General features: G+C 36.5%; 1 long non-coding RNA gene across 2 annotated transcripts; it reads right to left on the bottom strand.

Moving 5' to 3' along the window:
- Positions 1 to 15,126: 15,126 nt before the first annotated feature.
- On the bottom strand, positions 15,127 to 27,634 carry LOC306660686. 2 transcript variants are annotated; one of them, XR_013763715.1, is made up of 3 exons: positions 27,211 to 27,634; positions 23,459 to 23,975; positions 15,127 to 15,534 (listed from the first exon to the last, which is right to left on the bottom strand). It is a non-coding gene; the product is annotated as an uncharacterized lncRNA (long non-coding RNA). The 2 variants fall into 2 exon arrangements; XR_013763716.1 differs by having other exon boundaries at positions 15,127 to 15,553; positions 23,804 to 23,975; positions 27,211 to 27,633.
- Positions 27,635 to 72,089: the final 44,455 nt, after the last annotated feature.

Below are 72,089 nucleotides of genomic sequence, written 5' to 3'. Positions count from 1 at the left end.
TTCATTTTGCTGCCTTTTTCTCTTTCAGAGATTTGGATTTAGTTGTGGTTCTAGAAAGAACTTAGTGGTTTACTTTAGGCTAAATGAGCTTAAAATTCATTAAATATCAGCATAAAATCTTTTAACAAAACACTCTGCATACAAACATATGTATAATTTTCATAAATTTAATCTACTAAAACCAAAACCTAGCTCAGAATTTTTCTTGGCAAATGAGTATAGAGAAAAATTAATTTTCTTGAGCTTATATAGGTATACTACCTTTGCACAATGCATTGTAAAGTCCTTTATGTCCACATCTGTTAAATAATGCAATTAGTAACTCTAATGATTTTTATTTTTGATGAAATGAAATGTGGTCATAACATTGTGAAATAATTTAAATGGATTCGTGAGCATGCAATGCATCATACGTGTGAAGCAAATCAAACACAAAAACATAATCTCCATGTTCTGGAAAAATAAATGGAAAATCAATGCGGAATGAATAAAATGTAACTAAACCCTTACTCATTTGAAATGAACATGTAATGGCAAATGTTTTAGAAAAAATAGGAAAAATACGTCTTTACTTAAAGATGCCCTCAAGGCAACATCATGAAAAATTTCCTGCCAAATTCAAGGAAGAAACTAAAGAAAGTATAACATTAGTGCTCCATTTCTTGTATTTTGATAGAACAAACATTTATTAAATTCTGCACTAAGTTTAAAATGACACAAACCTTGCAGTCTGACAGCTCTCCTGGTACAAGAGAGAGAAATGTACACAAATAAGACACAAACAAGCTGAAGTGTTGACAGAGCACAATGGGATCAAAAACAGAAATGTATAATCATACCTAGAGGTGCCACAGAATTTTCATAAGGAAGAAAAATTTTGAGCTGAGTAACAAATAATTACAAGGAACTCCCCAAAAAGTTGCAGAGGAAAGCAACTTTGGAAAGGAAAAAAAAAAAAAAAGAAACATTCCATCATGTTTTGGAAGACTTCTAGATGTTTTCATGCAGCTGGAGAATAAACATGAGAGAATAACTGTTTGCCCATTATATTAAGGCTTTTGAGAAACTAACAAATTATTTTAATTTTTTTTGATATCTACTAAATTAATTCTTATCATCAATGGAACTTGAACTGGGTATTGAACCCAAGGGTACTTAACCACTGAGCACATCTCCGTCCAGCCCTTTTTTATTTTTTTATTTTGAGATAGGTTCTCATTAAATTGTTGAGGCTGGTCTTGAGCTTGCAATCCTCCTGCCTTGGCCTCCTGAGTTTGGGATTCCAGGCATGGACCACCACACCCGACTTTCACATCTCTTATTCCACAACTCTACTTCCAGTAGCTTGCAATTTTGCTCATTTTATGTAGTGGACAGCAATTAATCCCAGCTTTCCTGAGATCAACCATTCTTCCCCCAACTCTTACCAGACTTTTTTCCTCTTGTTTTTCTCAACTGTACATTTTTCTCTGTCTCCATTGGATTCTGTTTAATTAAATTTACCCTAGACTTGGCAGATGTATCTTTGATTTTGTAGTATTCTTGGCACTAATAAAGGTAGTTTTCTTTTTCATTATTATTATTTCCTATTCTTATTTTTTCTTCCAATGTATTGATCAGCTTTTGAGGAAGTGTTTAGAAATTCACTCTTAAAAGAATCTTGCTAAATATCCAGAGCACATTATTATTATTATTTTTTCCAGTACCAGAGATTGAACACAGGGGTGCTTAACCTGAAACACATCCCCAGTCATTTTTATTTTTTATTTTGAGACAGGGTTTCACTAAGTTGTTTAGGACCTTGCTAAACTGCTGAGGCTGGCTTTGAACTTGCAATCCTCCTGCCTCAGCCTCCCAAGTTGCTGGGATTACAGGCATGGGCCTCCAAACCTGGTCATATTCTTTTAGTTGAAAATAAGTACATCAATGGCACCGCAAAGTTGAGTAGTACTATTTAAAGATATTTGGTGCATAGGGCAAATTGGTTTCTGAAAAAACTGACAGGTTTTATTTATTAGCAGCACGAGTTAGTATTTTCTAGCATGCTCACTAACTCAGGGGGTTGGTTATCTTTTGTCTTGAAAGTCAGGGATGAAGTCAGTTTTGCACTTTATTGTTATTACTCTTCTTGCGGTGTGGAGGAAAGACCCAAGGTGTGGCATGTAGAGAAGTTTGTAACCATACAATCAAGGAAGTGGCAGGAAGAAGAGAAAAGGAAAAGAATTCAAAAGACGATAAGAAAGTACAAGTACTTTAATAAAGAATATGTTGCTAAGGGAGAGTTGAAAAATAATTTTGAAAATTATTGCCATCTTCAAAGCACTCTATACAAATAAGCTCGTAGAAATCTCACAATAAATTTAGAAGTGTTATTTTTCAACTTTGGGAAATACACTAAAGTATACATTTAGAGAGTTGCCTTGTAAGGGTTTTACCCATTCTTGATCCACCCCAAAGCTGTGTTCTTACCCCCACAACACACAGTACTGAAATGATGTCAACTCTTCCAAGTTGAGCATCTAGGTGATGACTTCATTAACCAAAAGGAAAACATGAAGATAAAGAGCCAATATAGGAGAAAGAAAATAAATACAGCTGTTATCAAATCTTGGTCCTTGTTCCCGATGCCAATCCAATAATGAGGAGATGGTTTTGAGAAAAAGGAAGGGCTTTTGAAGAGGTGGTTCAAAGGCTACCTTCCACGTTTCTGTCCGGAGTTCTAACTCACTTGTTTGTTAATTTGGGAACTAGTCATTTCTGATATCTTCTTGTACCACCCCCAAAGTCTGAATTACTTAGTTCCTATGGTGGGTGTGTGCTCAAGGACAGATAACTCTGTCTAGAATGGGAAGAAAGGTAATCCTACTTCCCCTGAGATTAGGGAGGGAGAGAGATTAGGGAGGAGTAAGGAGAGAGGAAGAGAAAGAAACATTTCCATTTTAAAAATAAGTTTCTGTGGCACAGCAGCAAGGACTATATTTAAAGCATAAAGTGGACCACGGTTACAGTCACACATTGAGTGTGAAATGCTTTTGAGCCATACAGTTACACAATCAAGTAGATACAGGAAAATGTGGGTTTGGAACTTAAAAGGGAAAGTTGAACCATTAATTTTAAAATGTGGTAGTCATTAGTGAATAAGAAGTCAATGGTCAGCAATCAGAAATGGTGGACCCCAAGTGAGGTCTTGTTCAAATGCAAGACCTGGAGGCTACCCTATAGAAATATGAATGAGCACCATCAAGACCTATTTCAAACGTAAATGACCATGAGGCTCACCTCCTTTGTCCTCTCCTTTGTCCCAGAGGCAGAAAGCAAAAGGTGGGAAAGCTCCAAGTGGGAATGAACTCAGATGGGAGTTACAGAAAAACCCAGGCTAAAGGACATAACCAATAAGACTTGATACTTTTTCAATACCTGTTTTACATAGATTTTGACCAATGATTTTGGTGCTGTTTTCGCTGCCTGCTTAAACTAGGTTTTGCTCCATGCTCCACCCAGAACCATATAGGCTCCTAAGCTAGCACACCAAAATGGTTTTTCTGCTATCACTTCCTTCCCACTTGGAGGGAAATTCTCTCTCTTACTTAAATAAATTCTACTGTGATTATTCTTCCATTTCATCATTGTCCTTGGTTTTTGTTCTTCAAATTTTGTGAGACAAGAACCCAGAAGGAAATTGGCGAAGTGGGGAATCTAATCTCATCTAAAAACTCTGGATTCATCTACAGGGAAACGTGGCTTTGGAATATAAGAGGGAGAGCTGAACCATAAATTTTAAAATTTGGTAGTTATTAGGATATCTTATTCCCCCAATAAATCTAAATCATAAAGTAAGGTAAACATGTGAATTTTATATATCAAATGTATTGTATAAATAAAGCATACATTTTCATCAATATGATTTTTCTTACTCAATTATGTAAATCATCTCAAAAAAAGATAACATCTAATCTACACACTATGCCAGGAGCATTGTTCTTGGTGGAAAAGAAGAGGGAGAAGCAAAGAATACCTTATATAGGACCAATATTTGCAATAGGTAAACAGAGGAAAGTTTCTAGAAGGAGTGAGATTCGAAAAAAAAACATATGAATCTTGTTAGGTTTATTAGATATGATTTTAAAAAAAGAAGAAAGAAGACGGAAAAAAGGTTGTGTTTAAGCATGACAAGTCAGAATTTGGCTACTTTGTATTGTCTAGCCAAAAATAACACGATGAATTGAATCCATTCACAAACTTAGGAAAAGTCCATGACTGACAAAACACTGGTTATTAAAGTTTTGCTATATTTTTTCATGACTCAGTGGTCCTCATTAACTCAATAATAATATGGTAATTTTTTCTTATAATCTTCAGCTTATCGCTTTTTCAGACTAGAATATTTCTACTTAGTGGGTTGTAGAGTTGATCATTCATTTACCCTAGTTTGTGATTTATGATATAATTTAGCTTTTTCTCACTCTTGGAAAATTCTTTTATGATATGTCATCATTCTTTAGTACATTTACTCAATTATGATTTAAAATATGAAGAAAATTTGCAAATCAGACTTTATTTTATCAACATCTCTTAGAAAGATAACTCTAATGGCTAAAAGTTGTGAATTATTGTCATGCCTTTGAAAATACTCTGAGAAGAACAGAAATAAATTAACCAAATCTTAGAGATGCAGTAATATAAAAATAATGTTATCTTGGTAAATGATATATTACAAAGGTTTATTGTCAATGGTTTATCGTGTATTCAAAATTTTGCTAAATTTCTTAACAATTTATTTACAAATATTTATTTTTGTTATTTTTACTTAAAGAACTATTTTATAGGAATAAAAATTTAAAATCATGTCTGTACTATCCTAATTTTCAAGTTTACATGTGACCTATGTTAAAAAAAAGAAAATGAATTATAGGATTTCAATGTTCCAAATATTAAATAAATGGTCATTCAACTGGATACTTTCTTTTTATTTTTCTTTGTGTTTTGGACACATTTGATTCTATTTTCATTCTGAATTCCTGTAATACATTTTAATAATAATGACTTTGTAAGAAATCCCACAAAAACCACGCCGGACACAGGAAATCACATAAGGGAGTTTATTAAGCAAACAGAGTGTATCCCTGCAGGGTGAGAGGAAAAGAGAAAGGGAGCATGCTAGAGAGAGCGGAAAAGCAAGGCGGAGAGAGAGAAAGTGAGTAAGAGAGAGAAAGCAAGAGAAAAAGATGGCGGGGTAGCTATCCTTAAGCAGTTGAAGTCCCCGGGTTAACAGAGGACCAATAATGGAGAAGAATACTTGCAAGCTGACTGATGAACCAATAGCTAGCTAGGATGTTCACAGACTGACAAGTAGTTGGGAGGCGGGGAAATGGCTGCAATGGAAAGGGTGGGGAGAGCAACTTTATACATTATATTATAGACCTAAAGAATACAGTAGATGATTCACACCTCCTTCAGGGGAATGGGCAGACCAAAGTCAGTAAGAGAAACAAAATAATAATTTTTTTAAATGTTTTTTTGTATACAGCAACATTTTCAAAAATATGAAAAACTCAGTAGGACCAAATGATCAGGCCATTTGAAAGAGATCCAGGTGGTAGTTTTTATATTGATTTGACTAAGGTTACTAAGGTTACACATTTATTAGAAAGCATTACTTCTACATTCAGTTCTTTCGGAAGTCACTCTTGTAATTGCTTGGATGTTAATTCTTTTTTGTGTGTGACCTTTTTTTCCCCACAATTTTTATTGTATACTATAGTTGTACATAATGATGGGATTTGTTGTTATATATTCTTACATGCACACTATACACAATATAACAATATAATTCAGCCATTATCACTATTCAATCACCCTAACCTCCCCACTGGCTCTCCCTGCTTCCCCTCCATTAGTCCTGTTCCTCTACTGATCTCCCTTTGATTTTAAGGAGATAAGTAATAATTACTTACTAAAAATAATATGTACCAATAAAGTTAATAAATTGAGGTTTAAATTAATATTTATTATTTATATTTGTTATTAATTGATAGTATAAATTATTATATATAAATTGATAGTATACATATTAATTGATAATATAAATTATTACACACTGAAATAAATAACATTTATTTAATAATTTTCTCATCTTAATTTTTCTTTATGAGACTAGCATGGTAGAGTAACAAAACAACCAAGGAAAATGAGACATACTTAGCTCTTCATGGTACAAAATGTTTTTTGAATTGATTACATTTTCTTTCAGGTAATAAACTTGTTCATCAATGAAGTGTGAGAATTTAGTTCATTAATATATTAAAATATGAAACAGAATGGAATATTACATCTGGACTCTTATAATAAAAACATCTTAAATTGAAAATAGTTGTCTCATCTCATATACTGGAACTCTTTGTAAGTTGTTACGTATTAGTGCTATACAAACCAGTGTATTTTCCTGTGAAATCTTCAAATTCTATAAAGTTCTTTTTTTTTCTTTTTGATTTGTTCTAATTAGTTATACACAAAAGTAGAATGCATTTAGACACATTGTACACAAACAGACCACAACTTCTCATTCCTCTGGCTGTACATGGTACAGACTCACACCAGTAGTGTGATCATACATGTATATAGGGTCATAATGTCTGTCTCATTCTACCATCCTTCCAACCGCACACCTTCTCCCCTTACTCTTCTCTGCACAATCCAAAGTTCCTTCATGCACTCCCCCCATTATGGATCAACATCTGCTTATCAAAGAAAGCATTCAGTTTTTGGTTTTGGGGGTTTGGCTTATTTCACTTAGCATGATATTTTCCAGCTCCATCCATTTACCAACAAATGCCATAATTTTATTCTCCTTTAAGGCTGAGTAATATTCTATCACATACAACATTTTTCTTTCAGGTAATAAACCTGTTTATCAATGAAGTGTGAGAATTTAGTTCAGTAATCTATTAAAATAACAGAATATTTCTTTTATTCAGTGTTACTGCTATATTGATTTCATTCTATTGTATATTATTACTTCTTTGTTTACATATTCATGAGTTAGAGCTGTTTCTACTTTTTTACCGCTTATAAACATAAGCACTATAAACATATTCATAAAAATTTTCATGTGTATGTAAACTTTTGTTTCAACTGGGAGTAAATCCCTATGAGTGGGACTTTTGGATCTTATTGGAAGTATAAGTTTAATTGTTCAAGAAACTGTCAAATTATTTTACAAAGTGTCTCTACCACTTTGCATTTTACCAGCAATGAATAAGAGTTTCAGTTGTTCTATGTCCATACCAACACTTGGCATAGTTAGGCTTATGATTAGTTATTCTAATAGGTAAACACTTATATTTCATTGGAGCTTTAATTTAAATTTCACTCATGATGGATAATGTTGAATATCTTTTTACGCTTGTCTTCTGTATACACATACACACATTTTCTGTACTGGGGATTGAACCCAGGGCCTCCAACATGCTTAGTTAAGCACTCTGCCACTGAGCTTTACCTCTAATCTCCCACCCCCATTTCTGAATTTCTTATACTTTCTGTTGTTATTTTACATCATACTTGTATCTATTAAAAACAAAATTGCTGTAAAATGGTATGCTGTGTTATGTTGACAGCAGCCTCCTACATCTGTTTACCACATCTCTTCATTGCATTATATTCTCTTGTGCTTAATTTAATCTCACATTGCTTTGTTTATTATGATCTTAGTAGCAAGGCAGAAAGTGGTTATATCAAGTGTGTGTGTGTGTGTGTGTGTGTGTGTTTACATAAGACACCCAACGTGTTTCCATATATTTCATTCCAGTAGGCACTGTAGTCCTTGGGATTCCAGGAAAAAAGGTACTCCAAAGGGTTGAAATGTGTGTGTGTGTGTGTGCGTGTGTGTGTACCAAATAGCATAGGTGTGCAATAGGCTATACCATTTAGGTTTGTGTTAGTATACTCTATGATGTTTGCAAAATGACAAAATCAACTACTAATGCATTTCTCAGAATACAAGGTTAAGTGATGCATGACTGTATGCACAAGTTAAACAAAGGAGAAGGAATTCTCACCACCAGCACGACACTGTTTACCCAAGTTAGCAAATTATGCTTTTTCTTTGATAAGGTTCCATCTAAACATTTTCCTTTTAACAGGAAACTATGGGCCTTTCATAAGCCATGGTCAACACAAATGACAAGTAACCCCCTTCTCACACACACATTCACACACAGATACACATGAAAATGTATATGAAAATCTGGCCACTGAGGTTTCATTTGAGTTTGGATTCATTTCTTCAAATTTGCAAAGCTTATAGAGAAAGAAGGAAAGGATAAGAATCTACCGGGGATTCAAGATGGCGGACTAGAGGGTGGCTGCTTTTCGTGTTGCTCCAGGACTCAGGACTCAAGAAGAGGAGATATAGAGAGACTTGGGACCAACTCAAAGCAGCCGGGTGAGTGCCTCCCACTGGGCAGGCGTCCTGGACGGGGCAGGAGTCCCGGACGGGGCGGTAGCCCCGAAAGCAGGGATCTTTGCGAAGTAGAGCTGCCGGCGAGGCGCCCCTCCCCCCGCTGGAGCAGTGATCGCAGACAACTGGGAGCATTGGAGAGGTGGCTGTTCACCACAGCGTTTGGACTCGGCGCAACCCACCCGGGCTCTGGGAGGCTGCCATAGGAGTAGGTGCTTGGTGAGCTGTTTGGACTGAAAGCGACCACCCCTGAACACAGGGGGCTGCCCAGAGGAGAAGGAGAAATACGGGCTCGGCACGTCGCTTGGTCTTGGAGCAGCTGTGCCAGGGCTCCGGGCGGCTATCCGGAGGAGCAGTGTGGACTCAGGACACAAGAAGAGGAGATGTTGAGAGACTTGGGACCAACTCAAAGCAGCTGGGGGGCTGCCCAGAGGAGAAGGAGAAATATGGGCTCGGCACGTCACTTGGAATTGGAGCAGCTGTGCCAGGGCTCTGGGCGGCTATCCGGTGGAACAGTGTGGTGAGTGGTTTGGTCCCAAAGCATCCGCTCCTGAACACAGGGGGGTTGTCTGGAGAAGGAGGAGGAGCGCGGCGGGGTGCTTGGGCTCGAAGTGACTGCACCAGGGCTACGGGTGGCAGTCGGGACAAGAAGGTGCACAGTGAGTTCTTGGGACTCGTGACGCACCAGATCTCTGGGTGACTGCCTGGTGGAGAAAGAGGTGCGTGGTGGGTCACTTGGACTTAGAGCGACCGCACGGAACAACAGGTGGCTGCCGGAGGAAAAGGCGTGTGGCGGGTCACTGGGACTCGGAGCGATTGTAAGGGGCTCCAGGTGGCTGCTCAGAGGAGGGGCCGCATAGCCAGGTGAAAAGTGCAGAGCAGGGTCCTAGACGGCTTCTTGGTGGAAGAGCCCCACAGACAAACTGAGGGGCGGAGCGAAGGCTCCAGGACTGCAGGCAGCTTCTCTGAGGAGAGGCAGCCTAAGGAGATTCGTTTGCGAAGGGTGAGGCTTCCAGGCCCAGGAGGTAGGTCCGGGTCCCTGGGAACATTGCAGAAGAAGGCTGCCCAGCCCAGGGGGTAGTTGTGAATTGAACGGAACCTCTGGGAGGAAAACCGACCAGCGAGACCTCCCCACCAGGTGACTCCTCCCTGTCGGGTGAGGTTCTCCCAAAAGGACTGTAAAATCAGAGACACAGGCCCAAACTGGTCTTGCATCAGCCCACATCCTACTTCCCTTTTGGATGACCATTCATTAGCAAGTGAAGGTACCTCTGCCCACTAGCAGGGAATATACCCCACCGGAAGGCCACCACCCCTAGGGAGTCAGCTCCCTTGTGGAGCACTGCATTATCAACTTCCTCCAAGACTTCAGGCTACTGAAGACTAAGAGGGGATATAATAGAAATCTTCAGGGATATTATAAGACAATAGAGGAAATCTGCAATATCACAGCGGTCAACTGATACCTGAACAATATGAGAAAACAAGGAAAGAAAATGCTGCAAACAAATCTAGATGTTACATCAATGAAACCCAACGACAGCATGGCAGAAGAAATGACAGAAAGGGAGTTCAGAATGTACATAATTAAAATGCTCAGGGAAGCAAATGACGAGATGCAAGAGCAAATGCAGGCACTGAATGATCACACCAATCGACAGTTAAAAGAGCAAATACAGGAAGCAAAAGATCATTTCAATAGTTAGAGATATTGAAAAAAAAACAAACAGAAATCCTTGAAATGAAGGAAACAATAAACCAAATTAAGAACTCCATAGAAAGCATAACCAATAGAATAGAACACCTGGAAGACAGAACATCAGACATTGAAGATAAAATATTTAACCTTGAAAACAAAGTTGAACAAACAGAGAAGATGGTAAGAAATCATGAACAGAATCTCCAAGAACTATGGGATATCATGAAGAGGCCAAATTTAAGAATTATTGGAATTGAGGAAGGCTTAGAGAAACAGACCAAAGGAATGAACAATCTATTCAATGAAATACTATCAGAAAATTTCCCAAATCTGAAGAATGAAATGGAAGATCAAGTACAAGAGGCTTATAGGACTCCAAATATACAAAATTACAACAGACCCACGCCAAGGCACATTATAATGAAAATGCCCAACATACAAAATAAAGACAGAATTTTAAAGGCCGCAAGAGAGAGGAATCAAATTACATTCAGGGGGAAACCAATACGGATATCAGCAGATTTTTCAATCCAGACCCTAAAAGCTAGAAGGGCCTGGAACAACATTTTTCAAGCCCTGAAAGAAAATGGATGCCAACCAAGAATCTTATACCCAGCAAAACTTACCTTCAAATTTGATGATGAAATAAAATCCTTCCATGATAAACAAAAGCTAAAAGAATTTACAAAAAGAAAGCCAGCATTACAGAACATTCTCAGCAAAATATTCCATGAGGAAGAGATGAAAAACAAAGAAACAAATCAGCAATGGGAGGAACTATCCTAAAGGAATTGTCAAATAAAGGAAGAACCAAGTCGTCTCAAAATAAATAAATAAATAAATAAATAAATAAATAAATAAATAAATAAAATGAACCAAATGACCAGGAATACTAATCATATCTCAATAATAACCCTGAATATTAATGGCCTGAACTCATCAATCAAAAGACATAGACTGGCAGATAGGATCAAAAAGAAAGATCCAACAATATGTTGCCTGCAAGAGACTCACCTCGTAGAAAGAGATACCCATAGACTAAAGGTGAAAGGATGGGGGAAAACATACCATGCACATGGACTCAGCAAAAAAGCTGGGGTATCCATCCTCATTTCAGATAATGTGGACTTCAAGTCAAAACTAGTCAGAAGGGATAAAGAAGGACATTACATACTGCTTAAGGGAACCATAAATCAGCAAGACATAACAATCATAAACATCTATGCCCCAAACAGTGGCTCATCCATGTATGTCAAACAAATCCTTCTCAATTTCAGAAACCAAATAGACCATAACACAATAATACTACGTGATTTTAAAACGCCTCTCTCACCACTGGACAGATCTTCCAAACAAAAATTGAACAAAGAAACCATAGATCTCAATAACACAATAATTTAGACTTAACGGACATTTATAGAATATACCATCCAACCAAGAGCGAATACACTTTCTTCTCAGCAGCACATGGATCCTTCTCTAAAATAGACCATATATTATGCCACAAAGCTAATGTAAGCAAATACAAGAAGATAGAGACACTACCTTGTATTCTATCAGATCATAATGGATTGAAGTTAGAAATAAATGAAAGAGTAAAAAACAGAAGCTACTCCAACACCTGGAGATTAAACAATATGCTATTATATGATGAATGGATAACAGAAGATATTAGGAAGGAAATTAAAAAATTATTAGAGGTAAATGAGAACAAAGAAACATCATATCAAAATCTTTGGGACACTATGAAAGCAGTACTTAGAGGAAAATTTATTTCATGGAGCGCATTCAATAAAAGAAGTAAAAATCAACAAATAAACAACCTAACACTTCAGCTCAAAGCCCTAGAAAAAGAAGAACAGACCAACACCAAAAGTAGTAGAAGACAGGAAATAGTTAAACTCAGAGCTGAAATCAACGAAATTGAAACAAAAGAAACTATACAAAAAATTGACAAAATAAATAGTTGGTTCTTTGAAAAAATAAACAAAATTGATAAACCCTTAGCCACTCTAACAAAGAGAAGACGAGAGAAAACCCAAATCACCAAAATTCGGAATGAACAAGGAAATATCACAACAGACACAATTGAAATACAAAACATAATTAGAAGCTATTTTGAAAATCTATATTCTAACCAAATAGAAAATTTCGAAGACATCAACAGGTTTCTAGAGACATATGAATTGCCTAAATTGAACAAGGAGGACATACACAATTTAAATAGAACAATTTCAAGTAATGAAGTAGAAGAGGTCATCAAAAGCCTACCAAGAAAGAAAAGTCCAGGACCAGATGGGTTCTCATTCGAGTTCTACAAAATCTTTAAAGAAGAGCTCATTCCAATACTTCTCAAAGTATTCCATGAAATAGAAGAGGAGGGTACCCTCCCAAACTCATTCTATGAAACCAATATTACCCTGATACCCAAGCCAGACAGAGACAAATCGAGGAAAGAAAATTTCAGACCGATATCATTAATGAACATTGACGCAAAAATTCTCAATAAAATTTTAGCAAATCGCATACAAAAATATATTAAAAAGATAGTGCACCACGATCAAGTGGGTTTTATCCCAGGGATGCAAGGTTGGTTCAACATCCGGAAATCAATAAATGTAATTCACCATATCAATAGACTTAAAGTCAAGAATCACATGATTATTTCAATAGATGCAGAAAAAGCATTTGATAAAATACAACACCTCTTCATGCTCAAAACACTAGAAAAAATAGGGTTAGTGGGAACATTCCTTAACATTGTAAAGGCCATCTATGCTAAGCCCATGGCTAATATCATTCTAAATGGTGAAAAACTGAAAGCATTCCCCCTAAAAACTGGAACAAGACAGGGATGCCCTCTCTCACCACTCCTATTCAATATGGTTCTTGAGACTCTAGCCAGAGCAATTAGACAGACCAAGGAAATTAAAGGAATACGAATAGGAAAAGAAGAACTCAAACTATCCCTATTTGCGGATGATATGATTATATACTTAGAGGAACCAGGAAATTCCACCAGAAAACTGTTAGAACTCATAAGTGAATTCAGTAAAGTGGCAGGTTACAAGATCAATGCTCATAAATCCAATGCATTTTTATACATAAGTGATGAGTCCTCAGAAAGAGAAATTATGAAAACTACCCCATTCACCATAGCATCGAAAAAAATAAAATACTTGGGAATCAATCTCACAAAAGAGGTGAAAGACCTCTACAATGAGAACTACAGAACACTAAAGAAAGAAATCGAAGAAAACCTTATAAGATGGAAAGATCTCCCATGTTCTTGGATAGGCCGAATTAATATTGTCAAAATGGCCATACTACCAAAAGTGTTATACAGATTCAATGCAATCCCAATTAAAATTCCAATGACGTACCTTACAGAAATAGAGCAAGCAATCATGAAATTCATCTGGAAGAATAAGAAACCCAGAATAGCTAAAGCAATCCTTCGCAGGAAAAATGAAGCAGGGAGTATCGCAATACCCAAACTTCAACTTTATTACAACGCAATAGTAACAAAGACGGCATGGTACTGGTACCAAAATAGATAGGTAGATCAATGGTACAGAATAGAGGACACGGACACAAACCCAAATAAATACAACTTTCTAATACTAGACAAAGGCGCCAAAAATATGCAATGGAGAAAAGATAGCCTCTTCAACAAATGGTGCTGGGAGAATTGGAAATCCATATGCAACAGAATGAAACTAAACCCCTATCTCTCACCCTGCACAAAACTCAACTCAAAATGGATTAAGGACCTTGGAATCAGACCAGAGTCTCTGCAGATTATAGAAGAAAAAGTAGGTCCCGATCTTCAACATGTCGGGCTAGGACCAGACTTCCTCAACAGGACTCCCATAGCACAAGAAATAAAAGCAAGAATCAATAACTGGGATAGATTCAAACTAAAAAGCTTTCTCTCAGCAAAGGAAACTATCAGTAATGTGAAGAAAGAGCCTACAGAGTGGGAGAATATCTTTGCCAATCATACTTCAGATAGAGCACTAATCTCCAGAATCTATAAAGAACTCAAAAAACTCTACACCAAGAATACAAATAATCCAATCGACAAATGGGCTAAGGAAATGAACAGACACTTCACAGAAGAAGATGTGCAAGCAATCAATAAACATATGAAAAAATGTTCAACATCTCTAGTAATAAGAGAAATGCAAATCAAAACCACCCTAAGATTCCATCTCACCCCAATTAGAATGGCGATTATCAAAAATACAAGCAACAGGTGTTGGCGAGGATGTGGGGAGAAAGGTACACTCATACACTGCTGGTGGGGCTGCAAATTAGTGCAGCCACTCTGGAAAGCAGTGTGGAGATTCCTTAGAAAACTTGGAATGGACCCTCCATTTGACCCAGCTATCCCACTCCTTGGCCTATACCCAAAGGACTTAAAATCAGCATACTACAGAGACACAGCCACATCAATGTTCATAGCTGCTCAATTCACAATAGCCAGACTATGGAACCAACCTAGATGCCCTTCAATTGATGAGTGGATAAAGAAACTGTGGTATATATACACAATGGAATATTACTCAGCCATAAAGAATGACAAAATTATGGCATTTGCAGGCAAATGGATGAAATTGGAGAATATCATGCTAAGTGAGATAAGCCAATCTCAAAAAGCCAAAGGATGAATGATATCGCTAATAAGTGGAGGATGACACATAAAGGGGGGGAGGGAAGGGTTAATGTTAGGGTTAGAGTTAGGGTTAGGGAGGGGGGCAAGTATGGAGGAAGAAAGTACTGTATAGAGGGTAAAGAGGGGTGGGAGGGGTGGGGGGAAGGGAAAAAATAACAGAATGAATCAAACAACATTACTGTATGTAAATTTATGATTACACAAATGGTATGCCTTTACGCCATGTACAAACAGAGAAACAACATGTATCCCATTTGTTTACAATAAAAAAAAAGAAAGAAAAAAAAAAAAAAAGAATCTACCAACTAGGCTCTGCAGCCAACCTTTTCATGTATTCTTTGGTCAAGTTTTGTACTTCAGTGTTCTCAGGATAGGGCTTACAGAACACTGCCCAGGCACCCACATTGATTCTGTAAATTTCATCCCTAGGCAGGGTAGTCCTTGGGATCCCAGGGAGGGAGACATTCCGAGGGGCTGGACAGCATGGTGTATACAGCCTTGCTGAGCCAGGACATGGTGTCTTGTAGCCCTGAGATGAAGCTCTGCCACCTCTTCCCTGGAGAAAGACAGCAATTGGATGACTGTCATAGTTGGCCCTGGTGAAAGGAATCATGACTTCTTGGTTCTCATCAGTGATGCAGGCTGACAGGAAGCAAAACAAATATATGACTAGTGTGAATCTTCATTGTGGTATCACATCTCTAAATCTCCAAGGCAGCTAAAGGAAAAGAAGCAAAACAAGAATGAAGACAGCTGGAAATTATTTTCAGTCTGATCTCTTTGGAAAACACTAGAACACAATCACACCACAGACAGACTGACCCAGAGGCCAACGGCCAGCTTTCCTTATCTTCACAGAGAGAGAAGAGCTAGCTAGGTACTTCCCAAGCAGGCAGGTCCTGCCAAGAGCAATTCTTCAAAGGAAGGGCAATCCTAGTTTGAGTTGTTATTAGCCAGTATTAAAGCAACCGAATGATAGGTGCACTGGCTGGTAAATGGGATCTCAGAAGCCAAGAGCATCCACCACACTCCCACTTTGTCAGTCTTCTTGCAAGTACCCAGTTGTACTCTTTGATCCCTATTCTTTTCTAAAATGTTCCAAAATTTCCTTGACTATTTATAATTCTGCCACTGTGGAACATGGCAGATGTGAGAAGGACAGATGGATATCTTTTGGAGTCCCTCCAGCCTGACTGCAGCATTACTATCTGCTCTCTACTTCTGCTAGGGTTCCCTGACTTAGCTGACTCTGGTTATCCTGCCTTGTAAGCATCAGGACCAGCAATGATCTGTCCCTAGGGCAATGATATTCATTGTTCTAGTCCTCTCCTATCTTAGGCTTCAATTTTACACACACACTGAGTATATCTGTCTTCTCAAATGAATGATCACAGATTTTACACTACATTTTCAGAACCATCCACCAGCCACTCACTTCTGCAGTATCTTGAGTGTTAAGGTTTGCCCTTGTTAATTCATCATCTTTGCGAGATACTTTTCAATAATGAAAAAGACCCTTTCAAGGTCAAAACATCCTTAAGAATATAGCTTTTACATTTTTAAAATATATGCCATCCTCAGAGTGAGCATCTCATTGCCATTACATGCATCCTACATATTTGATATGCACATCAAATATACATGCATATGTGCCTGTGCACTCAGACATACAGCTGTAGCACTGCCATTTAGCCCTGAGTTGCAGAGAAAACTTCCAATGTTTTAAATTTGGGGAATGGAAGAAAAAATCTGTTTATTTGAGGGTTGGTGGGGTTTTTTTTTTTTCATTTTTTTTGACCTTTTATTTTGAATATAAGATGTCTATAACTCTGCTGTAACAGAGATTAAAAAACAAGTTTGTGGCTCTTAATGTTTTTCCTCCTAGGATGTGATTGTTGAAGAACTTGCACCAAAAGTTGCTTTCAGTAGTACAATGCTTTGTTGAATCTTAATAAATTGCAATTTTTTCTTGACTGCCCAAATTAAAAAAATACACACACACACACACACACACACACACACACACACAGTGTCTCACATTAGCCCCCAAATTTCAGACTCTGGAAGAAAATAGGTCTGAAATGCAGATTTAAAATCTAGCCCCAGCAGTACGCAAACAACTTTATTAAAGCAACACAAAAATTCTGACAACCTACTAGAAAAACTATTTCTATCACATCGCTGTGAACCAAAAGATTAAAGCATCGAAGAAAATAAATGCTTAGCCATATAAATCTTTGCTTCAGCCTTTAAGGTTAATTTGAGGCTTTTAAAAAAATTATTGGTAGTGATTTTGAATGTTTATGTTGATTGGAACTTCTAATTAGTGAATGCCAATATATTCTTGGGAATGAACCTGGTGCCTTCCTCTACAGTAAAAATTATCATCTTAACACTTCCCCCAATATTTTCAAATGCAACTAGCAACTTGGGCCTTTTAATAATTAAAAACATGCACATTTCAAATGTGAGAACATGTCGAATCAAACTAGTATGTGTTCTCTCTACTGACAATTTACTCTAATTCAAATCAGCACTATCAAAAATAGTACAAAAACATGCTCCATTGCTTTCACTACTCAAAATGGCAGTTTACTGTGCCCAATAGCCTTTGAGAAAGAATTGTTTACTAAAAAACATATATACTAATTGCAGGTAATTATATTCTCCAAATAACTAAAATGTCCCATTATAAAAATTTCAAATTAAATCGGTATATATAATTTTAGGAACAATAAAATATTATTAATTTTAGCGTTAAGTGGAGAGGATGAAATTTAGATCTTTGTCCCACCACATTTTATAAGCACCATATCCCTAAAGTTTATTAAAGCAGATAGGAATCCCAAGGCCCTTTTATTCAATGTTCAATCAGAAGTACTCCAAAATTAGGCCATCTATTCAAAGCGAAGTTGTTTAACAAGTTGATCAGTTTACAAGTGCACCAAAATATAAATCTTGGCGATTTATACTAATAAGTGGTTGACAATGCATATTAAAATATATATATAAGTATGTAAACATGGGCTTGATTCTTTCAGAAGGAAGCCCTGGATTCCAACTGTGCAATCATATGAGCACTCTATGAACCAAAGGACCAGATAATGGCCTTTACTAAGCTAATTTAACTTATTTCTCACTAATAAGTTTGACAAATGATCATCTTTAAACTCAAATGTTGACTGGCAGAATTGAGGTTTTAAGCCACATGATTATACTAACCAGAATCTACAGACTTCTAAAAGCAAAGTCTGAAGAGTGATGTTGCTTAGGACCTGAGGTCCATATCCTCAGGCGCTTCTCATGAATTATGAGACTAGAAACAAACTTCAAAGTTCATCTAGTTCAATGCCCTGGGTCATTTCCCAGACTGGACACTTAAAATCAAGTGAGGTCTGAGGTTATTTCTCAGACATAATGTCTAATTCAAAGACAGTTTCACTTTCATTTCAGAAACGTTTCAAAATACCCCCCAAAATATTTTAAGTGAAAAGTTAAATAATGACTAAACACTATTCAAGTTGAAATTTGTTGCAATTTTATTTCTACGTTTAAATATTGGATAGTACCCTTTAATACGATGCAAAATAATATTATTATATTAAAAAGTAAGACATTCATTCAGGAAAAAAATAAATTAAAAATATCTGGAATTCCACTGTTAAAATTGTCACTACTTGATGTATATATTTCTACATTAAACAATATATGAATTAAAAAATGGAATGTAGGCATAAAGATGTGACTAAATAAAATGTAGACAAAAATTTACATAACATGTTGCAACCTGTTTTTTTTCATTCAAATTAGATTATGAACATTCTCCATGTAAGATTTATTTTCCTACAGTATCGTTTCAATTGCTGTGATATGTCATTTAATGCACACACCATAATTTATTTAACAAAATCCTCTACTACTGGTCATTTAGAAATTTTTTACATTTAGGTGTTATAAGGAATTCTATGTTATATGTTCTGTATTTAAATAATTGGTTGTATCCTTAATAATTTTTAGGATAATTTTTGAAATAAAGGAACTACTGGGCCAAAGAATATGTATTGTTTTAAGCATTTGATATCTATTTTGCCAAAGAAAAGAAAATAAAAATTATTCCAATGTCACTTATCAAATTTGACTATAATCTAACACAGAAAAAAATTTCTAATGAAAATGGAAATGAGGTAGCCCTCATTTGAGAGAAGAAATAAAAGGAAATAACATTCTAGTTCTTATTTGGAGGACTTTTATTTAAAACCCAAATAGAGAAATGCCATTCAGTTTGTACCATATTTTCTTCCTCTAACGTTTGCTTCGTTCTTTATAAAGAACGGGGAGGGGAAGTAGCTCAGAGGTAGAGCCCTTGCCTAGCATGTACAAGGCCCTGGGTTCAATTCCCAGCACCACAAAGAGGGGGTGAAGGGAAAGAATTAATACTTGATGAGGGCAAGAGAACAAAATAGAATATATTCCATTTAATTTGACTTGATTTAAGTCCTTCAAACCACTAATTTGTGAGTTATCTGGTGTGAGAAATAGAAAGTCTGGTGATCCATTTTTAGAATATAGTATTTATCCTTAAATGTAAAACTGGGACATAAGAAAGGCAGGCAGAGGGGAAATAGAGTAGAGTGAAGTTACACATTAGTACCATGGCCTATGGATGTGACAGATCCAAAGTCCATTCACCTGAACAACCCTTTGACAAACAGGAGGTGGAGGAAGGGGTCAGCCTGACAAACAGATATAGAAATCTCTGTAAAAAATAATAATTTAGGTAAAGAAGTAAGAGCTGCATTCACCCCAAGAAGGCTTTCCTGCCACAAAAGAATATCTAAAGGTCTATTTCTTTAAATAAACCAAGAGGAGATAGTAAAACCAAAGCATCATTTGGAAAGACTGTATACCCCATAGTACTCAGCCAATTAGGAAGCAGGTGAGGGACCTTGGGGATAATCTGTGTGTACCTGCTCCCCCGAGACACCCAATCTTGCAAGATAGTCATTAAAGTATAGCTTCACTTTTTGCTGTACCTTGTGTCTCTCTCTTCTTTGGGTTTGGACAGGTGAGTGTGTTTCTCACATCTGAACAAGGGAGTGGAATATTAAAACATTTCCCTCAGAGGATCAGTTGACCTAATGAACAGATGTTTCCATACATTCTTAACTGTGACCTTTTTGTTTTGTTTTGTTCGATTTGGTTTGGCTTGGTTTGGTTCTAGGGATTGAACCCAGGAACCACTGTACTACTGAGTCACAGTCCCAGTCCTTTTTATTTTTTATTTTGAAGCAGGGTCTTGCTAAGTGGCTGAGGTTCTCGCTAAACTGCCAAGTCTGGCCTCATATTTACAATCCTCCCGAGTCTTTGGGATTACAGGCATGAGCCACCATACCAGCCTTACCTTTTCCTTTACTCATCACCTGTTTCTCATTGCTTCCCATCAGTTTCTTCTGCAATCATAGAGAAGACTGAGAGATAATCAAGTTTTTAGCTACACATATACACCAATAAAAACTTCTGTGTATGTGTTTTGCTTCAGCATGTTTTCATAAATAGAATAAAAATCTGGGATCAAACTCAGGACCAGGCACATGTTAGGCAATCACTCTACAACTGAGCTATGTCCCCAGCCCAGGAAACTTTAAAGAAACCATAAAGTCTTCGTCACAACTCCTCAACTCTGTCCTAGTAGTTTAAAAACAACCATAGATGATATATAAATGAATGGATGAAGTTGTGTTCTAATAAAACTTTATTAACAAAAATAGGTAGTGGTGAGATTTGGCCTGTGGGCTATAATTTATCCTCTCTGCACTAATCTCTTATTTCAACTTTACAAAAATTCAATCACAACAATTTCTAATTGGATTAAAAAGTAACATTTGAATTTTTCAATATTTTTTAGAGTAATTTCTACAACTCCATCTATAGAAAGTGTCAACAAAATCAAAGTGATCTTCAACTCTTATTTCCATCCCTCACTATTTCCCTCTCTCCCCACACCCTGCTCTTTTTTCCAATAATCCCATGATAGTTCTCAATGGTTTCTATTTGCTTGTGTAGGAGTTGATTTGTATTTCTAGATTGGCCAGTCTTCATCAAATGCACATCTCTGTGGAATTTGTCACCTTTTGAGTTCTTCACTGGTGGTCCCTAACTTTCCAGTCTGATATTCCAGATAGTTCCTAAATCTCGCTTTCTACTCTAGTCCCACTGGGAGACAGGATGTGTCCAAGTACAGCATATTCCTGGCCCTTTCTATGGTCAATAATGACATCCTTTGTTATTCTAATGTAATTCTTCATGTGTGGTACAGAACATAGCTCACATTTCTCTGGACCTACCAGGAATGTGTCAAGGCTAATTTTGTTCTCATTATTGTAACATACATTATTGATTTATACCTTGAACTTATTTACTCTTATTTATGGGATATTTGCATAGTCTTCCACCCATTGACTGTTTAACATATACACTCAGGACTATTACTTGGAAAGTTGAAGAGGCTTTTGCCGTGAAATGTGTAACATCTGTATGGATATGTTCCAAAATGTCTGATTTCTCACATCTTGCAAATAATAAAATCCAAAACAGGTTTATATTAAGGAAATTATGAGTCAAAATAAATTTTAGGCCTAACTGAGATCCTCTACAATATTTGACAAACAATAGAAACTACATGAAAATAGAATATTGTTGCAATACAATTTTCCAACATTCCAATGTTTGATTTTACCCACATACTAGAAAAGTGTATGGATTTTGAGAATAAAATTTTGAACATTCAACCACTCATTTTCTACTGACATTTTTTTATAAGTATGTAACATGTTTGTGCATCTTTTATATTTTAAAACATTACCTATTGCATACACACTTGCAGCTACTTCCTCTTCCTCTTCTACTAAGTCTCTTGAAATAGTCATCAATTTTAATACCATTCCCACTCATCTTCAACCACTGAAGCATTGCTTTCTCCCTATCTTGGCACTGAAACCACTGTTGTGGAAGTCACTGGTGAATTTGTTTTTGATAGGTCTACTGAAGAATTTTCACCATTTGTTGACCACTCCCTCCTTAAAACACTTTCTTCCACTTATTTCTATAATTTTAACCTCCTCTAAAATTTATTTTAAAGGTTGTAAATACCTTTTCAATGTGAAATGTTTCCTCAAGTTTTAGTCCTAGGTCACCTCCTCTTCTTGCTGCACATATACTTGGCCAATGATATTATCAACTCCCACAGTTACTCTTACTCTCTGGAGCTACATTTCTTTGTTGAGCCTCATATTTGGGTACATTCCTATCTATTGGAAATGGCTACTTTGGTGACTTCTGGGCTTTTTTAAGCTAAGTATGTCCAAAATCAAACTTATCTTCACCTTTCCTCTAACCCCTCTTCCTATGTGCTCCTCTCCTCAGTGAACATCACCCTCCAACTAGCTGCCCAAGTCAGAAACCCTTGTCTCTTTCCTATCCTTCAGTCTTATCTTCAGTCTAAAATCAAATTTGGAGCTGGACTGGGAATGTAGTTCAGTGGTAAAGCATTTGCCTGGCATGTGTGAGGCCTGGGATTCCATCCCTAGCACTGCAAAAAATTAAAATAAAATAAAAATTTTGTTTGAACTGCCTCCTAATAATTCTTCACATTTTTTATCTCGTCTCTATGACCCCACCACTGCCCATTCTATCACCCTACTCACTCACTTGGGTCATTTTCTAACTTGCTTATATTCCTCCCACTCCCATGTCAAAACTTACAATGCAGCAATGTATTATCATGATCACTGGAAGCCCTGTTTTAACATGTCAATGACTTTCTGATGGTTTTAAGAGCTTAGGAGTGACTCATACAATCTTTCATATCTACTTAGCTTTGTTTTATTGTCACTCTCATTTCATACAATGAGCACAATCGACACTGGGCCATATTACTAGGATTCATAATATATTTTTGTTAGTATGGCTTCACACTTCCAGAAACATTTTTAGCTATCTCCACTTCCCAGTAGCTTCTGGCTTCTGCCATTTTTTAGGTTTAAAGTACATATCATATCCACAGGAAATTCTATTTTGACCACATCCCATTTCTCAGACTGGCTAAATATTCCTGCCATGAACTTCCACAACATCATATTTTTTCTAAAATTGCATATCACACTTTAAGTTATTAGCTGTTTGGTGTCTTTTTTTCCTGCTATTTTTTTCTCCATTTTGAATGTAATTTTTCCTGCTAAACTTTAAGAGGAAAAAGATGCATATGATTGGATAACATTATTCATAGGCACTATATGAATAAATAGTAAGGGAGAGACAAAACAAAATGTTGTCCATCCTCATAAAGTCAATGGTTTAATAAAATAAAAGGTATTAAATGAATAGATTTAAATAAATCATGGTTTTGAGACAGTTTTATATGAACACAGACTCTTGGAACCACTGGTAGTCTAATCAAAGAAGGGGCCCAACATATATCATTTAAAAATATTTTCAATTCTTCTTTCTGCTACACACACACACACACAAAAAAAAAAAAAAAAAAAAAAAAGGAAGGCAACAATGGAAATAGAATCAGCTGTAAAAGATTACTGCTTTACTCTAGGTGGTAGCCATGAACACAGACATTTACCTGATGTTTACCTCCTTGGAAGTTCGAGTTCATGTTAATAGGATTCCTTCCCATTTCTCCCTTGAGATTCTCGTCAGATGAATGAAGGGACCAATCTTCCTACAACATCTGACCTGTCTACCTACTCATCTATTATTATATGAAACAAAAAAACTTTCAAGTTAAAACAAGGTAAAGATCTTAACAAGAAAGAAAGAAGTGGGGCAGGAGAAGAAAGGAAAAGAAAAAGAAACAGACTCTTGGGGCTGGGGAGATAGCTCAGTTGGTAAAGTGTTTGCCTCTCAAGCACAAAGCCCTGGGTTCAAAAAAGAAACAGACTCTTGAGAAGTCTTTGAATACCTGAAAAGGTCCATTTCAGAGTGGGTAGTTTCATTCCAAGCATTCTCTTCTGGCATCTAAAATGCTTTCTTTAAAGCTAGAAATAAGGGGAGACCCAAGAAGGTGGACCAGAGGAGATCACGTTCCTGGCCGCTCCATGATGTGATACCAAGACAGCAGGCAGGCAGCTTCTCTGCAAGGTGGGTGAACAAAGGGGGAGGAGGGTTACTTTACTGGAATCTAAAACTGGATATTCAAAGCATAACTGGGGACACAGGAGGTTGGATATCATAAAATAAGGAAAAAATCCCCAGTGGCACAACACTGCCACAGCCAGACCAGTATCAACAGTCAGAGAGATCCCTCCACAAGCATCGTAGAGGGATAAGGGAATTAAAAGAACTGCATTTTTGTGAGGCCCCAGGCATGTCTGGGTATGGAGGTGTTTAGAGACCAAGGACATTGCCCAGAAAACCTGAAAGACGGCTGCATGATATCCGTGTGTGGGGAAAGAAGTCGCCAACTCTCCAGGTGTTGTGTGGAGGACAAAGGAAGGAGCCATTTTGCAGTTGATGTTCAGGAGCCAGTAACTGAGGAAGCCAATTCCTGGCAAATCCAAGTTTGGCTGGAAATACAGGTCCAGGAAACACATGCTGCATGGACATAGAGTGTGTTTAAGTGACCAGGAGAAAATCAAATGTGGAGAGAGATTTACACAGGGAACAACTGGTTGAGGAAACCCACCCGTCTCTATTCCTCTCCCTCCAATCCTACTGCTTGCAAGACCAGCTGGGAGAGATGCATCTGGCTGGGAACTTGGAAGGGTGGGGGTGAGAGAAATTGTTTGGAGACTGAACCCAAGACCAGGAAATGTGGGGTCTGCAAGTGACATAGAGGACTAAGAATTGGCTCCCGCAACACACGAGTGGAATCCAGGGAAACCTGGGGTAAAGTCCTCTGCATGGACCATCAAGTACTAGGCACTGGAGAAGTGCTGATTTAAAGTTTTCAGACCAATTGGCATTCAGCAGAGAGCCTGGAGCCCACTTAAGCTTAAACCCTGCCTTTAGGAATGCTGCCTATGGGATTAACTTTCTCACTAGCAATCTAGAGGGTACAGCATCACACTCCAGAAGACCCCACTTAAAACTGCTGAGAAGAGAAGTTGAGAATATTCTGAACTCCAATGGAAAGAATTCTTTAACTTTGCACCAAGATATCTTTTCTTTTTAAAATTTTTTTTTTCTGTTTGTGACCTTGATGATACGTGGACATTTATAGTTTCCTATTTTTTTTTTCTTCCTACCTCTAGCATTTTTGAATCTAGTTATTTTACATGGAACTTGGATTGGTTTTTTGTGAACTAGGATGTTTGATTAGTATATTTTAGTTTTGTTTTGTATTCTTTTATTTTAATTTTTAATTTAAATTTTTGCTATATATATATATATATACATATATATATATGTTTTTACATATTCCTGTTTCCCTTGATTCTCTATTTTCTTCTGCTAACCGCCAATCTCTATTGTTCTCTTTTTCACTCTTCCATTGATCTTTTACTTCTGTCTTCTCTCCTACTCCCTCATAATCATCACATCTTATATCACTACTGTCCTTTCCCTGTCCACCATTTGAAAATGTAAATTCTTTTGCAAACTTACTGTTTTTATTATAGGCAATAAGTGGTCATATTACTTCTGTTTATTGTGATAATTTACATTGTAGACATCATAGTAAGAACTATTTGGTTCAATACTATAAATGGTTTGCATTGTTTATTGTTATTATTTGTCTCCCACTAAACAGTGAGGTACTAGAAACCTTCAAGGACACTATAAGTGAACAGGGTAGAAACTCTACTGCTTTGGATCCATACTGTTAGATGGGTAGACATGCAAACAACATGAAAAAGCAAGGGGAAAAATTGCTCAAACAAACCAACATACTCCAATAATGGAATCCATTGACACCACAGTGGAAGAAATGTCAGAGGAGTACATAGCTAAACTGATCTGTAAAGTAAAAGATGATATAAGAGAGCAAACACAAAGATCAATAAAGAGATGGAGATTCTGCAAAAACAAACAAACAGAAATCTTTGAAATAAAGAAAACAATAAACCAAATTAAAAATTCAATAGAAAGCATCACCAACAGACTAAACCAATTGGAAGACAGGCAATAAAGACAAAATATATAATCTTGAAAATAGAGTTGCCCATGGAGAGATGAAACTATGGTTAAGAAACTACAAACAGAACTTCCAAGAATTATGAGATAACATAAAAATACCAGATTTGAGAATTAGGATAGATGAAGGCATGGAGATGCAAACCAAAAGAATGCACAATCTTTTCAGTGAAATAATACCAGAAAATTTTCCAAATGTAAAGAATAAAATGTAAAATCAAATACAAGAGACTTACAGGACCCCCAAATGTGCAAAATTACAACAGACCCACATCAAGGCCTATTATAATAAAAATGCCTAACATACAGAATAAGGATAGAATTTTAAAGACAGCAAGAGAAAAATATCAGATTACATATAGGGGGAAATCAAGACAAACCTCAGCTTATTTCTCAACCCAGACCCTCAAAGCCAGGAGATCCTGGAATAGCATATACCACACTCTGAAAGAAAATGGATGCCAACCAAAAATCCTATATCCAGAAAAATTAAGCTTCAGATTTAAAGATGAAATAAAAATCATCCTTGATAATCAAAAATTAAAAGAATTCACAACCAGAAAATCTGCACATCAGAATATTCTCAACAAACTATTTCATAAACATGAAATGAAAAAAAAAAAAAAAAAGAAAACCAGTGAAGGGAGGAACTACATCAAAGGAATAGTCAATCAAAGGAGAAACTAATTCAAATTAAAAACTAGAAATAAGTCAAAATAACTGGTAACACAAATCATATCTCAATAATAACCTTGAACATTAATGGCCTAAATTCATCAATCAAAAGACATAGTCTGGCAGATTGGAGTGAAAAACAAGACCCAACAAAAGACTCACCTCAAGGGCAAAGACATCCACAAAATGAAAGTGAAAGGATGGGAAAAATCATATCACTCACATGGCTCAACATAAACAAGCAGGGGCTTCTTTTATCCTTGTATTAGATAAACTGGATCAAGCCAAAGTTAATCAGAAGGGGCAGAGAAGGACATTTCATACTGCTTAAGGGAATTATACATCAATAAGACATAACAATCATAAATATTTATGCCCAAAACAATGCAGCATCTATGTACATCAAACAAACCCTTCTCAACTTCAAAAATCAAATAGACTACAACACAGTAATACCAGGTGACTTCAATACACCTCTATTACTATAGGATAGATCTTCCAAACAAAAATTAAATAAAGAAATTATAGAACAAAATAATACAATCAATAATTTAGACTTACCAGACACATATAGAATATTTCCTCCATCATCAAATGAATATACTTTCTTCTCAGCAGCACATGAATCTTTCTCAAAAACAGACCATTCTTATGCCACAAAGCAATTCTTAGTAAATACAAAAAACTGGAGATAATACCCTGCATTCTATCAGATCATAATGGAATGAAATTAGAAGTCATTGATAAAATAAAAAATAGAAGCTAACCTATCAGCTGGATACTAAATAATACACTATTGAATGATGAATAGATAGCAGAACAAATCAAGGATGAAATAAAAAATACCTAGACGTAAATGAGAATACCAATACAACATATCCAAATTTCTGGGACACAATGAAGGCAATGCTAATAGGAAAGTTCATTGCATTGATTTCACTCATTAACAAATAAGAAGTTAATGAATAAGTGACCTAACATCACATATCAAAGCCCTATAAAAAGAAGAACAAATCAACTGCAAAAGCAGTAGAAGACAGGAAATAATTAAAATCAGAGCTGAAATCAATGAAATTGAAATAAAACAATTCAAAAAATTGACAAAACAAAGTTGGTTCTTTGAAAAAAATAAGATTAATAAACACTTAGCAATGCTAAAGAAGAAAAAGAGGGAAAACTCAAATTTCTAAAATTCATGATGAAAAAGGAAATATCATGATGGAGACTACTGAAATACAGAAGATAATTAGAAACTGTTTTGAAAATTTATACTCCAATAAAATAGAAAATCTTGAAGACATCCACAAATTTCTAGAGACCTCTGACCTACCCAAACTGAACCAGGCAGACATACACAATTTGAACAGATCAATCTCAAGCAATAAAATTAAAGATGCCATCAAAAGCCTACCAATCAAGAAAAGCTCTGGACCAAATGGATTCTCAGCCAAGTTCTACAAGACCTTCAAAGAATAATTAACACCGATACTCCTCAAAGTATTCCATGAAATAGAAAAGGAGGAACCTTTCCAAATTCATTCTATGAAACTGATATCACCCTGATACCAAAACCAGACAAAGACACATCAAGGAAAGAAAACATCAGACCAATATCCCTGATGAACATAGGTGCAATAATTCTCAATAAACTTCTGGCAAATCACATACAAATGCATATTAAAAAGACAGTGCACCATGATCAAGTGGGGTTCATCCCAGGGATGAAAGGTTGATTCAATATATGGAAATCAATAAACATAATTCATCACATCAATAGACTTTAAAACAAGAATAATGATCATCTCAATAGATGCAGAAAAGTGTTTGAACCTCTTCATGTTCAAAACACTAGAAAACAAGGATTGATAGGAACATACCTCAACATTATAAAAGCTATATATGCTAAACCCAAGGCCAACATCATTCTAAATGGAGAAAAATTGAAAGCATTCCTCCTAAAAACTGAAACAAGACAGGGATGCCCTCTTTCACCACTTCTATTCAATATGGTCCTTAAAACTCAAGCCAGAGCAATTAGACAACTGAAAGAAATTAAAGTGATATGAATAGGAAAAGAAGAACTCAAACTATCACTATTTGCCAATGACACAATTCTACATTTAGAAGATCCAAAAGATTCCACCAGAAAACTTCTAGAACTAATAAATGAATTCACCAAAGTAGCAGGATATAAAAATCAACACTCATAAATCTAATGCATTTATATTCCTAAGTCATGAATCCTCTAAAAGAGAAAGTAGGAAAACTACCCCATTCACAATAGTCTCAAAAAATAAAATAAAATACTTGGGAATCAATCTAACAAAATAGTTGAAAGAGCTCTACAATGAAAACTACAGAACATTAATGAAAGAAATTGAAGAAGACTTTAGAAGATGGAAAGACCTCCTATGCTCCTGGGTAGGTAGAATTAATATAGTTAAAATGCCATATCACCAAAAGGTTTGTAGGAAATTAAACTCCTATCTCTCACCCTGCAAAAAAAAATCAACTCAAAGTGTATCAAAGACTTAGGCACTAGAATAGAGACCCTGCACCTAATAGAAGAAAAAGTAGGCCCAAATCTCCACCATGTTGGCTTAGGTACTGACTTCCTTAACAAGACTCCTGAAGTGCAAGAAGTAAAATCAAGAATCAATAAATGGAATAAAATCAAACTAAAAAGCTTCTTTACAGCAAAGGAAACAATCCATAATGTGAAGAGAGAGCTACAGAATGGGAAAAAATCTTTAACACACACAACTCGAATAGAGTATTAATCTTCAGGATATATAAATAACTCAAAAAACTTAACACCAATAAAATAAGTAACCCAATCAATAAATGGGCTAAGGAACTGAACAGACACTTCACAGAAGAAGAAATACAGTCCATCAACAAATATATGAAAAAATGTTCAACATCTCTTGCAATTAGAGAAATGCAAATCAAAACTGCTCTAAGATTTTATCTCACTCCAGTCAGAATGGCAATCATCAACAATGCAAGCAACAATAAATGTTGGTGAGAATGTAGGGAAAAAGGTACACTCATATATTGCTGGTGGGGTTGCAAATTGGTGCAACCACTATGGAAAGCAATATGGAGATTCCTCAGAAAACTTAGAATGGAACCACCATTTGACCCAACTATCCCACTCTTTGGCCTATACCCAAAGGACTTAAAATCAGCATACTATAGTGATACAGTCACATCAATATTTATAGTAGCTCGATTCACAATAGCTAAACTATGGAACCAACCTAGGTGCCCTTCAGTAGATAAAGAAACTGTGGTATATATACATGATGGAATATTACTCACCATTAAAGAAGAATGACATTATGCCATTTACTGGTAAATTGATGGCACTGGAGAATATTATGCTAAGTGAAATAAGCCAATCTCAAAAAACCAAAAGCCCAATGTTTTCTCTGATACGTGGATGCTAATTCACAATGGGTGGGGTTGCAGAATGGTGGTATTTTGGACTAAACAGAGGGGAGTGAAGGGAGGGGAGGGGGCATGAGGGTAGGAATGATAGTAGAATGAATTGGACATTATTATCCTATATGCATATATGGTTACATGACCTGTGTAACTCTATATCATGTACAACCAGACAAATGAGAAATTATACTCCATTTCTGTATGATGTGTCAAAAAAAAAATTCAACCCTCATGTATAACTAATTAGAACAAGTTAAAATAGTTAGAAATAAGAAAGCAATGTGTTTTGCTTCTTTTCAAATTTTTCTCAGATAAGATCTCATATTTGGTGCTGTGGTGTTTCTGGAAAAGCCCCATAGAAGGACTAGCCTTCTTCAGTTGACCAGACAGACCTCAAAGGCACAGCCTGGAGGCTTACCATGATGCTTCATGATGCCCATAAAATATACATTGTTACAGACAATTTTCTTCTGTGATGTATCTGTGACAAATATTCACTAAAGAATTATAAGAGAAAGTCTAGAGAAGAGCTGTTATCATCAAACTAACTCCTTGCGGGGGGGAAAAAAAGAGGTATCAGGATTAGAGAGAAAACAAATTGTTTTTTATTGTTTTTGTTTATAGCATGCACTGTGTCTGCTTGCCTTCAATAGAATTAATGACAGATAAGAATGCCTGGGGAGATAGACACAGACTGCTTTCACAGCAGGGGTTACAATATTAGTCTGCTACAATCACATTTTTAAACACCTTCTCTACAATACATTACAATAAAACAAAAGCTAGTTCTCCAGAGAAGAAGCTACACCAAAGGAAAAACGACTCACCACCCTAACAATTTTAGTTATGTAATGTGTGAATAGCCAGTTTGCAATTAACTTGCACAATGTTGAGGTCAGTGAATCCCAAAAAGAGTATTTTGCAGATGCACATTTTCTTCCTACGGGAAGTCATAAATGAATTCCTTCTTCCTAATTTAATGGTTGGTGATGCCTCCTCCATTTCCAGGATTGATCTGTGTTGGAAAGTTTTCTCTCCTGAATATTGGACAACAAGATGGCAGTTACTTTGGTTTTTGCCTTCTCCCATCAATAAGGATACTCAACCTGCAATATTTGCCCCCTTTCCCTTCCTCATCTGCTGTCCTCTTCCCTTTTCCCTCCTCTCCTCTTCTTTCCTCTTCCCTTCTCTTCTGATTCATATTCTTTGAACTTCTAAGCTGACATCTTAACTGATACAATGAATGGGAGAGAAATTTCTCTGTGGGAGCTGAGTATTCATATTATCCAGAATTATACAGGCTATTTTATACAGATCTTACAAATTATCTCATTAGATTCTAACTTTACTGGCAATATGGCTTAGAAGATTATAATATCAGTTCTTAATCATATTTGGGCACAAGTTCATCATGGACAATGTGTTCTTAATGTTGTTTTTAAGAACATCTCAGAATGATAAATTTGTTTTGGCAAATTAAACATTCTCCACTGAGCTTCCATAAACACATAAGTAAAAGACACAGAAATACCAGGAAGCTTTATCAAATAATGTTACTCACATCCATTTTGGGGGGCTTTGTCCTTGTCTTTTATTATAAATTTCCTCGTTCTATTTCAAATTATTTATTTCTTAGAATGATAAAGTTAAACAGGACTTTCCTGTAACAAATGTCATTTTACATCTTGTTCCTGGGATGAATTGTTGATTAAAAAGCTTGTTTTGATCTTTGTAAATCCTTCTTTTGTTTTATTATTATAGATACGTGGGAAATATATATCAAAGAATTCTTGTGTTTTATGGATAATTTCATGGCAGGCAGTTTTCTTCAGATATGTCAACAATGCTTAATAATATGCATACAGTCTTACAACTAACAAATAACCACTGTTAATAACATTCTGTCTGCCTTTAATCAATTTCATAATCACTCATAAATCCTACATAACTCAGATCCAAGCTACAACTACCATGATTCCTGAAGAAATAAATAGTCTTGACCCTAACTCCTAATGTCGTAGCCTCCCAGTCCTAAAACTTTGATCAAAACCTATGAATTCTCAAGGGCTTATACCACCAAGGCATTTTAATAAGAAAGCTGGATTTCTCCCTCGGAATTCTCCTATCAGTTACTAAGAATATATCTTGTGGCTGAGATCCTTTGGATAACTCTATTAATCATAAACTTCTACTATCCAATAAAGTCTTTAAAAAAATTCTAGCGTAACATTTTTATATAGATAGGAATCTTCCCTCTGGAATACTCAAATCACAAATGGATGAAGTACTTTCATCTGCCCTGTTTCTGAGTATTTCCCTCTAGATTAGGATCAGGTTAGGTAAAAAGCATTATTCCTCCACAGTCAAGAACTTGCACTCCTAAGGCTGTAATGCACACTCCTGTGTTTCAGCAGTAATGCACACACATGACAAAGTGCATACTGCTACTGTGTAGAGGGAAAGAATTGGAATGGACTCTGAGCCAGCCCTATTTGTGGCTGTGACATAAAACCTGGACTTCACAGCTCTGCCACTCAGAGAACATGCAGGCCCTGCAACACAGTGCAGCAGCCTCACTGCTGTTCCCCCTGCACTCCCGACCCCCACTCAGAGCCTTTCCTTTCACTCTCCACTCTGAAAACACTCTTCCCCGATCTCTTTTATTTCCATCCATCTTTATTCAAATCGCACCTTCCAGACGAGACCCACCTTCACCACACTGTGAAAATTTACAATGCATTTCCACCCTCTCCTTGCAGTTGCAATCTCTGTTACTAGCCTGTGAGTTCTGCAGGAGCAGGAATCTGTGGTCTATGTAAACCATTCTCTCTGCTTCCTCTCTTCACCCAGCTGTTTCCCTTTTCACCAAGACTCTCTGACCTAGGATTTCCCACCCCCTCGCATTACTAATCTTGTTCTTCCTTTAGCATGATGGCCAGTCCCTCAATCCCTCTACTTTGTCTAGCACATCAGTGCCTTTATGTCTTCATTACCTAACTGTCCAGGCTGAATCACATCATCGAGAACTTTAAACTTCATTAATAAAAGTCCCAGACAGCTTCTATTAATTTTCAGTTCTGTGGATCTGAAAGTGCCGGAAAAAGAACTTTCTAAATTCCTACTCCTGGCTTCCAAACATTAAAATAAAAGTCTTAAAATTGTGCATATGGGACCACTGAAACATTTTCTACCTAACCTAACTGTTCCCTCCCAGCAAGTCACCACCATATCTTTTACTACCTCTTTGTTGATTCACTCTTTAGCACTTGCTTGGACATTTTTCTCCATCCTCACCCACTCAGTCTAACTCCCTGTCTTGCCTCCACAGTGACTCAGAAGGCAAATCTGTCACAAAATCACTCATGTGTCCTTCCCTCCAGCTCAGCCCAGCTCCATGTTTATAGACCTCTCAATTTTCCTATATTTTCATGTGCTTACTTGCTATAGTTTGTACCTACACTGTCCCCAAAATGGCCCATGTGTTAAAGGCTTGGTCTCCAGCACAGGAGGTGGGGACTTGTGGAAGGGCAATTCAGGACATGTCTTTGAGGAGGACCCTGCCCCTTTCTTGTTTCTCCATGTATGCCTCCCAGCTCCTATGAGATAAATAAAGCTCCTCTACCTTGAGCTCCCTTCATGATATACTGTGCCACCACTGGCCCAAAATAATAGGAACAAGAAACCAAGGACTAAAACAAGTCAAAATTAAGCTTTTCTCCTTCTATTGTTAATATCTCATGCATTTTGTCATAGTAAGAGAACTGACTAAAATAGTTTGCTTTTTGTCATTGTGACCAAAAGACCTGACAAAAACAACATGGAGGAGGAAAAATTTATTTGGGGCTCATGGTTTCAGAGGTCTCAGTTCGTAGATGACTGACTCTATTCCTCTGGGCCCCAGACCAGGCAGAATATCATAGTGGAAAGGTATAGGGGAGGAAAGCAAATCAGGTCATGGAAATAAGGAAGCAGAGAGAGCTCCACTTACCAGGGATAAAATAAATATTCCAAAGGCACACCCTCATGACCTCCCTCCTCCAGTCACACCCTATCTGCCTACAGTCACCACCCAGTTAATTCCTATCAGTGGATTAATGCATTGATTAGGCAAAGGCTCTCATAACCCAATCATTTTACCTCTAAACTTTCTTGCATTGTCTCATACGTGAGCTTTTAGGGAACACCTCATATTTAAATCGTAACACTAACAAACCACTCTTCCTTTACTCCTTTACAGAAGAAGAGGTGTCCTCCTTGCCAAAATCAGCCTCTCTGTATTCCACCTTTTCCGTCTCTTCTGAAAGTTTATTTTAGTCATATAAATTCTGTTACCCAAGTCTTTAATATCTTGTTCTTCTCCTCTAATAACAATTATGCTTATCATTCCCTAATCCTATGCATCTTTTTACTTATTTTAATATATCTACATAATCAATATTTTCTACCTTTTTATATCCACCTTTTCATAAACACGTTACTGTTCAAGTTTTGACCATAGTATTTTGTTTAAGTCTTTAATATATAAAGTTCTTATCAAATCTCTTAAAAATCCCATGGCCTTTTCTGAATCCCCATCTATTTTAGTGTGTGTGGCATCTACTATTTTTAAACAGTCCCATCTTGTTCCAGTCCCAGGGACTTTCCTATTCTTCCCTTACTTCTCCTCCCACTTCTCTGAGGTTATCTATCCTTTGTGGTTTCTCTTTTCCTTCTACACTTTTTACAAATATATAGCACGAATCTCAATCATTGACCTCCTACTTTCTTTCATCATTTTTTCCCTCAGTGATCTTGAATATTCTCAATGTTTACAAAACTATTCATTTATTCACATTGCTTTCCTGAGCTCATCAGAGGAAAGTCAATTCTCAGAGTTGGAACAGATGTTGGGGGATACCTTGTCCATCATCCCCATTTGAGAGGTGAACTGATTAAACACATTGACTAGAAAATTAAGAATGAGTATTCAGGATTTCTGGTGTCTCCCATATGGTTAGTAGCCTGGAAGGTAGGAATTTATCTTCTAGTCCAACTTCTATGAATAATTTGTTTTGTAACATTTGCAAAATCATTTAACCCCTCTGAATCTTAATTTCTGCTATGTCTAAAATAACAAATTTTTAAAACAGTGCCTCTAAAGTTCTTTTAAACATTGATTTATGATTCCTTGATCCCTGCTACAGAATATCACCACATTATCTAAAGCCAAATCATTCATTTTTTACCCCCAGGGACATAACAGTTTCTCCTTGGGATTTTCTTGTGCTGGTCAATGGTACCATCATTCTCTTAGTACCTGACTATACCAGACTCATTGAGCACTGTTCTCTCCTTCCTGGTAGAGACTGGGTCCTTAAAGCCTCATCTGCTTTCCAAGTTTCTCTCAGTTCCAAGGTCTCTTAAAAGGTACTCTTGAAATGTCTAACACCTTTCTGCACACTTCTATCCTCCCACTTAGGGTTTTCCTGTTGCTTCTCCAGCACGAAAAGATGCAAACTGTGTGAAATCTTAGTGTTTATAATGGCTCCCCATCTAGGCCCTCAGGCAGCTGGGCAAGCAAAGAGACAGCTTTATAACACCATCTGGCTGACTCACCCTGAACCCTAGAGAGGCACCCCAGCCCTCCTGGGATCTGGCTTCCTCAAAGACTTGTCAGAGAAATGAGTACCAAAACCCAGTAGTGCTGAGAAATTAATGTTCTGTGGGATGAATAAAAGATGGGAGAAAGTAAGTGGCTGGCAGATGAAATCTACTTCATCTCCCCTCTAAAAGAGTTTCAAGCCAAGGTGATTCCATGTAGTCTTTGCAGAAAATTCCCATGTAACTTAGTAATTATCTGTGTTTCTTATAAATTTGTGGCCACCTGGTATTTGATTCCACTCTTTCTTGTGTGTCTTTCCATTTTCCCTCATCTTTGATTCTTTGAGATTTTATCCCTAAATAGAAAGTTACCGTGCATATTTTGCCTCAGGCCTCTGTATTCTAGGAAAACCAAGCCGAAAAAGGAATCCAGTCATCCTCAGTTCCTCTATCACCTTCTATGTAGTCAGTTAATTAATCTATCACTAAATTCTGTTTCTTGTTCCCTCAGAATGTCATTGTCTTCTATTCCTTCCTTTACCTCTTCAGAATTGCCCTGTTAGTCCCTGCTCTTACTATCTTAAACCTGGACTACTACAAAAATCTCAACTAGTATTTTCTCCTCAGCCCTGAATCCCCCAAATCCACTGCACACTATCATCAGTTCAACCCTCTTAAAAATGCCATCTCCACTTTTTTCAACAATTCCCCACTGTTTTCGTATGATGTCCCAATATTTTGCTCTGGAACAAAACAGTCATCATTTTATGACTTCTATTAATTGATAAACCTATTCTTCCATCCAACCTGTATGTTTGTTCTCTATTACAATCATACATAATAATTTTGTATGCCATAAGCAAGTCAACCTCTGAATCATTGAACGTATCTTTTTCTTGAAGTTCCTTTTTCTAACTTACCTAACTTTCTACAGAATGTAAGCTCTGTAAGGACAGGGACTTCATTTGTCCTGCTTCCTGTTACACAGTGCTAAGCATTTGTAGTGACCTGGGGAATTTCAACCACTTCTATCCTCGGCTTCATGTCTAACACTCTGCTTATTACTGATACGATAGCATTTGAACCTAAACCAAGCCTAAGTAATCATTCTTACCAAACTTGAACCAAACTATGTAGTCTACAATAATTCCAATAAGTAATCAATAAATATTTGTGAAATGAAAGAGGAAAAGTGAATGAATGTCATAGCCCTCATCTTTCTGATGGGGCAACTCAAGCATTACCTCCTTTAGGAAACCTTTCCCATCTGCCTTTTCCTTGAGCTCTCCTAAATTCATTTGGCAATTTGTGTTGAGTCCTTGCTAGAAGGTCCTTAATGATTTATTTTCTTGCATTGATATTATCTCTGAATATGTCTTCCTGTGCAACCATGCAATAAGCTCTTCAAAGACAAATTTATGTTTTAAAATTCTTTTTTTCCCCAGAGTTAACAGAATACTTGCACAAAATAATTATTCATACTTTCTTTATTTTTCAAAACTAATGCTATATAGTGGTCCTGGAAATTAGGAATTGTGGAAGGGTAATGCTTACATAAAATTTATTTGTGAACTTCTACAAACCAGGCAAAATTTGTTGTAGTTGATGTTTTTAAAGCTCTGTATTAACAGGATGCCAAGAATTATCGATTTCTGAGAAGGGAAGATGATGGAAGTGAGCTAGTCAGTGAGTCCCGATCTCCTCACAGCACAGAAAGGAGGTGGCAAAGGAAATGCAGAATTGAGAGGAGGGTGACAAAATAAATGCTCTAAGATCAAACGTACAAAGTCTGTGACCTGCAGAGACTTGAAGATAGGTTATTAGAGTAGAAAATAGACTGAGTTTCCTAACCCCAAACCTGGGGATGAGAAGGGGATGGGAAACAGAGAGAGAGAGAGAGAAAGGGAGGGAGTGGAAATTCCCTTAAGCTCATGCTCTTAAAAACATTTGGAAAGACAGACAAAATTTAAAGTGTGAAGGTAATATAGCAGGGTTCCTTAAAACAGAGGCAACAGCTTAAAACCAAATCATGAGAAGAAAACTGAGCTGGGGGTCCTCAGCCATGGTGTGGAGCCACAGTCAACCAGTCACACCCTTAAATGGACAGTGTCTTCCCAAGCTCAGACAGCTGCAAATGAAAGCAGAGGGAAGTCCTCTGCAATGGGACTTCTTAAGCATCCAGCCAGAAAGAACTTCCAGAAGGACAACTACTAGCCAAAAAATCACTGAAACCCCCTCTCCATGAATAAGGGGAATGAAGGAGCTGGTGAGGACCTGTGCTGAGAACTGCACCCAATCCTGCTCAGCCTCTATGACCCAGGCAAAGGCAGGAATGCTCTGTGCACTATCCACTCAACTCAGAGACAGCAATGAAGCAGATTTTGCCCCCAAACAGAGGAAAGTAGATTTACCAGATCTGGATCACTGACATTGGGGGAAGTACCAGAGGGATATCAGTTAAGGTGGAAAATTACCAGAATCAAGACAATAGGAAGTGGCTGCTCCTGGGCATAACTGGTGCCCAGCCTGACCCATGACCACAGGTGGCAAGTGAAAAGACTTTGTTTGGATACCTGCAGTGCTTTGCATCAGAGGGAATCAATACCCACCATTCAAAACCTGGTGCAGTGGAAACTGGAGTTCAGGTAAACCACCTGAGTCCCTTCACTACAGTATCCCAGAGAGCAGTTGGCCAGAGGAATACTTCTGCACCTCAGAACACCCACAGAAAATCTAGAGTCAGAGTACTTATTCTCACACACAGTCACCAGGATCTTCACCATCATTAAAATGATCCTGTGGAGGGGAGCAGGTAGAAAATGATGCATAGCAATCACAGGGACACCTCAAAGTCTGCAGCCTGAACTCCCGCACAAAATAGTAACAGCCAAGCCACAACACTGCATCCCCTGAGCAGTCAGCTGCAGGCCACTGAAATGACAAAGCTGCTGGTAAAAGGTCCCATAGCAGCTAGAGAATTAACTCCTAGGCCCCTGCACCTCTGTAGAGATTCACAGCCAAAGACTGATGGATATCTGCTAAATGTCCAAACACAAACGAAATCCAAACCAAGATTTGACATGAATATGCTTCACCTTGATATGGTTTACTACAAATAACTTTAATGTCAGTTTTGATCATATACATAACTGTTTAATTAAATGATAATTGTTAACCCAACAGCCAACATTGTGTCTTCAATCCATTTGTTTATCTTTCATCTAATGGTTTAAAGTATTAGCTAGAATCAGTCTTCCAATATTTGTTTTCCCAGCTTGAGTTTACACTTGCTCCACTTACCCCCATTCATCCTCCTGCATTATCTGCTACTACCTCAAAATACACACCATGCATCTATTTCTCCTTTCTACCTTGGTGGTAAATTATTCTTTTACATATTGGTCTCTCTTTCTTTCTCTAAATTTCCCTTACCTTTTTGTTCAATCTTTCTTCCTCTCCCTTTATTTAAGGTTATCTTAAATTTACTAAATTTAGCATCCAACTTTTGACCTATTCCAGAACTTTATTACAAGCTTATACCTGGAACATGGAGAAGAATAGCAATAGGTCCCCCCCTCCCCCAAGGTTGAATAGAACAAGGCTTGGCTCTGAAGTGATTATAGTAAATAGGCTTCAATAGTTTTATTTTTGTTTTTGTTATTGTTTTTGTTTTGGTAACAGAAATTGAACTAAGGGGCATTTCACCACTGAGCCACATCCCCTGACCTTTTTTGTATTTTATTTAGAGACAGGGTCTCACTGAGTTGCTTAGGGTCTTACTAAGTTGCTGAGGCTGGCTTTAAACTCACAATCCTCCTGCCTCAGCCTCCAAAATCACTGGGATTACAGGCATGCACCACAATGCCTGGTGATAGTGGCATGTCTTAAAGTGTTACTGATATTGGGATCAGCAGAGGTCATACTTTGACTTATCTGGACAGTTACCCAAACCAGGACTTTTAAGAGAAAGAATCCCACAAAATAGTATTTCACTTAAAAGAAGTGAAAACTATATCAATACATGGGTAGACAGATAAATAATATGAAAAAGCAAGGGAACAAATCATAGTAAAGTATCTATAATGCTTCAACAACTGACTTCATCAACACCACAGTGGAGGAAAAGTCAGAGAAAGAATTTATAAAGTTCATAGTTAAAATGTTCTAGGAACTAAAACAGGATGAAAGAGTGAAATTAGACAGATAATAAGGAAGTGGAAGATCACTTCAATAAAGATATAGAGATTCTGAAAAAGAACTAGATGGAAATCCTGAAAATGAAAGACTCAATAAATCAAATTAAAAATTCAATGGAAAGCATCACCAGTAGATTAAACCACTTTTAAGACAGATTTTCAGATCTCAAAAACAAAGTATATAATATTGGAAATATAGTTGACCATAAAGAAAAGGTGTTAGGAGAGCATGGACAGAATATTCAGGAAATATGGGATAACATTAAAAGGCCAAATTTAAGATTAATTTTTGATAGATGAAGGCTCTGAAATACAAACTAAAAGGATGCTCAATCTTTTCAATGAAATAATATTAGATAATCTTCCAAACCTTAAAAATGAGATGGAAATTCAAATACAAGAGGCATATAGGATTTCAATATACAAAATCAGAATAGATCCACTATAAGATATTATAATGAAAATCCTTAGCATGCAGAATAAGGATAGAATTTTAAAAGTATCAAGAGAAAAATAACTGGTTACATTTAGAGATAAACCAATCCAGACTTCAACTGATTGCTCAAACAAGACCCTAAAATCCAGGGGAACTTGGAATAATATATACCAACCTCTGAAATAAAAAGGATGCCAAACAAGAATACTATACATAACAAAATTAAGCTTCAGAATTGAAGATGCAATAAAAATCTTCCACGATAAATAGACACTAAAAGAATTCATAACTAGAAAGCCTACACTACAAAACATCATAGGATTGTAACTGGGGCTCAGTGGTACAGCACTTGCCTGGGGCATGTGAAGCACTGGGTTCTATCCTTAGCACCACATAAAAATTAATTAATTTAAAAAAGGTATTGTGTCCATCTACAACTATAAAAAATTTAAAAACACATACTCATAAAATATTTCATGAAGAATAACTGGAAAATAAAAATAAAAACCAGCATAGAGAGGAACTACACTAGAAGAATATTCAATTAAAAAAGAATCAAGTTCAATTTAAACATTAGAAATAAATGAAAATCTCAGAAAATAAAAACCATCTCTCAATATTAACATTGAACATAAACAGTCTAAACTCTTCAATCAAAAGACATAGTTGACAGATTGGATTAAGAAACAAGACCCAACAATATACTGTCTGAAAGAGATTCACATCACAGGCAAAGACATTCACAAACTGATGCTGAAAATATGGGAAAAACCATACCATTCACATGGGGCTTGTAAACAATCAGGGGTAGTCTCCTTATATAAGAAAAAGTGGACTGCAAGCCAAGGTTAATCAGGAGAGACAAAGAAGGTCTCTTCATACGACTTAAGGGAATCCACATCAATAAGATATAATAATCATAAATATTTATGCCCCAAACAATGGAACATCCACATACACCAAGAAAACCCTTCCCAATATTAAGAACAAGTAGACCACAAAACAATAATACTGGGTGACTTTTATACAGCTCTCTTACCACCGAATGGACCATTCAAACATTAAGACTCTACATAACTAAAAAATACAATTAATAATAGGAACCTAACTGATTTCTATAGAATATTCCATCCATCAACAACTAAATTCACTTTCTTCTCAGTAGGACATAGAACATTTTCTAAAATAGCCTTACTTTAGTTCACAAAACAAATCTTAGCAAATACAAAAACAAATCAAAAAAAAAAAGAGATAACAACTTGCATTCTATCATATCATAATGGAATAAAATTAGAAATCAACAATAAGATGAAAATGGAAACAACTCTAATACCTGGAAATTAAATAATAAACTTTTGAATCATAAATTGATAGCAGAAGAAATCAAGGGAGAAATAAAAAAATTCTTAGAAGTAAATGAGAATAGTGATACAACATGTCAAAATATCCAGGAGGGACCATATGAAGGCAGTTCTAAGAGGAAAGTTTACAACATTGAGTTCATACATTAAGAGAATAGAAAGGTACCAAACAAATAAATAATCTAACATCACATCTCAAGGTCCTATTACAAGAACAAAACAACACCAAAACCAGCATAAGATTGGAAATAATTAAGATCAGAGCATGAACAAATGAAATTTAGATTTAAAAAAAAAGATCAATGAAACAAATAATTGATTTTTTGAAAGGATAAACAAAATTGATAAACCCTTCACCACACTAATCAAAGAGGAAATAAACTCAAATTAACAAAATCTGAAATGTAAAAGAAAGTATCACCAAAGACACTATTGAAATCCAGAGAAATCACCAGAATCTATAAAATTTTATATTCCAACAAACTAGAAGTCTTGAAAATATTGACAAATTCCTAGAGACATATGACCTACCCAAACTGAACCAGAAGAATATAGAAAACATACACAGATCAATATCAAGTAAAGAAATTGAAGCAACTATCAAAAGCTTTCCAATAAAGAAAAGTCCAGAACTGGGTGGATTCTCAGCTAGGTTCTACTAGACTTTTAAGGAAGAACTAATACCAATTATCCTCAAATTTTTCCACAAAATAGAGAAGGAGGGAAAACTGCAAAATTCATTCTACAAACCCAGTACCCCCCAAAGACACATCAAGAAAATAAATCTTCAGACCAATATCCTTGATGAAAATAGATGCAAAAATTCTTAATAAAATATTGGCAAATGGCATACAAAATCACATTAGAAAAATAGTGGACCATAATCAAGTGGGCTTCATTCTAGGGATGCAGCATTGGTTCAACATATGGAAATCAATAAATGTAATTCATCACATAAGTAAATAGACTTACGGACAAGAATCACAAGATTATCCTGATAGATACAGAAAAAGCATTTGACAAAGTAAAATACCCACTGAAGTTTAAAATACTAGAGAAACTAAGGATAGAAGGAACTTACCTCAACATTGTAAAGGCTATATATGACAAATGCAAGGCCAATATTATTCTGAATGGAGAAAAAAAAAAACTGAAAGCATTTCCTCAAAAACAGAATGCCCACTTTCACCACTCCTAGTCTACATAGTTCTTGAAACTCTAGTCAGACCAGTCAGGCAAGAGAAGGAAATTAAAGGGATACAAAAAGAAAACAAGAACTCAAATTATCTGTTTGCTTATGACATAATCTTATATTTAGAAGATGAATGAAACCTCCCCAGAAGACTTCTAGAGCTCATAAATGAATTTAGCAAAGTAGCAGTTCCTATACACCAATGGTGAATCTGCAGAAAAAGAAGTTAGAAAATATTTCATTCACAACAGCTTCAAAAAAAGAAAGAAAGAAAGAAATATTTGGGAATCAATCTAACAAAAGAGTTGAAGGACCTCTACAATGAAGACTATAGAACACTAAAGAAAGAAGGTGAAGAAACTTTAGACAGTGGAAAGACCATCCATGTTCTTGGAAAGGCAGAATTAATATTGTCAAGATGTCCATATTACCAAAGGTACTGTACAGATTAAATGCAATTCCCATCAAAATTCCAATGATGTTCTTCACAGAACTAGAAAAAGCAACCATGAGATGCATTTGGAAATATAAGACCCCCCCAGAATAGCCAAAGAAATACTTAGCAAGAAAAATAAAGCAGGAAGCATCATAATGCCAGACCTCAAGTTATACTGTAGAGCTATAGTAACAAAAACAGCATAGTACTGACACCAAAACTGGCGTAAAGACCAATGGAATAGAATAGAAGACACAGAGATAAACCCACATAAACACAGCTAACTCATACTAGTCAAAGGTGCCAAAAACATACATTGACAAAAGAACCTTTTTAACAAGTGGTGCTGGGAAAACTGGAAATCCTTCCGTAGTAGAATGAAATTTAATTCCTATCTCTCACTGTACACAAAAGTCAACTCAAAGTGGATCAAAGACCTAAGAATTACATCAGAATCCCTACACATGCTAAAAGAAAATGTAGTTCCAATATTCCAATATGTCAACTTAGGAGCTGACTTCATTCATGACAAGATTTCTAAGGCACAAGAATTAGGATCAATAAATGGAATGGCATCAAATTAGAAAGCTTCTTCACAGTAAAGGAAACAATTAAGAGAATAAAAAGAGAGGCTGCAGAATGGGAGAAAATCTTTGTCACATGCTTCTCAGATATATATCTTTGTATATTCAGGATATACAAAGAACCTAAAAAACTTAAAACCAAAATAAACAAATAATAAAATCAATAAATGGGCAAGGGAACTAAACAGGGGCTTCTCAAAAGAAGAAATACAAATAGTCAATAAATATATGAAAAATGATCAACATCTCTAGCAGTTGGAGAAATACAAATTAAAACTACACTGAGGTTTCATCTCACTCCAGTCAAAATGGCAATTATCAAGAATACTAAGTAACAACGAATGTCGGCAAGGACTGCAAATCAGTGCAACCACCATGGAAAGCAATATGGAGATTCCTAAGAAAACTTGGACCCAGCTATATCACTCCTTGTTATACATTCAAAGAACTTAAAATCAGCATACTACAGCGATGCAGCCACATCACACAATTCACAATAGCCGAGCTATGGAGCTAACCCAGGTGCCCCACAACAGATGATTTGAACAAACAAAATGTGGCATATATGCACAATGGATTAATAGCCACAAAGAAGAAAGACTTTATGTCATTTGCTGGTAAAGAGATGGAATTAGAGACCATCATGCTAAGTGAAATAATCCTGCCCCCAAAAGTCAAAGATTGAATGTTTTCTCTGATATGAGGAAACCAATCCATAATAAAGGGAGAGGGGGTAAATATATAGAAGAAAGTTCAGTGGAGTAGATGAAGGGGAATGAAGGGAAGGGAAGTGGGAGGGAATAGGGAGAGACAGTGAAACGAATCTGACCTAACTTTCCTATGTACTAATATACCAGAGTGAATCTCATCATCATGTACACCCACAGATGCTAATTAGAGAAAAACTGTAAGTGAACAGAAGAACAATCAGCAGAGTAGAGGGAATGGAACAGGGAGAGATAGGAGGGGAGGAAGGGAAGTACTGGGGAATTGAATTAGAACGAATTATATTCCATATTTTTGTAAGATTATGTCAAAATGAATCCTAAAGTTATGTATAACTAAAAAGGACCAATAAAAAAAATAAAAAAAATTATTCCTTTCACATCATTTAAGAAGAGATTAATACCAATTGGTTTTATATATATATGTATGTATGGATGGAGAGAGAGAGAGAGAGTCTTTAAATTTTAGTCTTTTCAAACTATTTGCAATGAACAAGAATTTCCTTTACAGTCAAAGAATATGAAATGTTATTTTCAAAAATAGGAAATTTAAATGAATTTCCACTACAGGCCTTTTATCATAATAGGCCCCAAGGGTGGAGGCTACTCTGCCCATGTTTTTTGGCTTCTAGTCCTAGTATTACAACAACTACTGTGTGACCAGAGAAAGTCAACATCTTGATGTCAGCAGTTTTTTTCCCCTTTTGAAGGGAAATGAGTAATCTGTTGCCTAGAACAGTAAAAATTTAACTCTATATTTCTTCTTTAGCATGATGCAGTAAATCCTGTGATACCTACTAGGAATGTACTTTCTCCCCTCCATTCCAATGAGGTCTAAGATACTGGATTTGACACTCCAGAAATTCTCTAATTAGGGGACACACTCATAGAAAAATGCAAAATAATTATGTGTCAGTGATTCTTGGCATCATCTTATTTAGAGGCAAGAATCATATTTAATATTGAGGTGTATTATTGAGTTCTAACTGCAGCACTGTCTTGGTTTCTTCTTTTTAAAAAAAAAAAAGTTTTTTCTGTATTCTTTGTAATGTTATCATCAAAACCCTATGAATTAGAATTGAAGTGTCTAAGGCCTTAGGGCTCTGAAGGCCAATTGGTGATTCATGATTTGTAATAAACAGATGGTACTAATAAAACACCAAGTTCCTTGGAGTTGTACATACTGAAGTAGAACATGGTCAGAATGAACTGAAATTAAAAATGGGCAAGGGTACTGTAGGTCCGTAGTGCTCATAGAAGCAATGCCAAAGATGTTCTAACATCTCTGTGTGTTCTCTGTGTGTTTTGGATGAATTTTCAGACTCATATCAGACTTGCAGAGGACTTCAAAGTTATGGAAACTTATTGCTCGTTTAAAATGACTATAGCATGAGTAAGATTAACTGGAATTGCTCCTGAAAGCTTAACAGAAGGTCAAGACTTAGAATTTCATCAGCATGGTAGACAGAATAGTGGCCTTCCAAAACTGTCCACATCCTAATCCTCAGAAACTATGAAAATGTTATGTTACATGGCAAAGGGAAAATAAGGTGGTATAATTAAGATTGCCAATAAAATGGCTTTGTGATGGGAACATATCCTGGATTACCTAGGTGGGCATTGGGTAAATGTAAGGATCCTTCTACATGAAAGAGAGAGTCAGAATAGTGAGCATCAGAGTGATGTAATATGAGAAAGATTGGACTGGTCACAACTGGTTTCAAAGGTGGAAGACAGTGATGTCAGTGAGTGCACCTAGTCTCTAGAAGCTGAAAAAGGTAAGAAAATGAGTTCTCCTAGGTCCTCCAGAAAGGAATGCCGCCTAGCCAACACCTTGATAGACTGGTTAAGACACATGTTGACTTTTGACCAGAATTCAAATAGTAAGATAATAGATTTGTGGTGGTTTGAGTCCCTAACTTTGTGGTAATTTGTTACAGCAGCAATAACAGACTAATACTACCAGCAAATACTTTCAATCATTTGGTACTGCCTTCTACTTACTATGACACAACAGTTCAATTCAGTATGCATATTCATTTCATATGCATTTAGCTCATTGTACATGAGCATCTACAAACATTGCCACACAAGTTTAAGGACAGGGACCAGGATTTGTTTGGTTTTGTGTTCTTAACAACTAATGGATATCCTACTACAAAGAAGTTAAATAAATTTGGTAGTCTTTTCCTTACCTTACATGGCAATAACACACTGTCAGTTAGTTGGCAGTTATGGACAGCTCTATCCTAGGGTACTTAAGAATTGGTAAGGGAGAATTTTGGTGTAAAAATTCATGCCAAGCATTGCTTACTTTCTGTCTGGTTTTTATTCTAACATTTTCTATATGGACAATGTTAAATTCTGCCCACTATCATTATTTTATGTATATATTTTTTCCAGGGCTGGGTTTTGAACCCAGGACCTTGTACATCCCAGGCAGGTGCTCTACCTATGAGCTCACCACCTTTAATTTAGATGAGGCACAGATTGATAAATCATTCCCGCCCATCTCATCCAGAATTAGATCCTAAATCAATATTCTTTCAAAACAAAATTCCAATTCTATGCATTCAAATGTCTTGATTGGCAGGTGAGAGAACATTAACAATATTTTACATCCTGAGAAAAAACTGTATTAATAAAAGAGACTTGACAAGTATTAATAAAAGCACAACTTTTTCATCTAAAAAGCATAGTCCCTTGGGTATAGGGAGGGGGGAAAATCTTATTAATGTGATATGGCAAAGCACCACTTGCCTAGAGTATTTTTAGAGAGAGAGAAAAAATAAAAAGATATTGCATATAATTTTCTTATATATAATAGCACATCATCCTCCAAGTGATTTGGTTTAGAAATATCTATTTTCAAATTTACTGTGCTACTTTTTTTCTGATTTAGTCTTCAAGCTGTGGAAAAACAAATTATTTTCAAATGTCTCTCTGTTTGCTGGTGAACTATTGAAAAAGAAAACTGGCTGTCTAAACTCACCATCAAATGACACCTTCAAGATGAAATGTGTCCTGTCATGGTGATCACCAAGTAGAACTCTTTTTTATTGGGATTTGTAGTCAATCTTGAATTCAGTTTTCTGTTCTTAGACTGGGTCAGGAAGCACAAAACATTCATAATGTGTTTTGTGGGGTCAAAGACTCTTTTCTAAAAAATAAATAAATAAAACCAAAGCTGGTCTTACAAATGTTATCATCAACTTGAAATTCGTACTTGTTTTTCTTCTCTCTTTCCCTCTCATCTTTTTAGATCCTCTCTTCTGCATTGGCTGCCTCTTCTTTCACCCTTTTCTCTTGTTCTGTTACCAACAAAGTCTGAAGAGCGTTGCATTGATAAATGGTGTGCTCTCTATAGAAACAAACAAAACAAAATTGATTCTGAAACATGGTAACCAGGAAGAAGATAGAAGTTTGAGAGGCTGTGGTTGTTGTTCAGATGAAGAAAGATTGGTTTTGTCCATAAAATTTTTTTCTAGAAAATTCTGTTAGAATCTATGCATATCTTCACCACCAAAATATTTTTGCTTTATGGATCTAGAGTGTTCCATCCCAGGAATGCAAAAGCCCCAAGTATACTTTTAAGCCATGCCAAAGAAAGAAGTTGAAGGACTCCATGGAGAGGTTTTGGACATTTTATTACTCACGTACTCCTTAGCGGTAGCAGGCCACGATACAATGGAGAGTCATGTTCTGCCTACAAGCAGGGGGGATACACGGGATAGGTTGTATGCTCATTGCACAGGTAGATTTCCTCAGATGTTTAAGGAGTCCATTTCTTTACTACCAAGGTCACTTTTTTTTTTATTCTCACCTAAAGAATGGAGATAAGTGGAGTGGCCAGTTTCCCCTCCCCATTTCCCTCATTATTCTATTCTTTAGAGTCTTTATTTTACTGCAAGCTTTCCTAGGCACCGACTACTGTTTACCCAACATGGAACTAGTTCCCTTGTATTTTTTGTTTTACCATTACTCTCTTTGTGTTTTCATAAATCACTTACTGTCATTCAGTACTGATGACTACAGATGTGGTGGGCATTTTACTACAATATTTTTATTATGTCTATTCATTGCAATAGTTTAGTTATATTAAAAGCAAAACAAATTCCAAGAAATTTCAGATAGGCAGCAAGTATATTCCTTGATAAAAATCAAGGCATTCTGACTTAATTCAATGGGGCAAGAAGGCAGTCCTCAATAAGATCAAATAAAGGAATCATATGTTAGAGTTGTAGGTGGCCATCAAAGTTATCTCATCAAATGCATTTATGTGTAATTTTTTAAACCAAGGCCCATAAAATGTAAACGAGGAGCTAAGAGTTACAAAACTAGTTGAAAACAAAAGTGGAACTGAACTCTGTTCCCTTTAGTCAGACAATGGAACGTTGAGCACAGAATATTAATTATGGTCTGCTGCTATGAGCTGAAGCAAGTGTTCCTGACTTCCCAAAGCACTGGGAACAGGAAGGTAGCATTCCAGTGCTCCAGAATGTGATTCTGAAGAAAAATTATCATGGTAACAGCACAATTTACTTAACTTTGAATGTCCCAGTTGTCAAATGAAATCCTTTCAAATAATCTTAGCCTTGGCATAGGAATTTCACAACCAATCATGAGAATAAACGGAAAAGAATTATCTACAGGACTTCTAAATATCCCTGGCTCTTTGAAGACCATAAAACAAAAGAAACTGTGGCCAAATAAGGCCACAGATCTCGTATCCTGTATACAGCAAATGAAAGTTAATTTTATGATATCTCTGTGATATCAGAATATAGTACTGTGTGGGAAATGGGTTTCTTCAGTCCACATATTATATAAGAACATACATAAGTACTTATGCGTGAGTCACAGACTGGACAGTATTTCAAGTGTCCTTGTGAATTCTTTCCAGAAAGTATTATAAGTGGTTATTCAAAATATGCTTCTGACAATACAGAGACCAGGGGAGAAGTCGTTTATGTGCATTGATACTCAAATGAAACAATAAGAAACAATCTCACCTAGAGCTGACCTAAGCTGTTCCCTCGCACAGATTCTATCTGACAAGGGTATAAAGTAAGGAGCATCCAACTATTTTTCTATAAAGGGTCAGATAGTGAATGTTTCAGGTGGTGCACGCCATACAATTTCTGTCAAAATACTCAATCCTGCCATTGTAGTGAGAAATCAACCTTAGACAATACATAAATGAATAAGTGTGGTTATGTTCCAATAAAACTTTATGGACACTGAAATTTGAATCTCAAATAATTTTCATGTGTCATGAAATATTATCCTTTTATTCTTGTTCTTAGCCATTTAAAAGGATAAGAACAATTCTGAGCTTGCAAACCATTCCAAACTAGTGATAAGATTTGGTCCACAGGCCATAGTTTGCCAACCCCTGAAACAAAGTAGAATATTTGATAATTAATTTTTGTGATATAACCTCAAAATCTCCAATTTATACTGCAACAATTCTAAGCCACTTTAAATCGTTTGTGTTTTGGACCTCTATAGCCACTTTGATAGTGAGATGCACTTATTTTCTGGAGTGACAATGCAGAAAGAATCAAGAAGTTACTATCTTGTCTTGGAAGCCTGAAATTTAGTGAATAAGTCCCACCCTGTCTTTGGAGTTTGGTAGTATAGGTTGCTTATTAAACATGTGTAATGGGTCTTTCAGAAGGGAACTTGAAGGTACCCTTTAGGATCATCCTAGGAATGCATTTCCTGACTGTATCCAAACCATTCTCTTTACAAAACACCCATTTGAAGCCATTGTGTTAATAGATCCTTGTCAGGTACAGCATGTGGAAAATAAGAAAACAAATGGGATATATATGGAAAGATATACATAGTAACAACAAAGTTAACATGTCACTAACAAAGTTCTGAGTAGGCTATCAGAACATAGGTTAATCGTTTGCAAATATATATATTTTTTATTTTTATGTGTTTTATAATTACACATGATACTGGGATTCATTATTACATATTTTTGCATGCACACACTAACTATAACAATAAAATTTGACCAATACCATTCCCAAGTACATTTGTAAATACATTTTAACATGAAGAAGTATTACACAAAATTTTAAATAGCAATACCCACCAAATTTCCTTAAGACCGTTAGAATAAATATCATTATTTTACCTGTTTTATATATTTTTTTTCTTACCAGTGACCATCACAAGAAAAATAAAAATAAAATGTTCTTTATAATCCGTTTATTCTTTGACTTTCTGAAGTGTGGATTGTAAATATTTATTTTAATTCAGATTTGATTGAATGCCTATTCTGTCAGGCACCTACATACTACAGATAAAATGTGACTAAGACATGCTTCCACTTCCTGAGGTGCTCAGAATCTATGCAGAAGGTAGACACATTTCATTTTAGCCATACAAGTAGGAGCTGCTCAGCAGCTCACTGCTCTAAATATCTCCATATCTCTTATCTCTCTCTGCAATTCATTTCCTCAGTGTCTCTTACTCTCATGAATCTCTCTCTCTCTCTCTCTCTCTCTCTTTCTCTCTCTCTCTCTCTCTCTCTCTCTCTCTCTCTCTCTCTCTTTGTGGTACTAGGGATTGAACTAAGAGACACTGAACCACTGAGCCACAACCCCCAGTCCTTTTTATTTTGAGATGAGATCACTAAGTTGCTTAGGACCTTGCTAAGTTGCTGAGTCTGACTTTGAATTTTCGATCCTCTTGCCTCAGCCTCCCGAGTGCACCACCACTGCCTGGCCTCATGCTTTTATATGAATTTCTGCTGCCCATATTTTAAGATGGACAACTCAGCTGGGTAAGGTCCCAGAGGACAAACTATGGTTCTAAGTTGATGATCCTTTAGCACACACTACACATATCCATGGTAAGTAGCAAATTAATACCCCAAGAGGAGAGTACACTTAAATCAAGTGTTAGATACCAAATAAAGAAATATTCTTAGCCAGTGATTGTTAATCTGAAATTGCACACTTATGCAAGGAGGGTATGACTTTGGCAGATTGCATTCATTTCAAGGAAGGCAAATTTTTATTAATGAAGTTCCCACTGAAATTACACCCTGGATGCAAACACATAAAGAATAAAACCTGACTCAAGGAGACTCAATTTTCTAAATTTTTCTGAGCAACCATCTACTATAATTTTGCTCTGATAGCAGCTGCTCATATTGTCCCCAGTGGGAGTCTAAGGACTCTACTTCTGAAGTATCAGAAACAAATTTCCTGCAATGAAGGAACATACAGCTTTCCAACAGCTACTGTGGTGAAACTTCCCCCTTCTCTCTCTGAAGAACATTAGTACAGAAATTCCAAACTCGAAAGTAAAAAAAAAAAAAAGTTATACTTTATTTTGTAAACCAATAGTATGTGCACAAAAGGCAACGATAAATCCTTAGGAGAACTAATATTACTTTGTGTCACTAAATTATGGGTAAGATCATGTTTAGGTAGACCATGAAGTACAAATCTACCTTCAGCATTACACCAACCTCCTCTGTGAGCCTCTTTCGTCCACTTTGGCAACCCTATTCCTCTGATGTCTTAGAATTTGGTGCTTTTCTCCCATTCCACGAAAAATAGTCAGATTTTTAAAAAGGACAATCATTAATGGATTACATGGAATTGAAAGTCAAAACTGACTTTCTCTGATAATATGTTCTTAACTATTATGGAAAAAAATAATAATACAGAATACCAAGAAGCACAGAATGGAATATAATAAGCATCCTTCGAACTGAAAAGCTTACCTGTGGGGCTGGGGTTATGGTTCAGTGATAGCATGCTCACCTAGCATGAGTGAGGCCCTGGGTTCGATCTTCATCACCACATAAAAATAAAATAAAGATATATATATAAAGTTCACCTGTGAAGAAACTAAGGGAAAACCATCAGAAAACAAAAATATGTAGGACAAAAGAATGATATGTTGATTGTACAGATATACCCATAGCATTCTAAATTCCTTGTATTAAGGATCAACTTTAAATTTTTCAATTAGTCATACTGAAATTTTAAAAGTAATCACTAAAAAATTTAAGTATACATCCTCTAATGAGGACAATTTTATAATGTAAGCAGGAAAGAAAAATAAAGTTGCATTTTCCAAAACACACAGAGGAAATTCAATACACATGTATAATCATAATAGAAATACATGATTAAATTCATCAGTTAAGGGATAGAGAGTTTTAGGTTGGAATATATTTTTAAAAAGGCAGCTGTATACAGTTTCTAAATGAAACATGGAAACAAATAGAGAAAGAAAAATTAAAAGCAAAAGTATATAAAAAGGTAAAATAGATAAAAAGGTAAAACTTGGGAAAGGTATGCAAATATACATAAAAAAACAAAAAAATAGAAAAATAGATTAAGTCAAACAAAATAGACATTAAAGCAAAAATCTTCTGGAGGTTTAAAAATTTCCTATAATAACATTCTAGCTCCAGTTTACTTTTGTCTATTAATGCCATTGTCTCCAAATAAATAAAGCAAAATGTGCACAACCAGAAGAGGAACAAATCTACCATCACTGTGGAACATTTTAACAGAGCAGTAAAAAATACGTTACCTACATCTAGTTACTTTTCATTATAAGTTAGGATTTGGAATGTCCCCCAAAGGCTCCTATGCTGGAGGCTTTATCCCCAATGCAGCCAGATTAAGAGGTGGGACTTTCAGGAAGTGATTAGATCATTAGGGCTCTGACCTCATCAGTGAATGAATCCGTAAGTGGATTCATAATTGAATGAACCATTGGAAGTTGGTGAAAACTGTAGGAGGTAGAGCCTAGTTGGAAGAAGTAGTTGGGAACATGCACTGGAATAATATTTCTTGCCTTACACCTTCCTCTCACTCTCTTTACTTCCTGGCTGCCACAAGGAAAGCAGCTTTGCTCCACCACACCCTGCTTTCCTTGATGGTCTGCCTCACTACAAGTCACAAAAATGGACCCAAGTGACTAGGAACTGAAACGTCTGAAACCATAAGCCATAGTAAATATTTCCTCCTTTAGGTTGATTTTCTCAGGTATTTTGTTACAGTATGAAAACCGACAAACACACTTTCCTATCATTTCCAAATTCTAGAAAGAACAGCCTAAAACTGTTACTTGAATGTATTTGTGATCCACTTTTTCTAATCTCATGCCATCTGATTTCCACTGCTTTTTTATTTAAGCACCACCAACCAAATTTAGCTGGAAAACTGTTCCTTTTGACATTTCATTACTAATTTACTAATTTTCATATTGAAAGTTTCCTCTAGATTCTAACACAGTTTCTCAGTGCCTATTCTCCTTTTGGTCACTTCTCTTATTTATTAATTGTATATTCTTTTTTTGCTCCCTAGATATAGGTAGTTCTTTGTGGTTTGTCCCCAGCCTGATTTTAATTTTTTTTTACATTTTTCCTTAGGAATTTTGAGGAAAACCGCGGCTGCTTGCTGACAGGGCTGCTTCAGGCGGCTTGCCACACGGCTTCTCTTACGGGAAACCGCGACTTCTTTGTCTGGCTTGCTCTAAGCGGTTAGGCACGGCTTCTTGCTCTTTTCGCTTACCGAAAACTGCTGCTTTCAGAAAACGCCGCTCCTTGCGCTTCCGGCCCGACCAACCGGACAGAAGACACGTACTCTTTAGAAGTTCATGAAGCAGCTTCCCCTTTATTCCAATAACACCCTCACTATATAAGCAGTCTCATGCATAAGCAATTGTAACCAGATATGTCCATCCAATCCTGTTAAAGGTCAAGCAGTCACTCACTGGAGCATACATGTAAAGTATATCTGTCCACGTGCTAGGCAGCTGAACTGATTATCATACAGCCAATTGTAAATGCATTCTGCCTTTCTCCATGCATATTCAGAACGCCGTTTGCTCTCTGCCAGTCGCCATCTTTGGATGCACGTGGCATAACCCTGGGCCCTGGATTCTGCCCACCACAGAATTTAAACTCCAAATCCCCCATCTAGGCCACCAGTAGGCCATCATTAACCATTCTAGAATTTCAATCTTTTTCCCAACAATCTACAGGCAACCCTGTCTGCATCTTAAGTGTTTTATCCCAGTAGCTTTTTCCGACCCACATACTATACTTTTATTCACTTCTTTTAACAGAACTATCAGGGTTTCACTTTGCAATTATATCCTCCCTCTTAAGGCCCCATGTAAATAACCACAAAACCTTACATCCTATCTGTAATTTTTTATATTTATCCTTTTTTTCATTTTTATTAGCCTATAATCTATTTTTTGACCTTGATATTTCTGACTTTTTTTCTTTTCAGTTGACCTTCTTATCCTAATCCTTGTCATATTAACATTTTACAACTTTTAACCCAGAGTCTATTGCCCAGTGGGGCTTTAGAATCACCTGAGGTGTTTCTGGAGCAAAAAACAAGGTACACACTCAGAAATTATCATTTAATTTGCCAGAGGAGCTGAGCAATCTAGGCACAGAATCTAACTTCTAATATTTAAAGAAAACCTAATCTGTTTGTAAATAAGTATATCTTTTTTCTTTCTTTCTTTTTTTTTTTTTCTGTGGTGCTGGGGATTCAACCCAGGGCTTTGTGCATGCAAGGAAAGCACTCTACCAACTGAGCTATATCCCCAGCCCAATAAGTATATCTTAATCAGAAAGCTGCATCTAAGTGTCAGGATGTCTTCATCTTCAGTGACTCAAATGAACAGTAGCATTCGGGCCAAGATCCACTATCAGCCATATTAGAACTGTTATTTATTTATTTATTTATTTTTAATATTTTTCAAGTATATACCTAGTTTGCAATACATCAAGTTTTAAGCTAGTTTTTGTCTTGTTCCTTTCGTGCTGTGGGCTGCCATTAGTTCATTGTGTTTTAACAAACTGGTTCAATTTTATTGCTTATAAATTAAGCTGAAACTTTTTTATTCTTATGTCAAGCTCTTTTTTTTTCCTTCCAGTCACATACCACACATATTTTATCTTAAGAACTAGATCATGACTTTTAAATCAATTAACATTTCTGAACCTGAATTTCTCATCCCTAAAATAAGACTAGTTAGATGATCTCTAAATTTTCTTTTACATGAAAAAATTATGATTTTTATCAAAAGAAGCTCTTATATTACTGGTGAAGGATGCATTTAGTACACTTTACCTGACTACCCAATTTAAAACAGTTTTAAAATTTTATGATGGTTTCAGAATTATTTCCCTACATAGCATGATATTATCTGCGATCTACTCTGTGAAGGCATGCACAGACAACAAAAGATAGGACCGATGTCTTCCTTTTAATTGTCCATGTGTGATTCTACTCCTTGATTTTTCTTCCACTCATATAACAGCACACTTGTCTTTGGTTATACTTTCCTGCTGGGTGTTCAAGATTGAGTAGATAGCCTCTATTTCAGCAAACAAACAAACAAACAAAACCTTTTTCTTCTACTGGTTAAGGTCAGTGGAGGCTTTTAAAGGGTTACTTTAAGGCCTTATGAGGACCTCTTGGCTCCTATGGTCTTTTCCCTCTACCAGTTGTGCCATATGCTGGAAAGGGTCAGGGTCTTCCTGATGGCATGGCTTCCCTTGGAAATATTTGGGACACTCCCCTCCTCTTTGTAGATGTGCAGTGTTTGGCTTCTAATCTCTGGGTCTTCACAATATCCCTGGTCAGGAGGTCAGGTGATGCTCTGAACTTGCAGGGCCCTTTTAGATGGGGCCCATCTTCCCCTGGATCCTTAGAGGGTCAAAGGCAAAATGTTCACTCTCCTCCTAGGTCTTTTATCTTTTCTCCTTTGGCCTCCAAGTCTTAGTTGTTGAACTCCCAGAAGGCCAGTTATACCAGTCTATAATATGTTTAATGTGTTCCTATCTATCCTGTGGGTGACAACTGCATCCAATCCTTTACAGTTTTCCCAATTCCTAATAATTCAAGAAAACCCGATCTGTAAAATAAACCTGACTTTATCAGAAAGCTGAATGTAAGTGTACTTGTAAGTGTCCTTTCCATGACCCTGATTTTAAGCGCTTTAGAAAAGAATCAAAACTATGGATAGCAAAGGACCTAGAACAGGCATGGTTAGAATTTCAACCAGAATTTGGCAGTCAATGAGTCAGTTTAGTTATTTCCAGTGTATACAGCCTTTCAGGATAAAAATTATGATGTACAACTTTATGCCAGGACCATCAAACTTTTGGAGTATTAAAACGGGTAAATAATTTTTGTTAATTATTGCTAGTTTAATCACACATATAACTTTTCTATGTATAATATTTACCCTTTACAAACCTTCTATGATCTGTGTGAACCCTCTAAAGCTTTTATACATCTTTCGATTTTGCCCCTACATTTCTTTTTAACAATGTAGTCACTGGATAAAAAATTGACCAGATAAAATTCTTTCCCATTTATAAATGGTTCCTTTTCTTTCTGACCTTTTTAATAAAAAATGTTTCTCCATACCTAATAATTTTTATGTTATTTTTAAAATTTACTGGCTTCTTTCTACCTTGCTTTCTTCATTAAATTTACATTTTGAAAACAATCTTTATAGAATTCCAAAATTCCTCTTTTTTCCATTGAAGTAAAAATACATTGTTTTACTCAGCTTTTTTTTTCAGAACAGTCTGAGTTGCTTTTTATATTATTTACATATGGGGTTACACATAACAGGCCCAAACATGCTGTCTTTTTATAGATTTTATGAAGCCCAGACTATTTATAGTTAGGAATTAATGTTTTAGTAGTTCAGATTATTTACAAATACCTCCAGTTTTTAATATATTTATAATCATTTTTTCCACTTATATTTACCCAATTTATCCATTCCTAGTAATCATGAATTTGGGGGCTTTAAATGAGGCTATCCAGTCTTCATTTAACCCTTTATTTATAGCAGGGGGATGCTGCATAGTTTTTACTCAAGCAAGAGCTTTATAAAGTTAAATACCTGTGCACTTGGTTAATCAAAAGGCACAGCTACCAATATTAGACACATCATATCTACCTATGAATGTTCCCAAGTTATGTGAACCTTGAAAAAAATTTGGGTTCATATTTTCTTTGACAAATGAATGTTCACAAAGATTTATTACCCATGAAAACCTGAGATATTAGATGAGCATAATTACCCAATGCACTGCTGAGTAAGATGTCTCCCTTGGCCTTCTCAATTCAGAGGCAAATCTTTCCTATTTGGAGACTGTGGGCTTGAAGTGGGTTGCTGTCTGACCAGACACCCTTGGGGAAGTTTGGGCAATACAGCTTCCAGTGACCTTCCATCCAATAATATGCACACTGGTTTTTACCCAGGAATCACAGCTCTCATTAAGTAGATTTGGGAGGACTTTTTGGTTACCCAGAGGAGGTGGTTGCATTACTAATTTTCATGGTGTACAGAGCAGGTATTGGATTACCACAGCTACAGGGACGAGAGAATTAGAGATACTCACTAAATTGAGTCTTGTGCCAGATTCAGAATTCAAGAAATTGTAACATAGTCCCTGCAGTTCTTAATCCAAAATAGAGTTTCTGAAAACAAGACAGAGACTGCTATAGTGGGAAGACCAGTCTATAGTACAAGTCAGGTGATCAAGCCTGGGTCATCACAAATGATACTGTGTGACACAGATTACAATCAGTAATAAATACTACTGAAGTGGGTAGAGATTTTAGAGAAAGGGAATTTAGCATTTTATGGATGAGGATACCCACCCAACTAGAGATACACAGGGCAGCACCTACCAGTTGTGGCTTACACTGAGGCAATGATTCAGGTAGACACTTTTCACCCATGAAACAGATCTGTGCTGATTATCATCATTAGCCAATCTCTTATTTAGGACTTCCAAAGGTGAGGGTCTCTTGGTAAGTCACCAAGATGTTACCAATCAGTTGAGTGTACTTTTGCTCCACTCAGGTAGAAATCACAAATAGGCAATATGCAGCTCCCTTAGAGTTAGCAGCTCTAAACTTTAAATATCAGCAGCTTTCAGCTATTAGTGTTAGTGATCCTCCTCATTGTTCTCCTGGCATCTGAAGCCAACAGCTACCAGCAACTCTCTGGAACTCTTGCAGCAGCTGGAGCTTGCAGCTCCCAGTAACTCTCTCTCTCTCACTTCCCACTTTCAGTGCCAGTAGCTACTTCAGCATAAGGGAAAGTAGTACAAGGATTATTTTGATGATAAGGTTGTGGGGGAATCTTGCTTATAGAGACAAAAGGCAGACTCAACATGTGCAGTGCCTGCCAGCTAACACAGACTTTCTGTTAGCCATGTGTAAGGGAGTGGCTCTTCACAGACCTGTTGACTGGGGACATGTGAAGGGCTGCAGAGGAGTGAAATCATCAAGAAAGGCTGTGGGAGGAGTCATCTGGGATGAACCCACAATAGAAGTGGCCACAGTCAAAGCCACAGTCTCTGAGCTGCCACAAGGCACTTTGTCAAAAATGAAGAAAGATAAATAATACACACTTTTGGGGGCATGTTAGGCCCTTCTCTTCTATCTTAAAAAATCTGACAATGTTAAGGATTATCAAGAATGTGAAATGACAGAGTTCTTATCTACTGCGGGTTGGAGTGTACCTTGGAAAAACCATATTGTGTTCCAATTTGTCAAAATATGATTAGGCTGGAAAAGTGTGCATCCTACAACTCAGTAATATTACCTAGGAAATGTCTTCTAGAAACATTCTCACAACTGGGTGCAAGTGTCACAGAGAGGAATGCTTATATCAACAGGAAGTGTAATATAAAAAATTGGAAACACACTAAAAGTTCATCAAAAAGAGAATGGGAAATACCTTTTAATTTTGGCACTGGTGAGTCTATTCAACAATAAAACAAATGACCTAGTCATATACGCATTATTTATAGTCAATTCTTTCAAATACAACATTAAATTTCAGGAAATACATAGAGTATGCTTTTGTTTCTACAAAATTGTGATATTTCATCTATGAACACTTCTAAATGCCATGATGCATTTGGGAGGAATCATGAACAGTCTTGATAGTGTTTACAAAGTTTTCTTTCCTAAATTGGATAGTCTGGCATGAATATTTTTTAGATTTTCTGTATTATTTAGTATACTTTATATTATATTAATTTCCTTTATATGTTCATGTTTTAAATACATGAGCATTTGTATATTGTTTTCAAAACATATCTTTTAAATAAATAATAAGAAGCAAAAATGTCAACATTTTGATATGTTTTCAAAATTAGTACTGTACTTTTAAATGAGAAAAGCATTCTGAAAATAAAACTGCACTTGACACCAGCCTTTAAATTATACTGCTCATTTTCTCTCCACTTAAGACTTATATAACAAGAGACAATGGTGGGCCTGAGAGTTTTAATTTTACACTGTGTGTTTATAATTACTACCAGAATGGTTACACTCTCTGATGGGCTCCAAATGCTTTGCGTCAAGCTTATTGCCTAGTGGGTTTACTGTCTGAATCGTTTGTTCCAACTGCTCCTCTTAGAGTCAAGAACACAGAGATCTAAAATGGAAACAACCAGAAATTTCAGTTGTAGCACTTCTGGTTTTTTTTTTTTTTTTTTTTTTTTTTTTTTTTTACAATTCAGTCATTAGCTCAGCTGCCTTGTGTTTTATTGTTAGGTCTCTAGGAGCAAGCTGATTATTGATGCTTGCTTCCTGTATGTGCAAGTCAGGATCTGGCCAAAAAGTATGATCATAATTTACTGCTCTTGTAGGGAAATAAAAACTGTTATTTTTCCTTTCAGATGTCCTGTGATGTACTCTTTTCCACTTAAGTGTTACAAGTTGAACTTTCTTATTTTTTTTTAATTCAAGTTTATTATGTTTCAATGACTCATTTTGTTATTTGCAGTCCATACCTTCTGAACTGAAATTCATGGTGAAATAGGCCATGCAAACCTAATTAGCACTACTGGGAGTTTGAGGATGCATAATTGAATACCTCATTATCATGTAGTATTTTTCTATGATAGAGATGGGAAAGTAACTTTTTTTGTATTACTCTTTTCCATAATCAGGAAAACAGCAAAACAGGTAATTCTGTTAAGACACTTGAATTAATTACAAATTTCCCAATGAATTTGAAGGAAGTACTGTCAGAGCCGTAGGCCAGAGGTCCAATTTTGGTGGTCCAACAAATCAGGTCTGGTCACTCAATTCCAAAACCAAATGGAGAAGGTAACAATGAAAAGCAGAAGAGGAATGTTAATCAATTTGATCATATTGGGGAAACAAAGTGAGATCAAGCATCTCAGTCCTTCCTCTGGGTTACTGAACAGATGAAAGGGGTAGGAGTGAGAGTTGTGCATAACAAAGCAGTCTTGGTTGGTCTTTATAGGTCTTTATATCAGTTCTGGTTCTGCGGGGTACCCTCAAGAGAAGTCACACTGCTTGAGGGTTCCATCTCCATTCCTTTAACAGGATGCTTACTATCAGATCTGTGATCCTGGAAGGCGACAATTGGTTTCCATGAGATGATTGCTCCTACTTAGTGGGAGGAAGCCTCATCATGAGGTGGTTTGACAGTAAGGCTCCATTGTTTATAGAAGGTATACAGCAATGACTAGAGGCTTCTGGGTCTGGAACAAGAAGGTGTAAAAGCTGATAGTTGAACATCCCTGCAAATCTTGAAAATAATTACTCTTACTTTAATGTCTTTAAGGCTTACCTTAGTCTTGAAGGAGGACAAGATAGGTTAGGTAATCTTAGGGCTATTAAACCATTTATTACCAGTTTTTAAATAAAAACTCCATAAGTGGTTATATGCCTATTTGAAGAACTCAGCAGGACTCTGAAGACAGATGCAATATGAAGGCAGAGATGCCAAGATTTATCATGCTTCTGGTTACCCACTGGGCACCTGCAGGCCCAAATAAAGAGTGAGGGTGCATTAGTCAGTTTTTCATCTGTGACCAAAAGACCTGACAAGAACAACTTAGAGGAAGACGATTTATCTTTGGCTCACAGTTTCAGAGGTTTCAGTCCATGTTTAACAGAATCATTGTGGGGAAAGAGCATGGCAGAGGAAAGCTGCTCAGGTCACAGCAGCCGGGAAACAGAGAGAGAGAAAGGGGCTGGGGCCAAGATAAACCCTGCTAGGGCATGCCCCAGTGAGCTAGCTCCTCCAACTAAATCCCACCTCTTAGTAGTCCATTCAGCTATCTGATGAAGCCAAAGCCCTCACAACCCAATCATTGTCTAGAAGCCCCACTTATGAAACTTAATGCATTGAGGAGCTTGCTTTGAATTTTGAGCTTTGGAAGGACATTCCAGATCCAAACCATAACAGGACCATGCTTTCGACATGTGAGCTTTTGGGAGATAGTCCAGAGCCAAACCTCAACACAGCGCTTTTAACAAAAGCAGCTTTTAATTCTCTATCATAGAGATAGTTCAAGATGTGTGCAGATATTTGTCAATGTAAAATTGTATATCTGTGTCCTCAATGTTTTTCGATGTTGAAAGAGCTTAAACATCTGAAAATAGGGGCTTGATGAAGCAAAGAATGGCACATTCATATCATGGAATATTAATATTTTTAAATAATGTTTTATAATAATATTTACTGGTAAGGGAATATGTTCACAATATATTATTTACTAAAAGGAGCATACCCAAAACAGTATATGCAATATGATGTCTTTTTAAATATAACACTAATATAACATCTGGAAAATATGCAGCAAGATGAAGATAACAGTGATCATTCCTGGTCTCTCACTAGTACAAATGATTTCCTTTTTCTTTTTGTATATTTTACTTATCTGATCTTTTGAGTATTCCCTAATAATTGTATATTCATATATTACCTATGTAAAAAAATCAAAGAAAGAAAAGAAATCTATTTAAATTAAAATACAAAGCAACAGCTTCTAGCAGAAATCAAGTTGGGGATTTTATAGATGAACTAGTACTTCAGAATGTGAAACCTCAATTTTTTTTTCCTGAATTAGACACATGAAAAAAAATTACTAGTAACCAAAAGTAAAATTAAAAGAAAATTGCCATCAGCTTTTTGCAAAAGTAAGATTTACAAGATAGAGACAGCTAAAAGAGGAACTAGGAGAGACTATCAAATTCAGCAGCTACAAATTAATTCAAAGATAACAACTCCTTATCCATGTGACTTACTAACAATCCAGATAAGGTGCATCCAAAGAACTTTATAGAGTTTGTTAATAATAAGACTGAACACACTGAATACCCAAGGAGGTCTGAGACAAGGATGGGACCTCAGGTCTGAGAAAGAATGATGACATATCTCTTGGTATAGAATTATTTCAGTGGATTTTCACTTCCTTAAAGAGAGTACATGGCCTTAGGCTATATACTTTGATACATGTGGTAAGAATTTTTATTGCGACTTTTTTTCAATGTCTTGGGCTAGGTGGCTCTCACTGAGAAGAAATGAAGAATTTTTTAAGATGGTAGTTTGATGTCAAAAGGACTTAAAATTTATGAAAAAGGAGGTTTGCTTTTCTTCTAACATTATTTTATTAATACTATAGTTATTTAAGCAGCTTAGGATACTGTTAAACTCTCTATATGTAAATATACTAAGGATTATAAGATCTTCATTTTACTAAAATCCGATTTTTTTCAATCAATGTTTTTATTAAATGCTGTAATAGTCACTGAAAAGCTTAAGCTTTTATGCAAATAGAACTTTTGAAATCCTAAGCAGTTATATGGTCCTGTCCCTCCCACTAACCACCTGTGCTTTAGAAAACTTCATTGACTTTCCATTGCCAAAACAGAAATTCTTAACCTGCAGTGAGATTGTAGATTTACTCATAAAACATTCAAATGTCTGTGTGTGTTTGTGTGTGTGTGTGTGTGTGTGTGTGTGTGTGTATGCACATGCATGCATGGGGGCACACAGGAGAGAGAGAAACTTTTAAAATATCTGTTAACTTCTCTAGTCTTGTTTGAAAGACCTCATTCTGAGACTATCATAGGAAAAAGAATCTGAGTGACTTGGGAGACTGAGGCAGTAGGATCACATGTTCAAAGCCAGCCTCAGCAACTTAATGAGACCCTAAGCAACTGTCTCAACATAAAAGAAAAAGAGCTGGGGATGTGGCTCAGTGGTTACCCACCCCTGGGTTCAATCCCTAGTACCAAAAAAAAAAAAAAAAAAAATTTGAAAAGTCAAATAATAGGGAAATTTTTGTGCCTACCCATTTTAACAATTCCTAAGTAACTCTGACTGTTTAGTTGGGTCAGTTAAATGCTAAATTAGAATTATATCCCTTCTCTTAACTTTCTTGCTAGCTAACAAGTTTATGGTGCAAGTAGATAACACATGACCTTATGCCTGTGGTAGTATGAGGGAATGGGTTGTTTGAAAGCCTCTTGGCACTCTGCATCCTGACTTCTTTGTACACTCAGGCTGTTCTGGGACCCTCACAGCACTGGGGAAATGAAATGCTGCTGTTCCTTGTCTTCACTTACATTTTCCCTACTAAACTTCTCTGTACTCACTCCCCATGCACTGTGCCCTCCATCACTTGTTCTAGGTTCTCCAGGTCCCGCATTCATTTAGCACTATCTTACACACTTATCATAGCAGATGAATGCTTCTGTGTCTCATGTATGTCTCGTCACACCCTTAGTAGATGTGTGTCTTAATCTGACACATAAACACTATATCCATGAAAAGGTAAAAAAGACAAAAATACATTATATTTTTCCAGCTACCTCTTCTATTCCTCTGTTCTTATCAGCAAGTATGTATTCCTAGCTATGTAGACATTTTATCAGTGCCTTTCATACTTCTATTACCTGCTATCATGGAATAAAAGGGACTAAATTTACCATTTTGTACGAAACAATTAACAAAAAAAAAAAAAAAAAAAAAAAGCATAAAGCAATGGCTACAGCAAAGGGCTACAATCCCTAAGTAATGAAACAAAGTGAGTCCCAAAACTGAACCAGCTTATTGCCCATAAGCTGCTGTGCTGATAGAGTGTCATGATTTGACTGTGCTCCCTTCAAAGTTCAGGCATTGGAGCTTAATAGCCAATGTCATAGGATCAAGATGTGGGTTTTTAAGAGGTGACTAAGTCATGAGGGATTCCCCCTTGTGGATAGAATAAAGGGTCTTATAAAAAAGCTGCTTGGAGCATTCAGCTATCTTGTCCTTCTGCCTTCTGCCATGTATATGTGAACAAATCATTCTTCTCCAGAGGACACGCAACAAGTGCCATCTTGGAAGCAGAGAGCAGCCCTCACCAGTCTCCTAAATTTACCGGCATCTTGATCTTAGACATCCCAGTCTCCAGAACTTTAGCAAATAAATATCTGTTCTTCATAAATTAGCTAGTCTCAGGAAACTTATAGAAATAGAAAACAGACTAAGATAGAGGGAAAAACTAAGAGAAGTACACTGATTTATCCCATTGGGGAAATGGAACTGGGAATTCAAGGAGCCAAGGTAGCCCTAGTTCACAGGGCAAAGTACTGGAAAGGAGAGAACTATACAGAGAGGGAGTCCCCCTGTGAGTCTTTGGTAGAATATCAATCAGCATGTGGATGTGAGGAAACTATTCAAGACTGGAAAAAGAAATACCCAAATGGAACAAAGGAAATCATCCCTGGGACTCCCTCAGAGCTGAGAAGAGCACATGTGTCCACCAGTCAGAATGAGAAAACTCATTCATTTAAGGGACATTGGATATAATACTCAAAATATTAATGCCTTCAGATAGGGCAAGATTAGCCTTAGACTAAAGACTTCTCTGGTCCCACCTAATAAGACTTAAAAGCAAAAAACAGAATCAAACTCTTTCCAACCACATCCTAGAACAAACTTCAAGAATGTATACATAGGGGGGATCCAAGATGGCAGACTACAGGGTGACTGCATCTCCCATCACTCCAGAACTCAGGATTCAAGAAGGGGAGGTATTGAGAGACTCAGACCAACAAAGAGCCACAGGGTGAGTCTCTCTCACCAGGTGAAGCTCAGCCTGGGTGGCAGGCCCAGACAGTGCACAGCTTCTTGGAGCAGGACAGGGCAGTAAGAGACTTCCCCAAGCAGCCTGGCTCCCTTCTCAGGTAGGCACGATCCACAGCCAGCTTCTAGGAGCAGGCCCGCCCAGTGAGAGCTTTTCCACAAAGAGCCAACCCCAAGCCCTGGTCCCAGCTGTGGGCCCTGGCCCGCAGAGGGCTTCTGGGACCAGGGAAGGGCAGCGAGAGGTTTTCCCCAGAAGCCCGGCTCCCTCCAGCAGGCAGACACAATCCACAGCCAGCTTATTGGAGCAGGCCCGCCCAGTGAGAGGATTTCCACGCAGAACCAGCCCCCAGCCCTGGACCCTGTAGTGGGCTAGGGGCAGCTTTCTTCAGAAGCACTGCATTATCAAGTTCCTCCAAGACTTCAGGCTACTGAAGGCTGGGAGGTGATGTACTGGAAATCTACAGGGACACTATAAGCCAATAGAGGAAATCTGCAATATCTCAGAGTCCCACTGATATCTGACCAATATGAGAAAACAAGGGAAGAAAATGTCCCAAACAAACCTAGATACTATATCAATAAAACCCAATGAGCACAGCAGAAGAAATGTCAGAAAGGGAGTTCAGAATGTACATAATTAAAACAATCAGGGAAGCAAATGAGGAGATGAAAGAGCAAATGCAGGCATTGAAGGAGGATATGAAAGAGCAAATGCAGGCATTAAATGGTCGCACCAATCAACAGTTAAAAGAGCAAATACGGGAAGCAAAAGAGCATTTCAATAAAGAGTTAGAGATACTGAAAAAACAAACAAACAGAAATCCCTGAAATGAAGGAAACAATAAACCACATTAAAAACTCCATAGAAAGCATAACCAATAGGATAGAACACCTGGAAGACAGAACCTCAGACATTGATGACAAAATATTTAATCTTGAAAACAAAGTTGACCAAATAGAGAAGATGGTAAGAAATCATGAACAGAATCTACAAGGATTATGGGATATCATGAAAAGGCCAAATTTAAGAATTACTGGGATTGAGGAAGGCTTAGAGAAACAAACCAAAGGAATGAACAATCTATTTAATGAAATAATATCAGAAAATTTCCCAAATCTGAAGAATGAAATGGAAAACCAGGTACAAGAGGCTTATAGGACTTCAAATATACAAAATTACAACAGACCACACCAAGGCACATTATTATGAAAATACCTAACATACAAAATAAAGACAGAATTTTAAAGGCTGTGAGAGAAAAGAATCAAATTACATTCAGGGGAAACCAATAAGAATATCAGCAGATTTTTCAATCCAGACCCCATTCACAATAGCCTCAAAAAAATAAATATTTGGGAATCAATCTCACAAAAGAGGTGAAATACCTCTACAATGAGAAGGACAGAACACTAAAGAAATTAATGAAAATCTTATAAGTGGAAAGATCTTCCATGTTCTTGGATAGGCAGAATTAATATTGTCAAAATGGCCATACTACCAAAAGTGCTATACAGATTCAATGCAATTCCAATTAAAATTCCAATGACGTACCTTACAGAAATAGAGCAAGCAATTATGAAATTCATCTGGAAGAATAAGAAACCCAGAACAGCTAAAGCAATCCCTAGCAGAAAGAGCAAAGCAGGGGGTATCGCAATACCAGATCTTCAACTCTACTACAAAGCAATAGTAACAAAAACGGCATGGTATTGGTACCAAAATAGAAAGGTAGATCAATGGTACAGAATAGAGGACATGGACACAAACCCAAATAAATACAATTTTCTCATACTAGACAAAGGTGCCAAAAATATGCAATGGAGAAAAGATGGCCTCTTCAACAAATGGTGCTGGGAAAACTGGAAATCCATATGCAACAGAATGAAACTAAACCCCTATCTCTCACCCTGCACAAAAATCAACTCAAAATGGATCGAGAATCTTAGAATCAGACCAGAGACCCTTCATCTTATAGAAGAAAAAGTAGGTCCAAATCTTCAACATGTCAGCTTAGGATCAGACTTCCTTAACAGGACTCCCATAGCACAAGAAATAAAAGCAAGAATCAACAACTGGGATAGACTCAAACTAAAAAGCTTTCTCTCAGCAAAGGAAACTATCAGCAATGTGAAGAGAGGGCCTGCAGAGTGGGAGAAAATCTTTGCCGCTCATACTTGAGATAGAGCACTAATTTCCAGAATATATAAAGCACTAATTTCCAGAATATATAAAGAACTCAAAAAACTCCACACCAAGAATATAATAATACAATCAACAAATGGGCTAAGGAAATGAATAGACACTTCACAGAAGAAGATGTACAAGCAATCAACAGATATATGAAAAAATGTTCAACATCTCTAGTAATAAGAGAAATGCAAATCAAAACTACACTAAGATTCCATCTCACCCCAATTAGAATGGCGATTATCAAGAACACAAGCAACAATAGATGTTGGAGAGGATGTGGGGAAAAAGGTACACTCATACATTGCTGGTAGGGTTGCAAATTAGTGCAGCCACTCTGGAAAGCAGTATGGGGATTCCTCAGAAAGCTTGGAATGGACCCTCCATTTAACCCAGCTATCCCACTCCTTGGCTTATACCCAAAGGACTTAAAATCAGCATACTACAGAGATACAGCCACATCAATGTTCGTAGCTGCTCAATTCACCATAGCCAGATTGTGGAACCAACCTAGATGTCCTTCAATCGATGAATGGATAAAGAAACAGTGGTATATATATATACAATAGAATATTACTCCACCATAAAGAATGATAAAATTATGGCATTTGCAGGCAAATGGATAAAATTTTGGAGAATATCATGCTAAGCGAGATAAGCCAATCTCAAAAATCCAAAGGACAGATGATCTCGCTGATAAGTGGATGATGACACATAATGGGGGTGGGAGGGGTTAGTGTTAGGGTTAGGGTTAGGGAGGGGGGCAAGAATGGAGGAAGGAAGGACTGTATAGAGGGAAAAGAGGGGTGGGGGAAGGAAAAAATAACAGAATGAATCAAACAACATTACTCTATGTAAATTTACGATTACACAAATGGTATGCCTTTACTCCATGTACAAACAGAGAAACAACATGTATCCCATTTGTTTACAAAAAAGAATGTGTACATTAAAAAAAGAATGTGTATATAAATATAAGGTTACTCAGTTCCCAACAAGGTAAAATTCACATTCTCCAGTATTCAATAAAGACTTTCAGATATACAAAGAAGCAGAAAAATGCTGCCCATTATGAAAAAGAAAAATCAAAGAATAGGAACAGACCAAGAAATTATAGTTTTAGTAGACAAGTTCATCAAAGCAGTTATCATAACTATCTGTCATTATGTTCAAAATGCATTGAGCCTGTAGAGACATGGAATATATTTGAAAAGACTCAAATCAAGCTTCTATAGATTAAAAATGCAATGTCTGAGTACTCTCTGAGCACAAACCCTTAACATGTCCTGCTATCTCTGCCTGGAATACTCTTCCTCTCCAACCTCATTTGCTGAAGTCCAATCTCCAGATTTCACCTCTATCATCACTCCCTCAAGGAAACTTTGATTTGCAAACTAGGTCACATCCCATAGCTACTTGATGTTAAGACCCTTAATATCATCCACTATCCTTCCTTATCACGCATATAATTTTAACTTACTTGTGGGATTATGTGATTAGTCCCCTTCTCCATCACTATCCAAGCACCATGGTGACAGGAATCATGTTTGGTTTTGTTCACTATTACCCAGTGCCTGACCTAGTACTTGGCAAATAAGAAGGACATAATACTTGTGAAAATAAATAGAAAAAAGAGGACAGGACTTGAGATAGTAAAAGAAAGTCTCTGCCTTTTTAGAATCATTTGAACTCAGAAACATTTTATGTGTCACAAAGTAAGTTCAAACTTGCAGACTGTTTCAAATTTGTCAGTTCTAGTATATGACTCTTGATATTCCAATCTAGGAATAGTTGTATATAAAAAGAAATATTTGCAATCAGTCTTTTGGATGTAAAGAGCCAGCAGATTTTCCCTCTCAATATCTCCTTTTGTTAAGAAAACACAAAGTTTGGGCTCTTCTTAAATTACAGTACCCAAAAGAATTAAACCTCCAGTTTTGAGGTAGATATTTCTAATCTTTAATCCTATATGAGCACATTTTTAAAAATTGTGGAGAAGGAGTAACAGTATTAAATGCCTATTTCCCCATATTCATGACTTACACTGGGAGTTTCTGAAATATTAGATATGCTTGTCACAATTAACAGAGCAAAAGACACACCAGTGTTACAGAATGCCAAAAGAGAAATTTTTATTTAATATTTAAAACAAATTAGCTCCAGTTGGTTTGATTTGAGAAAAAACTACTGGAATTTTTTTTTTTTTTATAACACTAATGGGATACTTACAAGCAGCAGATCCTTTGATGTTAATTGGGAATTCAGATGATGGTTTGGAAAGTTGATGGGGAGTCTAAAACACATCATTTGCAGCAATCAAAATTGAACCTACTCTCTCCCTAATTATTGAGTGTTATAGAGGCTACAGTGTCAGAAATAGCATTTCAAAGAGAGGTAGGCTGACTGTCCCAGGCAATACGTGGTAGGGCTAGTTCCTTCCTTTTACACTGGTTCTTCAGGCAGTTGCTTTCTTGAAAGATGATTTGAGCAGTTTTGATTATAGTTATAAAAATTGTTTGAAGAACATATGTAAATTTATATTATCATGAATTAAATATTCAAATGGGATAAGCTTAATTGATTTTATGATGCATTTTCTTTTGAGATAATGCAGTAGCTGCCAGGTTTGAACCTGCTACTTAAGATATGTAATTAACAAAACATTAAACATTTGAATTGGAAGTTAAAAATATATTTAAATATGCTAGACTAATTCATAATGTTCTGTGTAGCCCTGACTGTCCCCTAAGTGACAAAGGCATCATTAGGACTCTAAAATTCCACTGAAGAGTTTGCTTTGTCCTCTTAAAATGGGCATCTCTCCAGTCTGTCCTCTGAAAAATTACTGACCTACCCTGTTAGAACCATGGATTGCCTCCTACTTCCTCAGTTAGAGATGTGGCTCATCACTGAGAGTCCACAACTGGTAGAATACACCTCTTAGGTGTTTTTCTCTTTAGGAAGATGAATCGCTGGTATCTGAAAACCTGAGGTGTGTAGTGATGTATGTTGTGCAAAGCCTTTGTATTAGCTGAGAGGAACTGTTATGCTAAAGTAAGGGACACTGCATATCATGTCCACCCACAACTATTGATACTAGTCACAAGTCCTGCATGATGGTGATGAGGTAGAGAAATACAGGCAGTTATGGGAATGTTTAGTGAATATCTGTATCTACCACAATCCAAAATGCCCTCTTTAAACTTGTGAGACTTGAGAAAAGGGATGCCAGCAATGAAGTGTGTGTGTAAACATTAATTTGTCCCTTGAATCACCCTCTTTTTTTAAAATTCATTTTTACTGTAAACAAATGGGATACATCTTGTTTCTCTGTTTGTACATGAAGTAGAGGCATATCATTTGTGTAATCATACATTTACCTAGGGTAATAGTTTTTGCTTCATTCTGTTATTTTTTTTTCTTCCCCCTCACCCTTCCCAACCCTCTTATCCTTCTATATAGTCCCTCCTCTTATAGTGCACACAAACCAAGCACAAGATTTAACAAGACTAATGGGAGGAATATTTTAATATTTGTACAAATATTATTTTTTAAATTCTTGATTTTGAAAGAAAAAATCAAGAATGTGCTCAAAATAATCCTACTTATCTTTTTAACTTCCCCTTTTATAAATACACATTTATTTATAAATACACATATTTACAACAAATAGATTAAAAGATAAAGTGAAGCACATGTGCATATTATTCAAAGTTGCTAAGAATTATAATAAATATGAAAAGACATGTATGTAATTTATACTTATTTTTGATATCAGCTTTTTTTGGTGGAGAAGTAGCCTGCATAAAGTACTTTCCCAACGGTATCTAAAAGTAAATTGGAACTTCAAGTTATTAAAAAGAACTCCAAATAAAATTATTTTCTGATTGCCTGTTTTTGTTCTAATTAACCCTATGGCTTTTGTCTAATCATTATCTTTTAGCCAGCCTCATATTTCTCCCTGATTCCCTGCATGTACTAATAATTCAATGTTACAAATAAATACTCTTTACTTTTAAGTACAATCTGATAGCTTTAAACTACTCCCGGAGTTTCATGAAGATTCTACATGCAACTTCCCACTGAAGTTTTCCACATCTCGAGGTGGGGTGGAGGTGGAGAGAGAGTTGGTGTGGGTATCAGGGAGGGTGTGATGTGTGTGGGGAAAATTTGATTAATGCTAAATGCTTTCACTAAGTAGTTGTGAACTTTGCTAGTCCGAACTTTAAGAAAACTAAGAGGAAGACTATTATTAATGTTTCTTTCAAATATTGTAATCCCTCAGCCTAAAATTTTCATGGAGAAAAAGTTTATGGGAGGCTAGTGATAATTCATGCTCCAAATAG

This window comes from Sciurus vulgaris, assembly GCF_902686455.1.
Source record: "Sciurus vulgaris genome assembly, chromosome: 5".
In the NCBI taxonomy this organism is placed as follows: Eukaryota; Metazoa; Chordata; class Mammalia; order Rodentia; family Sciuridae; genus Sciurus; species Sciurus vulgaris.
The sequence above is the reverse complement of the archived record's forward strand: the minus strand, read 5'-3'. Positions and strand labels throughout refer to the sequence as shown.